Here is a 65642-nt window from a genome sequence, read left to right on the forward strand (position 1 = left end):
TTTACTTATTAATTCATGGAAGCTTTAGAAATCATCCAGATTTTTAGTCAAACATGTGCTCTTTTTTATGAGTAACGCTAGCGATGCCATAATATGATAAAGTGACATATGCGCCAAGAGACAATGTAATTATTTTCAATGTTTCCTCTGGGAAGCTCAAAGAAACCACACGTTAACCTAATTATCAACAAAATGGCGTACATGGTCATATACGGCAGACTAGGGCAGAGGTCATAATCGATTATTTCTGGTGAAGTCCATTGATGATACTCTTAATTTCTTTTTATTATCTTTTTCAATGACAATCAAATGAGTGAGTCGTAGAGAAATAATTTCAAATTCGCCTAATGAGTTAAGAAAGGGTATTTTGGACATTTCTGCTTTTGTCGAAAATGCACGATCAACTACTTAGGTTAAAACCAGTGTAAATTAAAGATCCAAACAGAACACAATGTAAAGTCTGAACTTTTGTTAACACTCAACTTTATTTTGGATAGTAAGAGAAATGTCATTATTCTCAAACAACAGAATTTTGCAAAATCCATTCGTTAAGATCAGACACACGGGTTCCCAACGATGGTAATCCCGCTACGCCACACGGAGTAGGATGCCACGTGATGATACCGACGAGAATGTTAACATTATTGATGACCTGTACCACCGGGCCACCTGCATCACCACTGCACGCCCCAATACCGCCGGTTACGGGTCCTAGACAAACTGTTTCGGTAGTGATCGGCAGAAACCCGCCAATCGTTAGCAAACATTCTTGGTTTGGGAAAATCGCCACACGTGTTTGCTGCAGCAATGATGGGGTGCTTGGAAGCAGGCTCAGCGAAGTGGATCCCCATCCAGCCAAACGTACTACACCCGATGGGATAGCATCGGGCGTGGGTAGAACGATCGGCTGAATGAAATTGGTGTAACCGAAAGGAGATTGCAGGCGAACCTAGGATAAAATAATATTTATAAACTATTGAGTTCAATGTGAAATATGTAATTTAAATTTCATACTATAGCAATGTCGCTAGAGCTTAATGATCCCGTGTAGTTCGGGTGAATATTAACTGTCAACACGTTGACGGTTTGCTCTGTCGCCTCGAACTGGTTTAACGCAAGTTTGCCTGCTTGCACTCGGAATCGACCACTGTTATTGTTGAAGAAGCATTGTCCAGCCGTTATAACGTGGAAATTGTTCAATATGCTTCCTCCACAAATATGACTGGTAATGAAAAGAAACGTCCGCTGAATTGAAACCACGTATGGATATTCTCCGGGTAGAGCATCGACCCCACCGACAATTCGGGAATCCTTTCCTTCAAAACAGATAAGTAAGTTCAATCATATATAGTTCATTAGGGGTATAAAATAAGGAAATCTTACCGAAACTGAAGGCTGATGCGGATGCCACGCATAGACACAGTAATGCAATTCTAATCATCTTGCAGGGCATGTGTTGACAGCTAAGCTCTCCGAATTGAACTGGAATTAATTCATAGGCACGACTATCGAAATAATCTATCTTAGCTTTGGTGGAAACTGTCTTATCAATACTATCACTACCCGAAGGATGGTTCATCAGTGGATACCACAACAAGCTGGAGGCGATTTAGATAACATTTTGAGCTGTTTTCTGTCAATATCAATCCATGTTTGCAGTTGATGATGAGGTAATGAGTTTGTTATCGTGTGCACTCAAAATTTGAAGAATGCCTGAACGAGATTTGGGGTGTTACAGTCGACCCTTCAAGAGTACGTTGCACGTGAATTGATTGATCTAACGACATTAACTTGCAATTATGTCGATAATTATTGATTAACTTCTTCTACTGTTGCGAACTGCGAGATTCATAAGCTGTGTTATCATTTGAACATTCGTATACCATGTGGTAAACACGAGTACCCTACGGCCAAGAAATGTTGAGTTTAATTTCCACTAGTGCACTGTAAAACATAGGGGTCATACATAATAACGTAATAACTATTTAAGGACTAGGGGGGTAAGGGTTTGCCGATTTTCTAAGTTAAATCCCTACTTGTTCTAGAAAAAAAATATTAGAGAGGAACGTGGAATAATGTGTGTACCGCCCAATACTAAAAACTTACGGAGGTAAGTCAGCAAGCGATGATGAAGATGTGGCAGTGCAACAGATAAAAGATAAGACTTCGAAAAATATTGGAGGTTAATATATTTTTAATTTGGTGATTTTTGGCCGTGAGTCGGTTCATCAGAAATGAGTCAGTCTCGTCTAAAAAGGACTTATCAGCGCGCTTATCAAAGATCACAGAATATTGCATAAAAGTACAAAATTAAATATTAATGACTTTGCAAGATAAAAAATTAAACTCGTATTCCTAGCTGAGGTTTTATTTCAGAAACATTCATCCAAACGAAATTATAGCAATCCTTTGTACTTACTAGAAAATCCACGATGCAGCTATTTAAACCATAGATAGGGGAGATATATATAAAATGCGCCGGATGGGTAAAATGCGCCACCACATTTTCTTGGTTGTTAACCCACATAACTTGGACTAAAAATTTTGCCTCTTTCCGATGCAATTTCGGTGTTTACATCAATAATGCTTTTGCTTTAGATAAAAAAACACAGTTTCTCCTTATTATATCAGTCTAAAACATTGACTACCTCAAAGTATAAGACAGACACTAATCTTATGCAAAAGATGTTTTGATTATCATTTTTATGTGGCACACAGGCTTGTAAAATGTCATCTGCATGTCATTTGACTAATTTGTTCATAACTTTCTTCAGAAGCCAAATTTACTTCATAATCTTAGATGTACTCATAACGCTTGAGTAGGGCTATATTTTTGTCCAAGGGTACATTACTCTAAATATAACATCTGAGGCTGGAAAGTCAAAACTCTCCAAAATGTCACGTGTCATTTGACATAATGTCATTTGAATGACATTTTGCCTCCCACGCCTCAGATTACATATTTACAACAATGTCTTGTTAGACAAAGTTGTAGGCACATTTAAGCGCTATAAGTTCGCCATACCTCAGGAGCTAATAGCTAACTCCTGAAAAAAGTTCTGGGAAAAATATGCAAATGAATGCAAATGACATTTTACAACACTGGTGGCACATATTGTCCAGCGTCGTTCATTTTGAATGTAAATACAAACGCGGGCAGCAGGGACTATGTCTAAGGGCTTGACGATCCCTCCCCAGGACATCTGCGAGTTGTGGGGCTTGCCTAGGATGTGGTGGGGTTTGACAGTGGGCCCTGTTAAATTCCTATAAAAAGCTGCATGCATCCGCAAGTAGGCCCCACCAAAGCGACCGTGTGCCGCTCAAAGCGCACAAGCCCAAGTCCTGGTGTTAGGTGGGACGCTAAACAGCCCTGACACGACGGCCCTCCGACGAGACAGGAGGTTTGCGCAGGCCCAATAAGCCGCCTGTAAAACCACAAATTACGAACGAAATAATACGACTCGATATAATCGGCAAAGACCTTGGCGACGAATAAAGGATCACGATTGGAAACATGGAACATGGAACTGCAAGTCGTTAGGTTTCGCAGGTTGCGACAGGATGATCTACGATGAATTACATCCCCGAAACTTCGACGTCGTGGCGCTGCAGGAGATTTGCTTGACAGGACAGAAAGTGTGAAAAAGCGGGCATCGAGTGGCTACCTTCTACCAAAGCTGTGGAACCGTCTTCATAGTGCTGGGTAAGGCCGATGCCCACGTAGCGTTTTTTCAACGCTGAGTGTACGCGGCGTCAAAAAGACGCGGATGTGCACCGGGAAAAAGCGGTAACGCAGCGTCGCCGCGTCGATGCACACCTGCGTTATTTGAACACTGCGTTGTTACAGTTTAGTTTAGTGAGGTAATATTTAACATCAGTACGCACGTCGAAACACATTATAGTACTCGAAAAGAGAACAAAAATTGTAATCATCAAAAAACGGTAGTCCTACGTCGAACGTCAACTGCCAACTCAAATGCACCCCTTGATCAACGAACGAGCTATGTCGACAATGACGATTCGCATCCGTCAATGATAACGGGCGAGAAAACGTAAAGAAAGAAACCTGTCAACCCATTACATCACCACCACTACAATAACCACGTCAGAGGCAGAAAACTAAAGCACCGTCGTATCGCACATTTGAGTCGTTCGTTATCCGCAGGCCAGATGGATCGTGCCCATGATTGTGCGTGATAGTGCCAGTGTTAAACCCACGTTCTTGGGGGCCAGTGGAAAAGGGCACGCCGACGCCATTGAAAAATCCTCCTGGCAACTATTTGCAGCGTTTCCGAATCGGAACAATCAGGTAAAGCGCGCTATTTTCCTGCAACTGGATTAATTGAAATACAACTGTGTATTTTCCCCACCAGCTTGATTGGGATTGATTGGGACACATGGCCCACTACCTCCGGATTCGTACTGAAAATAAGTGGCCTCGCACCTCTGGTATCACGGATAGAGACGCATGCGACACTTTCCCGCTGACGACCGCACTATAGCCTGCAACGAAACGGGCATTGGCAACTTGTCAGTGGAACTACATATTCAGGCAATAGATATCCGAACCTCAAAATTATTATCCCTTCAGTGCCAGTAGCATCGTGCACTCGGCGAATAACGGGTTTCCGCATCAATCCGAACCGGTTGGTCAAAAAGGTCGGCGTCAGTGTCTAATTGACTGTGAGACGGAAAAATACCCTGAAAGGGTAAGTTACTATTAAATGTGCCGAATAGATGGAGATATCTGACGTGCGTGCAACTCCACAGGGTGTTTTTTAGATAGCTGCAGTCCGGATTCGATTAGCGGTGAGGCTCTGCCAGAAGCGGACCGTAACGAGGCAGTGATCTCCACGAGAGCAGGAAGGCTGAAACCGGGACAGTCCGGGAAGCGTGGCATCGACGGGCGGTCATTCGGTCCTGCGTTTGTGAAAGGAGCCCAACGAGACCAGACGGGAATTCGAGGCTTGTTCTCGCGCCACGACCACGCGCGGCGAGCGAAAGGCGGACGGACTCTTAAGATAAAAAAAATGTTATCTTGGTTCAAGGAACCACCATTTGCCAGGGAAAGCATAGGGACATAAAATGTGCGTTTCAATACACTGATGTTAAGCTAAAATCATGTTTTCTCACTTATTTGCGCCATCTTCCCTTGGGGTTAGTTATGTATTCCGTTGTTTGTAGTACTCTGCTCTACCGAGTCGGGAATTCACAACAGCGTGTACGTGGCGTTGAAAACACGCTACGTGGGCATCGAGCCTAAGATGCGCCATCGTGTGATTGGGCTGGGAACCGGCTTCATAGTGCTGGGTAAGATGCGTCGGCGTGTGATTGGGTGGCAGCCAATCAACGCAAGGATGTGCAAGTTGAGGATTAAAGGCCGTTTCTTCAGCTATAGCATCATCAACGTGCACTGCCCACACGAAGAGAGACCCGACGACGAGAAAGAAGCGTTCTACGCACAGCTGGAGCAGACATACGATGGATGCCCACTGCGGGACGTCAAAATCGCCATCGGTGACATGAACGCCCAGGTAGGAAGGGAGAAAATGTATAGACCGGTCATCGGACCGGATAATCTGCACACCGTATCGAATGACAAAGGCCAACGATGCCTAAACTTCGCTGCCGCGGAATGGTAGTCCGAAGCACCTTCATTCCCCACAAAAATATCCACAAGGCCACATGGAGATCACCTAACCAAGAAACGGAAAACCAAATCATCTCCGACATCACGAACGTCCGCACTTGCCGCATTAAGAATATTGAATCCGACCACTACCTCGTTGCAGTATGCCTGCGCTCAAAACCCTCGACGGTGTACAACACGCGTCGAAGTCAAGACAAGACGCCGCGGCTTAACATTGGGCGACTACAAAACGCTAGACTAGTCCAAGAATACGCGCAGCAGCTGGAAGTAGCACTCCCAACGGAAGAGCAGCTAGGCGCAGCATCTCTTGAAGATGGCTGGAGAGGTATTCGATCCGCCATTGGTTGCACGACAACCGCTGCACTTGGTACGGTGCCCCCGGATCAGAGAAACAACTGGTATGACGGCGAATGTGAGCAGTTAGTAGAAGAGAAGAATGCAGCATGTGCGAGATTGCTGCAACACCGCACGAGGGCGAACGAGGCACGATATAAACGGGCGCGGAACAGACAAAACTCGATTTTCCGGAGGAAGAAGCGCCAGCAGGAAGATCGAGACCGTGAAGAGACGGAGCAACTGTACCGAGGTAATAACACACAAAAGTTCTATGAGAAGTTAAACTGTTCACGTAAGGGCCACGTACCACAGCCTGATATGTGTAACATAAACGGGAACCTTATTTCGAACAAGCGTGAGGTGATCCAAAGGTGGCGGCATTACTATGAAGAACACCTGAATGGCGATGTGGTAGACGAAGATGGCGGTATGGTGATGGACCTGGGAGCACGCGCGCAGAACATAATTTTACCGGCTCCTGATCTACAGAAAATCCAGGAGAAAATTGGCCGGCTGAAGAACAACAAAGCCCCTGGGGTTGACCAACTATCAGGAGAGCTATTTAAACATGGTGGTGAGCCACTGGCTAGAGCGCTGCACTGGGTCATTACCAAGATTTGGGAGAAGGAAGTGGATGGAAGGTGTCGTGTGACCCATCTACAAAAAGGGCGATAAGCTGAATTGTAGCAACTACCGCGCAATCACATTGCTGAACGCCGCCTACAAGGGACTCTCCCAAATTTTATGCCATCGACTAGCACCAATTGCAAGGGAGTTCGTGGGGCAAAACCAGGCGGGTTTTATGGGTGACCGCTCTACCACGGACCAGGGGTTCGCCATTCGCCAAGTACTGCAGAAATACTGCGAATACAACGTGCCCACACATCATCTATTCATCGACTTCAAAGCCGCATATGATACAATCGATCGGGACTAAGGATCCTATATTAAGAGATGTGCGAATACTTTTCCAGACGATTTAGCAACGCTGTTACTTGCACGAACACGGATTTCCGGATGAACTGACAAGGTTGATCAAAGCGACGATGGATCGGGTGATGTGCGTAGTTCGAGTTTCAGGGGCATTCTCGAGTCCCTTCGAACCGCGCAGAGGGTTACGGCTGTCGGTGTACAATGCTTACCTACTCAAATATACACACCTTGGTATGCATCTGGCAACACGAAGCGTTTTGCCGACTCAAAGCGCGGGAGAAAGAAGTTTTTACATTCCAATCGCAGTGCTTGTCGAAACAAGTTATATTTTCAATCCGTTAATAAAGTTTTATACAAAAAGTATTCTCGCGTGTGCTTATTCTTTTTGTACCGAATTCCTTACGCTGAATTTCGCTGTGTGGTGTCCCCAGTCCGCCCGTCAGGTTATTGGCCCAGCGAAACGGTGCAAAGAAAGAAGTGAAGATCATTTTTTGTTCGAAACAGCTCGTCGTGTTGCTGTTTGTGTGCCCGCGAAAGGCTCGTGTCTCGAGTAGCAAAAACGTTTTGAAAAGTTCGTCCGCGTGTGGAAGTATTGTGAAAAATGGGTGAAGCAAAGTTCGCCATTCCGAAATTAAACGGAACGAACTGGCAGACGTGGAAGATTCGTCTGGAAAGTTTGCTTTCACGAGAGGATCTATGGCATGTTATTGCCGAAGAAATCCCGGAGGAGGATGACATCGACGATGAGTGGAAACGCGAAGATCGTAAAGCGAAAGCTACATTAGTGCTGTTGCTGGAGGACAACCAGCTACCGTTGGTAAAGAACTGTGTGCATGCTCGGGAAGCATTTAATGCGCTTAAGGCTTACCATCAGAAAACTTCGCGTTCCGTTCGAGTGTCCTTGCTAAAGAAACTGTGTGCTACCAATCTTCCAGAAAAGGGTGATCTCGAAAAGCACCTTCTGGAGATTGATGAATTGTTCGATCGTTTAAGTGCCGCGGGAACGGAGCTAGACAGTGACACTAAAGTGTGTATGCTCCTTCGTAGTTTGCCTCCATCTTTTGATGGTTTAGTGACGGCGCTAGACAGTCGGTCTGATGACGACATATCGCTTGACATGGTGAAATCAAAACTAGCAGATGAATATCACCGACGTTTGGAACGTGATGCTTCCACAGTGAAGGTGGAAAGGGCGATGAAATCGGCAACGAATAGCCAGAGAAGTGATCCGCGCGTATGCCATTTTTGCAACAAATCGGGGCATATTAAACGTAATTGCCGTAAATTCTTGTCGTCGCGCAATGAAAGCGAAAACGTTCCACTGAGAGCCGGGAAAGGCAACGGTGCGAAAGCAAAAGCAGTGCAAGGTGAAGGCAATAGTGTCGCGTTCGGTGCCGGTAATGAAACCGAGAGTGCCGCGTCACGTTCGTGGGTGATTGACAGTGGAGCAAGTGCCCACATGACAAACGATAGATCTTTCTTCGAATCGTTGCGCGAGTTCGATGGCGGTATGATAACGTTGGCTGATGGGAAGAAGACAGCCATTCGCGGCGAAGGTCCTGGTGTGCTGTTCGCGATTGACGGTGACAATAAAGTGAAGAAGATTGAATTCAGCTGCGTCAAGTTTGTGCCTGGACTAGCGACCAGTTTAATTTCGGTCGGGAAGCTTATTGAGAAGAAGCTAGAAGTGCAGTTCAATGGCAGAGGTTGCCAAATCATAAATGCTGACGGATCAGTGGTTGCAACAGGAAGTCGAAGTGGCGGATTGTACAATCTGCGGCTGGCGGAGCGTTCGTTGGCTGCATCTGCAGGATGCCACCGGGAAGACTGCCAACATCAATGGCACCGGCGCCTCGGGCACCGTGATTGGTCTGCCATCGAACGAATAAATAAGGAACAGCTTGCTACAGGTATGAGAATGAGTGATTGTGGCTTGAGAATTGTGTGCGAGTGTTGTTTGGAGGGAAAATCATCCCGATTCCCTTTCCCCGAAATTGTTGAGCGGAAGGCAACTCAGGTGCTTGATATCGTCCACACGGACCTTTGTGGACCGATGTCGAATGTTACACCAAGCGGAAACAGGTATGTTATGAACTTAGTAGATGACTACAGTAGATTTACCGTTACGTATCTGCTGAAAAACAAGTGGGAGGCTACTGGGTCTATTAAAGCATACGTGCGCTGGGTGGAGAATCATTTCGGGAGGAAGCCACGCATCATCCGTTCAGATGGCGGTGGCGAATTTGACAACAAGGAGTTACGCAAGTTCTACGAAACCGAGGGAATCCAGCCACAGTTCAGCACACCATACACTCCGCAGCAGAACGGAGTGGCCGAGCGGAAGAACAGGAGCCTTTCAGAAATGGCCACATGTATGCTGATTGATGCAGGACTAGAGAAGCGCTTCTGGGGAGAAGCGATACGTACGGCAACGTATTTGCAAAACAGGTTGCCGTCCAGATCAGTGAAAAAGACTCCTTTCGAATTGTGGTGGGGGCGCAAACCAGACTTGGAACATTTGCGCATTTTCGGCAGCGAAGCTTATGTTCATGTACCATCTGTCAAGAGAACCAAGTTGGACAGCAAGGCGAGGAAGCTAACCTTTGTTGGCTACTCAATGGAGCACAAGGGATACAGGTTTTTGGACCGTGAAACCGATCAGATCACCATCAGCCGTGATGCGAGGTTCATCGAACTCAATAACGGGTCGTCGTCGGTTGAGATACCAATGAATGAGCCGAAGCCGACTGGAAAGAAGAAAGTCCCGGAGAAAACCGACTTCGAGAAACAAGTGGTTCAACGGGAAGATGAAGATGAAATCAGATTGCTGCCGTTCGTCGAGAAGAAGGAAGAAAGTACAGCTAGTAGCAATGACGAGTTCGAGGATGCGGAAGAAGGTGTATCAACCGGTACACGTCGGAAGGTTCGTTCAACAAGGGGCGTCATGCCGAAGTATTTCGAAGATTTTGTCGTTGATTACGCAATGGGAACTGCGGCTTGCGCCGTAGAAGAGCCAGCGGATTACCGAGAAGCGATGCAGATGAAAGAGTGGCGGAATGCCATGAAGGACGAGCTAGCATCTCATGCCAAGAACGGAACATGGGGTCTCGTACCAGCACCACCGAACAAGAAAATCATTGGTTCCAGGTGGGTGTTTAAAATTAAACGTGACGAGAACAACCGAATAGTGAAGCATAAAGCCAGGATTGTCGCACAGGGGTTCACCCAGTCATTCGGTGACGATTTTGATGAGGTGTTTGCACCAGTTGTGAGCCATGCGACATTGCGAACATTTCTAGTGGTGGCAGCTAAGCAGAAGCTTATCGTACGTCATCTGGACGTCAAAACGGCGTACCTGTATGGTACTCTAGATGAGGAAGTTTACATGCGACAGCCACCGGGTTACTGTGCAAAAGGTGAAGAGAAACTAGTGTGTAGACTAAAACGCAGCATTTACGGGCTACGCCAGTCAGCTAGATGCTGGAACAGAAGGTTACACGAAGCTTTGGTGAAACGGGAGTTTGTTCAGTCTACAACAGATCCTTGCTTGTATGTGCAAAAGGAAACAAGAATGGCATCAGAACATATCTTCTTGTTTATGTGGATGATTTTCTTCTCGGATCGCAGAGTGAGGAGGAGATGCGTTTGATTTGCGAAAGTCTAAGCGAAGAGTTCGAGATTACCTGTCTTGGCAACGTCCGACATTTTCTGGGTATGGAAGTTGTAAAAGAGAACAGCGGTGTTTACAGTATCAGCCTTTCGAACTACATCAGTAACCTCATTGCGAAGCACGGAATGAGTGAGGCGAAGACAGCAAAATCGCCTATGGACGTCGGTTATCTGAAGCAGAAGAGTGATGAAAAGTTGTTTGATGATGGGACCAAATACCGCAGCCTAGTTGGAGGACTGTTATACCTAGCAGTCAACACGAGACCGGACATAGCAGCTTGTACGGCAATTTTGGGACGGAAAGTGAGTGCACCATGTGAATCGGATTGGACAGCTGCAAGAAGAGTGTTAAGATACCTCAAAGGGACGAAGGATTATCGGTTGCGATTGGGAAGAAATCTTGATGAACCGTTGGCCGGCTATGCAGACGCCGACTGGGCAGGAGACATGGACAGCAGACGTTCGACTACAGGTTTTGTTCTTTCGTTCGGCGGAGGAATTGTTTCGTGGACTAGCCGCCGACAAGCTAGTGTCACTCTGTCGAGTATGGAGGCTGAGTATGTGGCGTTAAGCGAGACATGTCAAGAGACTTTATGGATGAGGAAGTTGCTCGGTGACTTCGGTGAAGCTCCGGGTGCACCGACAACGCTGAAGGAGGACAACCAAAGCTGTTTGGCCTTCGTAAGGTCGGAAAGATCGAACCGTCGCTCGAAGCACATCGATACAAGGGAGCGGTTCATTCAAGAGCTCTGTGATCGGAAGGAAGTTGCCTTGGAGTACTGCTCTACTGATGAGATGCTTGCGGATCTTCTTACGAAGCCCCTAGGACCGTTGAAGCATCAAAAGTTCTGTAACATGCTGGGATTCCAGATGAAGAAGTGAGAAGCCTGCGCATTGAGGAGGAGTGTCGGTGTACAATGCTTACCTACTCAAATATACACACCTTGGTATGCATCTGGCAACACAAAGCGTTTTGCCGACTCAAAGCGCGGGAGAAAGAAGTTTTTACATTCCAATCGCAGTGCTTGTCGAAACAAGTTATATTTTCAATCCGTTAATAAAGTTTTATACAAAAAGTATTCTCGCGTGTGCTTATTCTTTTTGTACCGAATTCCTTACGCTGAATTTCGCTGTGTGGTGTCCCCAGTCCGCCCGTCAACGGCAAGGTGATGCTCTTTCGTGTCTGCTATTTAACATCGCTTTGGAAGGGTTAATACGAAGAGCAGGGATTAACACGAGTGGTACAATTTCCAATAAGCCGCCCAGTTATTTGGTTTCGCCGACGACATAGATATTATGGCACGTAACTTTGAGAAGATGGAGGAAGCCTACATCAGACTGAAAAGGGAAGCTAAGCGGATTGGACTAGTTTTTTTTTTTTTTCAATAAAGAAATAATAAAAAAAAGGATCGGACTGGTCAGGACATCAACACGTCGAAGACGAAGTACATGATAGGAAGAGGTTCAAGAGAAGGCAATGTGAACCACCCACCGCGAGTTTGCATCGGTGGTTACGAAATCGAGGTGGTAGAAGAATTTGGAGTTTTCTAGGAAAACTAGGAGTTTTCGAAAGGAAAGTGCTGCGTACCATCTATAGTGGGGTGCAGATGGCGGACGGTACCTGGAGCCATCCATCGTTCACACCGCGAAAATCGAACGACTGTGGTGGGCCGGGCACGTAGCCAGAATGTCGGACAGTAACCCGGTTAAAATAGTTCTCGACAACGGTCCGACGGGCACAAAAAGGCGAGGTTTACAGCGGGCAAGGTGGATCGATCAGGTGGAAGATGACTTCCGGACCCTCCGTAGACTGTGTGGTTGGCGACGTGTAGCAATGGACCGAGCCGGATGGAGAAGACTCTTATATACCGCACAGGCCACTTCGGCCTTAGTCTGAATAAATAAATAATAGGTGTCTCGGTTAGACTACTTATCATACATTGCCAGGCGTCCTGGAAAACGTCCCGCATTCCATGATGTATATGAAAAGTCTGGAAATTCAATGGAAAGTGGTGGTGAGGTGCATATCTCACAAACTATTTTTTTTTATAGTTTCTATTCGGGCGATCCAACTGGCTTATAATGGACTTTATATGACAGCATTCGACTCCAAAATTGAAAAAAAAACAGCGAACAGTAGAGGGCTCTGAAACACAATGGAATGCGGAGCTCGTCAGCAATATTGAACATGAAGCCCATTTATCATTCTGCTCTGGCGATGATGTTATTGTAAATAGTGAACTCAGAAAGTAAGTCTACTGCCCAAGATAACACAGAGACCCTTCAGGTGCTGCACTCGGGTAAGGCTACGTCCAGAATGGATATAGTCGAAGATCAGCTTGTTCTAATAGTGGTATGGAATTGATTTCGACACTATTATATCAATCAATCAATCCGACATCAATCCACAAAGTTGCGCTTCATATTTTAAAGCTCTGAACAGTCCATGTCACATTTTATTATTTTGTAAATTTTTGTGGCATCTTGATAAAATAAGACGAAATTGGCAGGAAGCAATAGCGAGTCATCGTTTATAAAATAGAAAAAAAGCCGTGTACCAAGGTTACTGCACATTCCGAGCTGTTTCAGAATATTTCCAATGAGTCTTTATTATAGAGACTTACAGCGCTAGGCTGGCTCATCTCTTTTTATTCTTCTTTCCAAATATGTTGGGTACATACCTGCATAGATGTGAAATCATAAGAATTGTTCAACGACATGTAGCCTCCAGTCTATCCCAGATTTTTCGATTAGTGAGTACAGCGATAATATTTCTCTTTAGTTTAGTACCTCTATTCGCGTAAGGTTTTGATGATTGAATTTTTAGTAAATTCAACTACTGCCAAATATAAATTACCCCACATTCCCTTATCTGCTGACGGCGTCTAATAGAGTTGCAGTTGGCTTTTATGATCACAATTCATGAAAGTACCTACATTACATACATATTTTTACTATTCCAATTGTAAAGAATCTTATCAAACAGTAGCTTGCATATGTAATGTCAACATATATCACATGCAATAAGCATTGCATTGCACCCTCGCTTACCGCATTAAAAACACACCGACAAAGTTCATAGCCTATCAGTGTACTGTCTGTGCTAGAAATGAATCGAACAATCGTCATTCTTCTCCTTGGAGTTTCAGTACTAACGTTATCATCAGCGCGAAGCTCGCGAGTACGGCGGCAGGACATGGAAGGAATGAAACCCTGGGCCGAATGGGGGACCAAGTGGGGCAAAGAAGGTGAGATTAGTCGAATAGCTCGAAATTAATCTATCGAGTTGCATTATTTTTCATGACAGGTGTGACCACTATCATCATCCCGGCCGGTCAAGAAGCTGTTACTATCTGGTCCAATGGCGGAGGAGGAAGCGGGGGAGAGTCGGAGGGTGGAGAAGCCTCAACATCCTGAAAATATCGACTATTTAGGGGAATTCGAAAAAGAAATAAAAATAAAGTGTAAATCGAATCCGTATTTTATTGATCAAAAATATACGTCGGTTGTGGATTCATCAGGCTTGGATTCAGCACGGAAGGAGTAGGCATAGTGTAACACATATCATAGCTTCCACCAACGTCCAAATGTTGCTGCTGGTAGTGATGCGCTGGGATGGCAGAATTCGAGGGATATTGATAGAGGTCCGAGGTATAGAGATTGCCCGATGTGCCGGCCGGTGGCATCTGCATGGATGACGGTGATGACGAATGGTGATGATTAGGTGGTATGTGATGTGACGCTGTTAAGGCCGGTTGGGGATGTGATGGCACGTACGTTGGCATGTACGGTAGGTTGTAACCAGAGTGATTCTCTATCAGCGATGTAGTAACGGACAATTCGGAGCTAGCGGTACTATCTAGAGAAGCATTCTCATCCACGTCGATTGATGGCTCCAGCACCTCTTCCACAGTTTCCGGTATCACAGGTTCTACCGGTTTCGGTCGATGCTTTGCTTTGATGTGTCTCAGTAGAGCCGGAGATTGAGTAAATTTCCCATCACATTCTTTACAACTGTATGGTCTGTCACCACTATGAACTCGTCGGTGGGCAATTAAATTCGAGCTGTTCGAGAAAACCTTCCCACAATCCTGACAACGATGTCGCTTAATGCCAATATGAACGGTTTTAACATGGTTGTTCAGATAAGACTGCTTTTGGAAGGCTTTATGGTCATCGCAAAGTTGACACATGTAACTTTTGACGACGTTGTGTGTCTCCGAGTGATTTTTGAGTTCCTGAGATGTTCGGAAGGCTCGGTCACACAGCGTGCAGAGAAAGTTTCGTTCCTCCGAGTGAGTTTTTCTATGCGCATGAAGGTTGCTGGAAGTCCTAAAGAGCTTACTGCAGATCTCGCACTGGAACCTCCGCTCGTTGTTGTGTACTCGCAGATGTAGCTGCAAGTTTCCTGATTGGGCAAAACGACGATTACAAACCTTGAAAGATGTACAAATAAAAACCCTGATTAATCCGGTATGTGTGTGTATGGGTAAGACGCGCGGCTACAAAGCAAGACCATGCTGAGGGTGGCTGGGTTCGATTCCCGGTGCCGGTCTAGAATATTGGATTGGAAATTGTCTCGACTTCCCTGGGCATAAAAGTATCATCGTGTTAGCCTCATGATATACGAATGCAAAATTGGCTTAGAAACCTCGCAGTTAATAACTGTGGAAGTGCTTAATGAACACTAAGCTGCGAGGCGGCTCTGTCCCAGTGTGGGGATGTAATGCCAATAAGAAGAAGAAGTGTGTATGTGTACAAAAATGTGAGACACGTTTTTGGGTACTTATAAGTTATAGGATTATCCGATTTGCTCGCAACAAGTTGCATTTTTATCGTATTTTTTACCATAACACACGTTTTTTCACACGGATTTAGAATATATAAAAAGCTTATTTTGGCAAAAATGTAAAATATGCAGTTTCTCAAGCAAATGGTTCAATTAGGTTATTATCATTTAACAAATTTATCTCATGTCAGTATATAGCACATAAAGTACCAATTTTCATCATTGTCTAGTTTAGTAAAACCTGAAGTAAAACCTATCCAATCAATTTCTAAAATGTGAAATATTAAAACTGCCGTCAGTGAAAACATTTCAATGACAGTTACCTATCAAATATGTGGCCCTAGGAAGTATTTTGAATTTCTTTTTCTAAACATCGGCGGAATAAATTATAATCAACACTGATTCACTCCCTTCCACCATTTTCAGTGTACTTAAAAGATTTTTTTTCGCTGAATTCAGTCATGTTTTCGGATTTTTTGTAACACGTCCAGTTTTTGAGAAAAACGGGTTTTAATTCACAAAACTACGTATTCTCATGAAAATTTGGTTTCTCTGTTCTGTAAAGCTGACTCACTTATAAAATAAAGTTTGAATGGTGTACAATAACAATAGGCCTTTTTAAATGCATGTGGGTTGTTGGGTTTCATTTGGCACGTTCATTTGTTGTGAAAAACGGAATTTAATTCACAAAAGTACGTCTTTTCATAGAAGTTTGGTTTCTCTCCTCTGCAAAGCTAAATTTCGGCTCATCACTTTGAGAATAGAACAAGAATTTGGTAGAATAGGCCTGGTAGAATACATGAGGGTTGTTGGTTTTTTTTCGGCACTTTCATTTGTTGTGCAAATCGGAATTTATTTCACAAAAGTACGTATTTTTGTAGAAATTTGGTTTCCTTCCTTTGCAAAGCTGAATTTCGGCTCCTCACTTCAAGAATAAAGTTTGAATTTTGTAGAAGGGGCCTTGCTGAAGGCATGTGAATTGTTGAATTTTATTTGACACGTTAATTTAATGTTAAAAATGGAATTTAATTCCCAAAAGTACGTATTTTTATGGAAATTTGGCTTCTCTCCTCTGTAAAGCTAAATGTTGACTCCTCACTTTGAGAATAAAGTTTGAATTTTGTAGAATAGGCCTTGTAGAATTCATGTGGGTTGTTGGATGTTATTTGACACGTTCATTTTTTGTGAAAAACGAAATTAAATTCACAAAAGTACGTATTTTTATGGAAATTTGGTTTCTCTCCTCCGTAAAGCTGAATTTCAGCTCCTTACTTTGAGAATAAAGTTTGAATTTTGTAGATTGGGCCTTGCAGTCTTCTGTAAAGCTGAATTTCCAAATTTTTTCACAGTAAATGTACATGCCAAATAAAAACCAATAACCCACATGCATTCTACAAGGCCCATTCTACAAAATTCAAACTTTATTCTAAAAGTGATGAACCGAAATTCAGCGTTAAACGGGGATTTCATAAACCAAATTTCTATGAAAATACGTACTTTTGTGTATTTAAATCCGTTTATCTCAAAAACTGGACGTGTTACAGAAAATCTGAATTGTATCTGAATTCAGCGTAAAAAAATCTATTGAGTACATTGAAAATTGTTGAAGGGAGCGAAAAAAAGCTCAATTTTGTTGGCTAGTGTTATCAATGTTTCTCATTTGGCAGGTTATACTGGCTTCCACAATTCACTTCACTCCTAGAGTCGTAAAACATGAAGAAAACTAAAAGTTACAAATTTTTCAGAAATATTCACTATGATAAAAATCTTTTTAAAAATGTTGTGATGTGCTGAAAATATCTGGTAAAGTATAAAGCCTTATCGATGTGCATATTCAAAGCATGTGAAAAAATTAATTAGGAATACTGCAGACAACAATCTCATTCTATGGTATTTGACAGATATTTTCTATAATTAGCTACTAAGGACCTCTATTGGCCTCCGCAGCTATTTTCTCCTTTTTTTTAATGGCTCTACCTACATTCTAAATGGAACTGCTTTTCACCATAGTGTTCAATTTGCATTTCCACAGTTATTGATTGAAAGCTTTTCTAGGCATGCCATTGCATTAATAAGTAATCTTGTGTGGCAAGCACAATGGATGTACAATTTATAGGGATTGAATAATGTTTCCCACCTGAAAACATTCTAGACCGGACCGAGAATCTAGCTCACCGTTTCCGGATTGACAATCCTACTCTACGCTTTTGCTGCCTAGTCTAATAGGAAACCATCCGCAGCAATACATTTTACACTTTTCAAATTACCTAGGGGTAATGACGGCTTTGGCAGGTTTTGTTCTATTATTGGCAGGGGGGTTTTTTATGACTGATTATGCTCAAATTTGGCCCAAACATTCTTTGCATATCAAAGAATATTGTGGCCAAATTTCATAAAATTCGGTCGACAAAAACCCCCCTGCCAAAGCCGTCTGTTCCCCTATATCTTTCGCATACTGTGGCTATGCTAAATATGCAAATCGAGTTTGCAAACATTGTGATTAATGTCATTGTCGGGTGGTCAATTCCCTATGACTGAACAGAGTTCTGCTACTAATCGGGACGTACCTGGCATGCAAAAGGTTTTTCTCCAGTATGAATCCTCTGATGTGCTTGCAAATATCCGCTGTAGTTGAAAGTTTTCCCACACGTTGGACAGCGTTCTGGTTCCTTCAAAATTGTCCCTTTTTTCGCACCTTTTTGATTCGACTTTTTAGAAGGCTTTTTCTCTCGGAATATATTCACCTGTCTGCCTTCTTCCTTCAGCTTGGCCCTGTGCTTCACCAATAACTCATCCAGTTGAGCTCGCTTTTTCATGGGTTCCACTTTCTTGACGTTTCGCTGTATTTTTGAGTCATGGGGAGTGTCGTCAGGCTTACGACCCGGAAATACTTCTGCGCTTTTATCCTCGATCTGTACATCTTCACCGAAAATTTCACTCATCGCTGCATAAATCTCATCATCCTTTGCCACTTTACAAGCGGGCGACTCTGCCCGTTGGTGACCTTCTTGTCCGCGCATATAGCTCCGCAGCTTCTGATCGGATGTTTCGCATCGATTTCGGAACTCAAACGCCATGCCAAGCTTGTAGAAACAATCGTTGCAAATCGCAGCCGGAAGGCCATCTTTCTCGTAAATTTCAACCGATGCACACCTCGTTATCATCTCCGAAGGACGGATGGAAAAATTGACCGCAAAGAGGTTCACCAACGAGCCCGGTTGTAGCTGCTGCAAACACAGGCGACAGATTTCGTCCATCTCGAACGAGGTTTATGCTGATTAATAAAGGTTTGCTTTAGAGTTTTTTTTTTAGTAATATGGGAGTAATAGACACATATTTACTGAAAGGTACCTACCTAAAAAATAAATTTTGAAACTTGTAAGAACTGCTAGAGAAGCTGATAAACTTTTATCGGGAGGCCCCGCATAAGGCGAAAACCAAAATAATAAACACAGAATGTAAACACAGAGCTTGCTGACGCTTAATCATCCTCTTTTAAACGCTTTCATCGGGATACGCTTCGGAAGCGTCAGTGACAGGCGTACGGGGCCTTTGGGTTCTGATGGGGCGTCACCGGCGTCACGAGGAGTCGTGATCATAAGTAGCATAAGTAGCCAATGGCTTATGTGCACATAATGTGTAATGGCTTCTAATAGCCTATTATGATAAGAATATAATGATAAAGAGTATTATTTTTTGAAAACTTGGTGAATTGTCCAACGCAAAGGGGGGGGAGGGGTGTATACTAAGATCTATTCAGATTAGGCCATTTATTAAATTAATTATCGAGTTAAATATTAGAAAGTAAATTGAATGTATGGGGATTGACATCAAGTTACTCTTTATTAAGGCTATTAAGCTGATTAAAACTTGTCCACGTGATATATCTACCCATCCCCTAATCAGCAAGTCCGATCGAAACAAAAATGAATATTTGGCAAGGTATGTAATTGATTTGAACTAAGACGAGCTCGGTGGTCTAGTGGCTACCGCTTCTGCATTATAAGTAGGAGGTCGTGGGTTCAATTCCAGGCTCGTCCCTTTCCTACTTTGTAGAGTCCTATAAGAAGAGTAACGTCATGTGCCACGTTTGACAGGTCTCCTGCTCGTTTGGAACGCGCATTTGTATGGAACTGACAGACGATTCTGTTCCAATTCTGACACTTGACGACACTGTTATTATAGTCACTGTACTACTTTGTATTTCTATCTTAGTTCTTTATGTGTTTCACGTTATACCAAAACGATTCCTACTGTTATAACCTTCGACACAATCCCAAAACCTCCCGTGGCACCTATGAGAGGTCGTGTAGAGTTCTCTGCATCTTTCTTAAGTATGTGTCCAACAAATCATCCTTCCCCCTTCGTCAGCATTCGCAAGGACGTGGCCAGGACAGATCTCGACTATTGGAGAGTACATTGCTTCCATCTAAGAGTTAGTGATTAGTCCCAAATCAGTATCTGTGGTAACGGATGAAAGTGATGCTACTCTCATACAATAGCTTGGTTTGTACCCACCTACGAATTTGTGCGAACTGCTAAATGCTAATGCTAATGCTAAGGTATGTAATTGATTTGAACTGAGTTGATCTTTCCTAATATAAACTAAACAAAATAATATAATACCTGATGAACTTTGTCTTTCGTTCAGGACACGGGTATTCGCTTGTTTTGAGCCATCTTTCATGACAAATTTCGGACATATTTTCAATACGTCATAGCAGTCCAAAAATGTAAAATGGTCTTTATGATCTGGTTTATATAACTCTAAAGCCATATTCATTCTGTCATCTGAGGATGACCCACTTTTGTTCAAACGATGAACGGACTTCACACATCCGGCAAACTTCATCACACTCCTACTGATCGATCCAAATCTTTGGGGGTAATTCAAATATGCCGTCCACTACTTTTTTAGATTTTTAGATCCGCCCTCACCCCTCTGTCACATTTTTTTGTATGCTGAGTGTATGCACTGTCACAAAATCTTGACCCCCCTCCCCCACTCAAACTTTGGACGTCATTTTTTAACGACCCCTTGACAGAGGGCATCTGCGGTCCTACCGGAAAGTGATGGAGATGCTGTTTTAGCATTTTGAAAGATGTTATTCCAGAACGTTGTAACGTTCTGGTCGGTCCCTTTTATCGCGTCTTGAGTAACATATAGGTACATACCCAAGAAACGCAAATTTGCCTGTCCTCAGCCTTGGAGAAGTTTTTGCCTCGGCGATTACTCTCTTGCTTTGCTATTATCTACAAAAATAATGGAAATTAGAAGTAAGTTCAATTTGGTTCAAAATTAATTTTTACTTACGAATCAACGAAATTGAAATATAAAAAGACGAAAACGAACACTGATAATTAAAAGGTTTTTAAATTTCAAATTGTAAAGCGGAAAAAAACTTCGTAAATGCACTTTGCCTTTGCCGATTGACACTGAGTGTATGGGTGAGCACACAAGTAAGCCTCGCATGGTACGCATGGTCGGTAGTATTTAAATGACTGAAGTCTGGTGAGGCCTGGCAGGAGTGTCAGGGGGCAGATACCTCTGCGGCACCTCAGAATTAGGGAACACGAAGGTCTCGCTATGCCTGGCAGGAATGTCGGGGGGTTGATGCTTCTGCGGCACCTCAGAAATTGGAGACGTGTAAGGTAAGTGGTGCCACTCAGTTGCAGGACGGGGTGACCACAACACTGATTGAGAACTATCTGAGCTTCGAAATGTCAACAGGAGGGTACCTTCTGTAAGGTACCTGGTTTTCGGCCTGACGATGGTGCTGGTATGTCTTGTGCACATGTGGTGTATGGGGAGTACCAGGAGAGTTGAGGCGCATTCGTCCACTTGTGTACGTCATGTAAGGGGCGCAATGCCTAATAGTCATCCTCCGAAGTATTGCTTAATTTCGGGCCGGGGGAAGGACGGAAGAGGAAGGAGTTTGTTTTAGTGGGTCGGGAGTGGTGATCCCATCCCCACACTACCTGGGTACGCCTCCCCAGGTGTCTGGTTGCAGATTTCACCTTCGTTAAAAAAACATCGCCGATTGCGGTTACAGCGGATGAACTACACATACAAAATAATGCGTGAATGATGCATGACAAAGCGTTCTCGGCCGAAAAACACGCGTGGGTCGTTTCAGTATCGTAGAGTAAAGTATAACGCGCAGAGGCGACTCGTCCATACGTTCTACCTGTTCATGGAACAGGTAACCATTTTTAGGTCTGAAGTAGGAAATTAATGTCTTGGCAATTAATTGTTAGGGCAAATAATTTAACAAGTATTTTTTTTAAATTCACGTAGTATTTCCAATGATTTTAACATCTAAACATCTAAAGAAACAAAATATGTAGTAGGCAGATCAAGTTAACGCCACATGCTTGACGTACAGTCAAATTGCAGCTAAATGTGTGTTTCTCCGACACACCACATCCCATCGCATAGAAAGCTTTTGCCAGTCGTACGATCCATAATGAAGAACCAACAGCAGCGCTGCCACAAGTCAAATTTAAAGTTTTGCGCCCTGACAAATGATTTGAAATAATTTCCTCCTTGGTATGGTCACTCGTTCTCCGCGCGCAGAGAACCAGCGTGAGCGATGCCAGCTTTCTCCGTTTCCTCACATCATCCTCTTTCGCATGCGAAGCAAGCACGTTTAGATGCAAGTTCTGCTATGCGCGCAGTAGTCAAGCCCGTTCGACGCGCTGCGAGAACAATCAACGACGCGACGCACCTTCGGTTAGACTCGATTGTAGTGTCGGGTTGTGCTTTGCCGAAAGGCGCACCGCGCACGCTTCCGGAGTATGAACGGAAGCGTGCGCGGTGCGCCTTTCGGCAAAGCACAACCCGACACTACAATCGAGTCTAACCGAAGAAAACAGTTTGTTTTTCTTTTTTCTCCTGATTATTATGCAATGCATCAAGAACAATTTAATGTTTGCGTTTTCAAAAGAGACATTAAATAATGCTTTTTTATGAATACTCAAAATCAATCGACATAGAGAAAAAGGTATAGTTTCACTAAATTTGAAAAATTAAATAACTGGAACACATTTCAGCTTCTAAATGTGACTAATTATAAACTATAATTATTGTAATCTTGTAATCTTGTAATATCAACGCACCCTCTGACCATAGCCTATCTGCGTTGTATTTAAATACCACTGAGCGATACGTCTACCGGGCAACACGTCCGGTGTGCACTGCACTAAGATCTCCTTAGATGCAACCGGACCGAGATCTTACTTAAGGCTCCCAAGGGTCCGTTTCGTTGTGATATGTTGCCATAAAATAGAAACATATGCACTTGCTTTTCTAATCTACGGGAATATTTAAATTTACTAATGATATTGATTAGTGACAAGTAAATTCATTCATCGTTCAGATTAGAACGAGCTCAGTGCAATTAAAATATAAACGCAATACTTATCTGCAATTCACAGAAGATGTTGGGATTGTCCTTGAAGTAATCACGTTGTGAACACAGACTTCCTGTATTGACGGTGGTTGTTATGAATATGAATACCACTGCTGATACCGGAACAATAAAATTTTCTTCATCACTGGTCGTCTGGAAAGAGGTAGATAAAAGAATTGGGCCGCTTTCACTCGCCGGCCCGCAAAACATTAGTAAGTAATTAATCTTACTACAAAGACAAAAATACAGTTCTAATAATTCTGTCTTATTAATGGATATCACACATGCCCATCTGATACTCAACTTAACCAAAAACATATCCTCAATACTTAATAAAATGATAACTGTATATAGTTTCTATTATTGTCCATATATACCTACTATTCAATCTAGGATTCCAAATCGGATAAATTAATTCAGTTGCTAACTAAAAGCTTATCCTCAACGCTTTGGCTGTCAATAGTCTCCACAATATGAACCTTAAAGGTTATAACTTTGTTCAATCCTACATCTGTTTATATTAAAACTCAATCCTAACTGCCCCGAAACCGCTTTCAACACATAACTGCCCCGAGCACAGCCACTACATGCGACCCACAGGACCCCAATCGAGGACGGCCTACACTATACCGTTGTGAGCTTACACCCTCTCCTGGGCTGTGCGACGCTGAAAACATGCTCCTATCGTTTGATGCCTAAAAATAAAAATAATTAAACTAATTACACTAAATCTTACACTTTTGATCGAACCCGGCTGACATTCGCGTTAAACAATGTGTTCCATGAGTGCTGATCACTCATGATAACCTGGGAGCTGCGGATAGAGTCGAAACGAGTGTCAAAGAATCTCCAAAGTAACCTGTCAAACCCAGATTAATCCACCTAGCAGTGATGATGCCTTTCTCGTGCATTATAAAATATATTGAAAAAATCACATTAGAAAGGTCAAAAAAGCTCTTTGGGGGAATAGATCACATTTTTTCGATCATTTTTAATATTTTTGCCTTGCCACCATTCAAAAAAAATTGTTCTTTGAATTTTCAAGGGGGACCTTTGGGGAAAAACAATGTTTTTTAAATAATTCCGAAAAGCAATGATCGGGCCCATTTCCAATAGCAAACAATTCCCCGTCGAATGCAACTTGTTGCGAGTAAATCGGATAATTCTAAGTTCTAAAAAGTGTGCCTACAAACGCACACACACACACACACACACACACACATATACAAAAAAACAGACGTCACCTCAGTTTGTCGAGCTGAGTCGATCGGTATATAACACTATGGGTCTCCGGGCCTTCTATCAAGTTTTTTAGCAATCATATAGCCTTTCGGTACAACTTTGTTGTACGAGAAAGGAAAAAATGCATATGTTACAAATATGCGATCGTGCGGTAGTACAATGATTAGCGATAGTAAATACAATGATTAGCGCAACGGCGCGTTTTGAAAAATACATATGGATTAAAATTCGATATGTTTCCAACTTTCCTGATTCCCACGTAGTGTTTTTTCACCAATGTAATATTAAAGTTCAATAATACTACATAGTTGTATGTCATACATTGATTTTGCATCCCTTTGTGTAATAATTGTACAAGTACATTTGTGAAAATGAAACCAACAATTCACATAAATATAAATGAAAAAAAGCCGCATAATATGGAAATAAGGAGGTGTATGAAAACGAACGTTATGTTCAAATCACCCATATGCCCAAACTACACCATCATTCCACCCAAACCAACCAAACCACCCAAACCAAAAAGCAGCTAGCCTTAATGACACGCCTCTTCTTTCCTTCCAAAGCATGAAACAAAATGGCAGCAAACGTAACGAGCGCACGAGAAACCATGTACGTAGGTATGCGATTTTTATTTCCAACGACGAAACTTTTACAGCTGTGTTGAGGCGGATGAAGTCATCGGCTTCGGGTCTCTAGCGCGTGTGTGTTCGTCCATTAGTTTTCGTGTTCCACATTTGAAGCTTTGGAAAACTTTGCTTGAGAGGTTAGCATCATCAATAAAGCACGAAAGAAGCAACACAAACATTCATGCTGTCAGTTATATACACGGTGCAGGGATGCCAGATACAATTTTTAGAAGTCTGTATCAATCTCAGCTAAATGTCTGTATTTGTCTGTATATGGAGTGTATTTATAAGGTACAGGAATTAGAAAATTATTTAAAAATCATGCACTTTTGACAAAGTAGAATATCGAGGTTTCAATAAACAAAATGTCGGTGTAGGACTTAGGCTTTGGTCCGATTCGTGAATCAAAATCGAATTAAACTTAAAAGTGACAGCTCAAAAATTTCCAAATAACCCTGCTCGTAGAGCAAGATTACTTTTGACAGATATTGAATCATTTTTGATAGATGTTTTGTTGGTCTTGCTGGGTAGCACCAGCCATTCTTATGAGCGGGGGATTTCATAATTTCCGAACTGTCACTTTTAAGTTTAATTCGATTTTAATTCACGAATCGGACCAAAGCCTTAGTCGCGTCAAGAACGATATACTAAAGACAAGTAAGGTTGCCCTTGAGGTCGAAATACGTATTTTTGGAAATTACTCTAAATTTACAAACAAGTGATGGAATTAAACGGGATAATACTTTCTTGTTTTATGCTAAGTGAAGCTCTGGATAATGTTCTTATCAATAAGTATGTTGTTACATTAGCATAAATTCATAATATTTACGCAACTTTCTAACTGAAAATCCGTTGGGAAGTTCAAAAGAGTTCAGTTCGGAGGAGAGGCACAGAAGGAATAAATCCGTTTAGAAACCCAATGAACAGAACGGACATCTTTTGGGTTTACAAACAGAGCTCTCTGTTTGTTTAAACCTTGGTCTTTCGAACTTTTTTGGGCTTCCAAACGGAACTCTTTTTGCACTTTTGAACAAAATCGTTTTTGGCTTCCGAACGTAAGGCTTCGGAATCCCAAAAGGATATCCCTTTCACAGAAACAGAAAAAATGCCTTCAGAAGCCCAAATGGTTCCACTCGGAATTCCAAAAGTATTCCTTTTGGAAGTTTAAAAGGAGTCTGTTTGAAAGTAAAGTCCAAAATAATTTCGTTCAGAAGCCCAACAAGGTTTCGTTTGGAAATCCAAAAGAATTCTGTTTAGGAAGCCCAAAAGAATTTCTTCCAGAATCCCAAATAATTTCGCTCGGAAACTCAGAGAAAGGCCTTGTTTTCGGTTTACAAACCGTGATTTTTTGGTTTTCTGAACGGAGCTCTTTTCGACTTTTGGAAAGATCTCTTCTAGGTTTTCGAATCGATTCCTTTCGCGCTTCCTGAGCGAACTCAGAAGGATTACGTTCGGAAGTTCACATAATTCTGAACGAAAATCCGTACGATCGGATATCTTTTGGACAACCTAATGGCATTTTTTATGCTTTTGAATGGCTTTAGAATGGATTAATTTACGACTTCTGAATGCAATCTTTTTAGGTTTCCGAAAGGAATCAAAGAATCTTTCCGTTTGAAATTCTAAAAGGATTCTGTTTGGAACCCAGAAGGGATGCCGTTCAGAAGCCTAAAAGTTTCTCTGTGCTAAAAGGCTCCGCTCGGAATTGTAAAATAATACCGTTTGGAAACCTTATAGAATTTTGTACGAAATCCCCATAACGATTTTGATTGAAAACCCAAAATAGTTTAATTGGAAAGCCCAACATCATTATGTTTCCAGCCCAAAGTTTTTAAAAACTGAATGTCTGTAAAAGTCTGTAACTTTAACCAAAAGTCTGTATAATGTCTGTAATCTGTATGATGTCTGTATGCAAGACCAAATGTCTGTGTCTATGGATCATCGATGCACCCCTCGTTGCAAATGAGCTCGGTTGGTGCAATGCAACAAATATGTAAGAAGGACGAAGGCGATTGCAGCTATCACGACACGAAGTCAACCATATTAGTATTAAGTTGGATACGTCGCCGATAGGATCAGACGGAGTCTGAAACCAAATGTTATGGAAACTTGACCCAAAATATATGTTTAGTTAATAAGAATAAATGTAATGTCGTGCAATAAAGTGTAGTTTGAGTAGCAAATGTAATGTGCAATGGACTATAAATAAATTGTGAATGTTAAAGTTACCTTGAGGAGAATACAGGAGAAAACACACCGAAACACCCAAAGGAATAATAAGGCCTCCCAAGTCCACCTCAACTACCGGGAATCACCCACCTAAATACAGTCTACGTCGGAAGGAAGGTAAGGACCAGCTCCCAAACATTGGCCCAACGAACCGGATAAACGGATAGTTCCAAACCGCCATTGCGAAGCTCCTGGAAGAAGTGAAACCAACTACCCAATATTCGCCATCGATTATCACTACCAGAAGTGCACTCACCGTTTATTGCGAAGAATTGCCATTCTGTTCATCAGCTGACTACTAGAAGCGATTCCAATTGGAATTCCCAATAACAGCTGAATGTTGTGATAGCGTCACCTAGGCAAACAACCTGTCTGTGCAGGTAAACAAATACACTTCAAGTATATGTCCTGCCGTTGCTGGACGTTTTCGGTCACTACACAATTCTTCTCTTTTGTCAAATTCAAACACATCCGATCTACGAGACGGCGAACACAACGGAAATTTGGAATCAAAACAAAACACTGCATCAAAGAACGTAGTTTCACTACCAATCATTGGATTGAACTATGACTTTCCACCGATAACTGTCGCACTGCACTGGGAGCGGCTAATAGTTCTGATCATCGAGCTACCGAGAGGAAACGTTTATCGCGATTGATTGAAAACATATTTCAATCACTCCACCAACAACAAACAGATGAGCTGCTGTTTGTAGCGAAAACGAAACCGGACGATTAGGTATAACGGCTACGACTGGACTGGACTGACTGCTCTGCTGGAAGTAGTTTGACCTGTGGAGAGCGCAAATAAAACCGACGGACAGACAGCACTGCATTAACATTACCAGAGCGTATACGAATGGGAGAAACGATTGGTGTTGGCGAACTGCTTGTTTCCACAGGTTAGTGCTTATTGAGTATTACACCAATTCGTATATGTCTTGCCGAAGCAAGGATAGACAGATTAATTCATGAATCATTTTCTCTTGCTGCCGTGGATGTGGTAAACCAACTCATTTTCGTGGAGCATAATCGAGGGGTCCGTCGATACGATTCTTTCGATTAATGTTTTTTCACTATTGCGGATAGGCAGTTGTGAACCGTGATATTCCGGCACACTGTTTTTTGGATCATTTGGCGCTGATACTGTTCGCTCAGGTTAGTTGAACAGTATATGCCTTGCCGAAGTTGGACACAACGGAAATTACATTATTATCTCCCTTTCTTGCGCTGTGTGTGGACGATTTGAGGCTTTTATCGACAAGCATAACGAACTACCAACCGATTTGGAACTGTGGAAAACGTAGCTGTAGAGAGGGTGGAAATCCTGTTTTCTCAGGTAATTATAAGAATTGCTCTACAGTGTATGTCTAGCTGAGGCTAGGATTCTGCAGAATACTACACAAAAAATTTCTTGTGTTCGATACCTCTGTCAAAGTGCAACCTGTGAAGATGCCTCCGACGACATCCTCCTCCAAGAAGACTCCAGCTATGAAGACCCTGAAGACAACCTTGCGGTCGCTCCTTAACATGTTCCAGGACATTTGTGGGTTTGTGGATAAATTAAGCGAAGTGACAAGTGCTAGTCAGGTGACGGTTCGGCTGGAGAAACTAGACGAGTTATGGGTGAAGGTAAATGAGGTAATCCTGGAAATTGAGACCCACGATGACTACGATGAAGAAGAGGACGACTGTTTCAAGCAGCGATCAGCGTTCGGCAGCAAATATTATGACTTGAAGTCCTCGCTGTTGGATAAAGTCAAAGATTTCGAGGAACCAGCAGTGCTTAACCAATCAACCCGCGGTTTGGATACGTCGCATCAACCAACTGGGGAGCATGTGCGGTTGCCACGAATTATGTTGCAGACCTTCGATGGCAACATTGATGATTGGTTGAGTTTCCGTGACCTCTATATGTCACTAATACATAGGAAGGTGGACCTACCGGAGGTAGAAAAGTTTCACTACCTCAAAGGGTGCTTGGCAGGCGAGGCCAAAGCCCTTGTGGATCCGTTGATAATAACAAGACCTAATTACCAAATCGCATGGGACACTTTGATGAAGCGCTACAACGACAGTAAGCAGCTAAAGCGTCACCAGGTTCAAAGACTCTTTAAACTCCCAAAGCTGACTAAGGAGTCAGCGTCCGATTTGCAGTCCCTACTAGAGGTATTCGAACGAACTACGCAGACATTGGACCAGCTAGTTCAGCCCGCTGATTATAAAGATCTTCTGCTTCTGGAAATCTTGTGCGCTCGTTTAGACCCAGCGACACGGAGAAGTTGGGAAGAATTATCGTCGACCAAGGAGCAGGACACTATAAAAGACCTGACCGAATTCCTGCAGCGAACTGTTAAAGTTTTGGCTTGTTTACCATCCAAGCTCTCCGATTCCAAGGTGGAATATGCTCAAACTAAGAAGAGATCGCCAAATCCTCGTACAAGCCACAATACTGTTCAGAGGTCAAGTGGAGATTGCGCAGCATGTCGATAGAACCATCTTCTTTACCAGTGCCTGACCTTCCAAGAGATGTCCGTTTTCGATCGTGACAGGTTGTTACGAAACCAAGCACTTTGCCGCAACTGCTTCAAACGTGGACATCGAGCGATGGAATGCCGATTTTTATGCCGGAACTGCAAAGGTAAGCACCGCACATTGGTTTGCTTTCAACCACCTTCAAACGGATATGGAAACGGATCTACGAGCGCTCGAAATTCTGCGATGGGCACTAGTTCTCAATACGAAAGCACAAGATCTCCCCATGGATCGACAAACCAGGTGTCATCGAATGTTTCTGGGAATCGTACATCGTCAGTACTTCTCGCAACGGCCATAGTTCTAGTAGAAGGCGGAGATGGAGTTTGTATTCCAGCTAGGGCTCTTCTGGATTCCGGATCCGAATGCAATTTTATGACTGATCGTTTATCCCAGCAGTTGAAGGTCCAACGTCAACGGTCAAATATCGAAGTGTATGGAATCGGACAAGCCAATTTCAAGGTGAAGGAAAAGGTTACAACAACGATCAAATCGCGGATCACTAGCTTTTCGCGAAGAATGGAATTCCTATTGCTGCCACAGGTGACAGCGAATCTGCCAAATGCCAACTTGGATATGACGGGATGGGAGTTCCCCACCGGCGTGAGGTTGGCGGACCCAACCTTTTTTAGATCCGAGGCTGTCGATCTCGTGTTAGGAATCAAGCACTTTTTCGAATACTTCAAAACCGGGGAAGAAATAACGCTTGGTGAAGATCTCCCGATTCTAACTGAGTCTGTGTTCGGATGGGTAGTATGCGGAAGTGTGGACAAGCCTCGTAATAACTACCGCATCGGTCTCCCAACAAAGGAACAAAGGAAAGAGTGCACTGCAAGAAGCAGTGATGTATGTCGGGAACGTAACCTGCTGAAGAAACCAGAGCTACGGTACCATGTCCTTAAACAAGCACGCTACCCGGAGGTGGCATAGATGGCAAGCCGGTAAACGCAAGAGAGAAGGAATGATCAGATCAGATGATTGTGGATTCTATCAAGCAGTGGAAAATAGTGCCAAGCGACCACTGATACTAATACCCCGAGAACAGCTCATAGCGGAACTTGCCAAACCCGTCCATCTGTGCACGAGAGTTTCTTTTTTTTTCGTTTCAGAAATCCCAGCTATTTCAGGGCGGGCGAGAATGTCTATGGATCATCGATGCACCCCTCGTTGCAAATGAGCTCGGTTGGTGCAATGCAACAAATATGTAAGAAGGACGAAGGCGATTGCAGCTATCACGACACGAAGTCAACCATATTAGTATTAAGTTGGATACGTCGCCGATAGGATCAGACGGAGTCTGAAACCAAATGTTATGGAAACTTGACCCAAAATATATGTTTAGTTAATAAGAATAAATGTAATGTCGTGCAATAAAGTGTAGTTTGAGTAGCAAATGTAATGTGCAATGGACTATAAATAAATTGTGAATGTTAAAGTTACCTTGAGGAGAATACAGGAGAAAACACACCGAAACACCCAAAGGAATAATAAGGCCTCCCAAGTCCACCTCAACTACCGGGAATCACCCACCTAAATACAGTCTACGTCGGAAGGAAGGTAAGGACCAGCTCCCAAACATTGGTCGAGAGAACCATCTTCTTTACCAGTGTCCGACCTTCCAAGAGATGTCCGTTTTCGATCGTGACAGGTTGTTACGAAACCAAGCACTTTGCCGAAACTGCTTCAAACGTGGACATCGAGCGATGGAATGCCCCTCTCGATTCTTATGCCGGAACTGCAAAGGCAAGCACCACACATTGGTTTGCTTTCAACCACCTTCAAATGGATATGGAAACGGATCTCCAAGCGCTCGAACTTCTGCGATGGGCACTAGTTCTCAGTATGAAAGCACAAGATCTCCCCATGGATCGACAAACCAGGTGTCATCGAATGTTTCTGGGAATCGTACATCGTCAGTACTTCTCGCAACGGCCATAGTTCTAGTAGAAGGCGGAGATGGAGTTTGTATTCCAGCTAGGGCTCTTCTGGATTCCGGATCCGAATGCAATTTTATGACTGATCGTTTATCCCAGCAGTTAAAGGTCCAACGTCAACGGTCAAATATCGAAGTGTATGGAATCGGACAAGCCAATTTCAAGGTGAAGGAAAAGGTTACAACAACGATCAAATCGCGGATCACTAGCTTTTCGCGAAGAATGGAATTCCTATTGCTGCCACAGGTGACAGCGAATCTGCCAAATGCCAACTTGGATATGACGGGATGGGAGTTCCCCACCGGCGTGAGGTTGGCGGACCCAACCTTTTTTAGATCCGAGGCTGTCGATCTCGTGTTAGGAATCAAGCACTTTTTATAAATACAGACATGTCTGTATGTCTGGCATCCCTGACACGGTGCGAAATTTATTCACCGCATGCAGAAATGCTACACCCTTAATTTGTTTTACTCAATATTGTGCGGTTACTTGCTAAGTTTTTTTTTAAACTTTATGAAGTGTTATTGACGTAGGACTTACGTCTCTCTTTACTATACCGGGTGTCATTTCAAATTTTTCAAATCGACCGCGTTACGCTGTGTTGAAAGATTTCAAACGTAAATAGCTTTTGCCCTATTGAACAGTTTTCTGCAGTTAACCACTCAATCAACAGCTTTCAAGTATGCCTTTCATATTCATGCTTGATAATATCCGAAAACTTGTTTCAATAGGCCCAAAACTGTTTTCAAAGCAAAATATTGAATTCACGAGAACCTATAAATATGAGTACCGCATCATTCTTGCATCATTCCATTGCCACGCTCTGATTGGTGCAGACGTCAGCGAATGAGCTCTCGCTAGGTCAAGAAGGCATAAAAAAGCGCAGCACGATTTTTTTCCTCTCAATCTGACCCTGAGATCTGACAAGAACAGGCAAAGCAACCGCATCGCCAGAACTTTTGAAGTGTTGCTCCATCGTCTCAGCTACGCAATCGCAAACTTAAGCTTTCTCAAGAGCAAGGCAGAATCGTCAGCATCATCGGTATTCTCGGTCCGGCATTGTCGAGGCCACCGCACAAAGGAGAAGCCTACCGGACAGTAAGCGCGGCTCGGCGGTGTGACAATAGACTGTCAATGACAACACTGAACAAGATGAATTATTGACAGTGGCTGATTTTCTACCCGCCACTTCCACAGCCAGGCGCTATCGTATATGTGCAAATAGCCAGCATGAGTTAACCTCCAGAAATTGATATGGCGAAAGACATCTAACGCGGGTTTTCTCAAAATTAGGAACTTTTCATGAAAAACTATATGGTACCGGTTATGATGGATGGTGTTCGCTAGTACGCCTACCAAATATTTTTGACGTAGGACTTACGTCTCTCTTTACTATACCGGATGTCATTTTAAAATATTCAAATCGACCGCGTTACGCTGTGTTGAAAGATTTTAAACGTTAATAGCGTTCGTCTCAGTGGACGAATTTCTGCGGTAAGGGAAGATCCATTAATTACGTAACGCAAAAATTGGCCATTTTTAACCCCCCCTCCCCCCTATGTAACACTTTTTGTATGAAGCATCTAAAATTTTTATATGGATTGTCACATTTCGAGCAACCCCCCTTCCCCCCTTTAAGCGTTACGTAATTTATGGATGCTCCCTAAGCCGCTCAATCAACAGATTTCAAGTATGCCTTTCATGTCCATGCTTGATAAGACCCGAGAAACTTGTTTCAATAGGCATAAAACTGTTCTCAATGAAAAACATTGAGCTCAAGGGAACCTATAAATATGGGTACCGTATAATTTTTGCATCATTCCATTACCACGTTCTGATTGGTGCAGACACCAGCGAATGAGCAGCCGCTGGGTCTGCCGAGAAGCCATAAAATAGCGCAACGCGATTTTTCCTTTCATTCTGACCGGGACAAGCGAAGCAACTGCATCATTGATTGAACAGCACTTTTAATAGGGAATGAAGTCTGCACCGACCGCTTTTTCGGCTCGTCACCATCGAAGCGACCATCATCATCCGAAACCCAGCCAGCACATCAGCAGTCCACCCTACAGACCCGACAAAGCAGCAATGCTGAGCAGATACCGGCAGCAGCAGCAGAGTCGAGCCGAGACCGACCGGCATCGGTGATGAGCCGAGACAGGCTGAAGAAAAGCCACATGATGCAGCATGTATGTCCAAAAAATAAACGGTTCTTCAGAGAGCCAATAATAGAGATCAATATCAATGCTTTCAATACCCTTCGGGATAGAAATTGTACTTGGGTGCCAAATCCAATATTCTAGAGATAAAATTTTATGCGTGATTTTCATAAATAGCGTCAAAACTAACAGTGGATAATTTTTCTGATTTAACCGCGAAGTGGACGAAGGATTTCGCTTGACCATGCCTTTAAAGATTCATAAGATGTCCAAATCTCTCACATAATCTTATTTGGATAAAAAACACCGATAACAGCTCAAGCATTGATAAACTATCAATCGATTTTTCATCAAATGTTGGATTTTTTGGCATTGATCAAAGCGAACGTGACTGAATGATCGTCCCATGTTACCAATTCTAAATCTTATCACTAGAAATCCCATGTCCGGGTGTTTCCTTCCTTTTACTACTAACAATGTTGTCTCAGAAAAGAACACGTACTTCTCACCTGAACTGCAATTCTAACAAAGACTAATTAAGACGTCACTGTTGAGCTCATTTGAGGGACCACTTCTAGTACTGCAATCGGTCCCTCGGTACCCAAGTTTGACGTTTCAATGAAAACCTTTTTTTACATCGACTTTGCTATGCAGTAGCCAATGGCAACATGCTGAAGTTTGAAACGAGTCATTTGCGATTGTTTTCGTTGTGGGTATTGAGGGTATTGATATGTTCTATATCAGAATTTTAACGGATCTATTAATGTGTCTCCAACATGCACTTTATATAAAAATAAACTCAACCTAACATATACAAGCATTGTAAGGTATGCGGCTATGTCACATTTCTTAATGTTCCAAATTCCGTTAGATGCTTAGTGTTTGGTTACATTAAACCTTATGTAGAATATATAAAAAAATATTGCATATAGTAGGTGAAACTTCACCTCGTCATATGAGTTCTGTGTGAAATTCCAAATTAACGATACAGCCTTTTACTAAATTGATTTGCTATGGATTGAATTGCCTTTAATCTTCGGTAAAAGAAGCATACTTGCTACCTCATCATAAGGTTCACGCCCTACAACGTCTTATAATAGATTATTCAAACTACAAGCACTAGAAGCTTTGTCGCTATTATACAGATTATACAGATCATAGTTTGAATACCCTTTATAACATTGACAGGAATGTTTCTCTACGATTGATGACAATTTTAGGTGATGGACTACTAATATATGTACAAACGAATTCTGCTTACAATTGCTGGACAGCAATCAATAAATAACGTAGATGTATGGGTATTTCAATTTTTTGATGATTTTTTTCAAATAATATACTTCAAAATTCCATATATAATCCTACTGGAAAATTTATAAGGCTACGTTATACTAATTTACACGGTATGAACTTTTTGTCTATTTTAACCTAAAATAAATTTTGAATTAAAACCAAGATGATAGTGTTTTTAAACAATTATGTATTTATTTGAGACATTAAACGAGACATTAACACTATATTATAAATCTTATTCCTATAGTATATATATATATATATATATATATATATATATATATATATGTATATATATATATATATATATATATATATATATATATATATATATATATATATATATATATATATAATGCAAATGGACGAATATCATAATTGATTTACAATCAGTCTGTAATAATGAAATTGGAAATAGCAGCAGTAACATTAAATGCTTGAACAAGAACCACAGGTTCAGAACTTAGGAATTTGTAACTATTAGAATTTGATAACCATTAAAAATCTTCTCCGAATCAAACTAACTTCGGATCTAATACGGAGAAATAATTGAAAATAAACTATATACTTTAACTATATCGGCTAGAAACTGCATACCTATTAGCAGTAAACTTGCAACAATTGTGTTACTTCTATAGTGATCAATGCAGCATGCATTACATTGGATCAATGATACCAACTCCGTTGAACGAAACAGGTCTTGGAATTTCCAAACTGAAACCATCCAAACCCTAGTCACTGCCCTGGGCTTTTCTTGTTGCTGCTTTGGTTAATACTATCATTAACTGGCATTAACTGTCGTTCGAAGCGTCCAAGATTTGGGCCAGAATAAATTTATCGCTAACAAATTTTGAAACGGTGTCGTTCGAATCCACCTCCCAAGAACCGATTCAGTATGCTGCTCCGAAGGTTGTCACATGAATTCGTATGAGAACAATTTCTTCAAGGCGTTTCCTTAATTCAGTAGTAATCAAGAGGAGTTGTTCCACAAGCAACATTAGTTTAAGGATGACCAAAATTCCTAACTAACTCTGCCGTTTTTGCCAGCCAACATTCTCAGCAGCGGGCCATGCTCTGCCGAACAGTTTCGGGTCGTTCATGAGATTCCTGAAATGGGTGATCAAAATATGTGTTATACTTTATGACATTAGTAATTGATTATGAGTAGAGTATTACGTATACACTGCAGACCGAAGTTCGGAGTCTTGCGTACCGGAGTTTTTTTTTTCTTAATATCGTCCGAGTTGCTGCTGATGTAATTCGGCATATTATTCCACCACAACATGTTTGAGCTGCTTTTTCGAACGATGCAATTAATCGTGACCGCAGTTGTTTTACTGATCTGAAAAATAAAAATGTTGTGTAGTTTCTATTGGTACTTCTAAACTATGGAGGAGAATATTACCTTTACGATTTTTTCCGAAACCTGACGCTTTCCCTCATCTGGAATAAGCGTCAGATACCAAATGAAATTCAAATCTAAGGCAAAGAATTCTGGAGCCCTTCTCCTCGTTGCGAACTTTTTCGTAGAAATAGTATTGTCATCAAAATGATTAATCTGATTCGCATGCAATCCTTGGCAGTCGAACGTGGCGCTTTTTCTCGTAAACGTAATCCACGGAGATTCGACTACTGATGCCGGAATTAATTGAGTAATCTAATTTTGCAAGCACAGGATGCCTTCTCCAAATGTGTACGATATTCTTTACGATGCCAAATTTGTACAAGGTTCACAGACTCAAGGCATCCAGCGTTTTCGCGGAGAACATTCGGAGAATATGTAAATATCTTGGTTAAATCGGCTGCATAACCGGAATCATGACACAGGCAGTCGCTTTCTGATATTTTGACATCCCCTCTGGTATTGATGATTGTACTTTTGTTGAAATAGGTATATGAAGGAAAGTGAATAATTAATAATTGCAAATACGCGATTATTTTGGAATCAGACTCACATTGATGGTGTGGAAAAAAACCTGGCAGAAGTGAGCGATTGTTGTTTGTTAGCTGTCAAGATGAACGTTGAAATGTTGCTAAAAATACCTTATTGTAGTGGCATCTGCAAAAATGAAAAGGGTAAAGAAAACGCATATTGGTATTTTTTCTGCATACCACTATTTCTTTCGTTTGGAATTCACATTATCCATTTCACCTCCGTATTTTCTTTTTCTGTTCCTAGATAAAGCCTGTGTTGTAGTTTTTTTAGTCCGTTTGCTCTCTTCTATGTTCATTCGCCGCGACTTTCCATTTCTTCTCGACTGTCTATTGTATTTGGACTGATTCTTTTTAATCTCAGCATTTATAAATGTATTTAGAAGCCGATCGATGAATTTTTTAAAGCATTCCTCACAAGCGTAATCAGCGTAATCATCATAATCAATATATCTTCCTAATCGTGTTTTAACCCCACAACGATGTTGGTTGAAATATTTATAAAATTTTTGCTTGAATGCGATCAATAATGTAACACCAAGCTCTAATGCGATTTCATTTGGAAATGTGTATTTGGCTGAATCGAGGTGGTATTTAAGCTTCGTGAAGATAAAACTTTCATCATTCAAGTGTTTACTGTTTGAGGGTGTACGGAATTTGTTTTTGCATTGGTCATGTGGTAGTTTCGATATGACAAACCCTACAACGTACACCAGAGCGTTGGTTTCATGCTTGTCCGGAATGTCGATATTTTCGAAGTCGAAGGGTTCACATGGTAGATCGACCAGGCTGCCTTTGCCAATCAACGCTAAGGGATCGACAGAGTCTTCGTCTTCAATCTCATTTTCAATTAGGGAAAATGTTGCATCTGGCTTACAATTTGTATTCTCTTGATGATCAATCGTTCTGTCAACTCCGTTGTATTTTATTGCGACTCCAAACTGCATAGCATTTGGTGAATCGTTGCAGCCACATGATGATCTTACTTTTGCAAACTCGTTCTCCAAAGGATCTTGGCAAATACAATTTGTGCATAAACATGTGAATTCGAATTTTGTTTCCAAAATGTTCCACAACTGTCTAAGTCCGTAAATATTTTGAATGAAGCCCTTCATACAAGGAGGATTTCTCTGCTTCGAAGTCAGCAACTCGCATGCTTCTTTTCGAGCCTAGAATATTAATTATGATTTACAAATCAAAATTGTGAATCAAAAATCTAGATGACTTCTCAATAGTACCGTCGAGGAATCAAAGCTTGTCTTAGGAACGAATATAGCTTTTTCCAGAATATTTTTTGCTTCATCTAGGAATTTCCAATGTTCACTGGTTGCCCGAAGTGCGGCACGAAAAGGCTTTAGATGATTATGTTATTAATATTGATTTTCATAAGGTGATGAGTACATGTACAACAAAACGTGAAATATTAGATATGTACCTTCAGTTTATCTTGTTCAAATCTTGAGTTGAATGTATCGAACAGCTTGTCCATCAAGTCTATAAATTCAATCGTCGGATTAACTTCATTGTTCATGCTTCCCAGACTTACACACGTTTCAAGTGCTTTTGCAACCGTTCTACTTAGTGTTCGTGTTGCCAAACTTACATTCATTTTGGAAAATCCAGGTAAGAATACTGCTTTTTTCGTTAATCGAGGAGCCAATCTTGGAACATTGAGAATGTCCAAGTTATAAAGATCAGAAATATATTTAAAGGATACTATTTGATCGTCTATGAGCAAGTTTTTAGCAAACAGATAGTTTCGTATTGACTTTAGAAGGTGTGGATTGTCGTACATGATAACAATTGGCATTTCATCTACATAAAACACTGGATTTTCGATAGAGACGCCTAAAGATTGTGCCATTTTCACATTGGTTGGGTGTTGATCCATCACAACCAAAACTGGGTGAAACCCGATCTTGTTCAATCTTCTGATTGCTTCGCAAATAATATTCATTTGACTCTCGCTGCCCAAAGTCGCATTAGCAAAGAAATGCCCAATGACCTTTAAAAAGAGGGATTTTTATGTTTTTATTGTTTAAGAAATTTAGAATTATACCTGTTTGTAGCTTGAACTGATACTTCTCACCATTAGAGTGACACTTTCAGTCGCTAAAACATTGGCATCGTTGTTCTCACTCAATTGACTTCTGGAAGTATCCACCGTTGGCAACCCGTGAAATGTGTCAGAACGCGCATGATAGTCAAGCATTGGCTTTATAGCCATCCCATCGATGAGAATAGAAACTACTTTCTCTTTCTCCGACATACTTTTTCCAGCAAGCTTCATTCGAGACAGTATTTCTTCGTTAAAACCTGGATGAATACTTATGTTGCGATGCCATTTAGTGACTGTTTTTGGATGTGGTAAACATAATACGTTAGCTGCCCTAAGCTTCTTAAATCCGGAAGTTGACACTAGCTTTTGACGTGTTGCGAACCTTTTTGCGAATTTATATCGTCGACCATATTTATTTTTATTTAAGTTCTTCAACGATTCCTTCAAAAGAGGATTGCTATTCACCGTGTTCAATATCGTATTATTAGTTTGAATTAGTTTATTTTTTTCTGCAATTATGCACTTCAGTTTTACAATCTGTTTTGACTTTAACACCATCGCTTCTTTTCGTTTTTTACATAAACGAAGAAGATTCCTCTTAGTTCTCCTCTCAAAACTTAGAAGTAATTCCAGCTTCCTAATCTTTCCAATCAGAGTCTCATGCGTAGTATTGAAATTTGATACAGTTTCGGCTGTAAAATTATATAGACACTCGAAGTTACAGTCGTTAAATTCGCTGAATGGGATTTCGAAACATGGGTCTTTTTAGTTAAGCCCTCGTTCGTTGGGATACGGCTGGGCCGAGCAGTTATATGATACAATCTCACAGGCAACGATTGATTGAGCATCACTGGACATAATGTTCAGGACGAAATACACATGTTCAAATGGCTGTCAATTGGCCCCGCAAGTCGCGACTGTATTGCAAATACATGTTTATAGTGAAATGATTCATTTTTTTTACATCTAACTACTTATTTTGATATAAATATTTAAAATATGATTAACTGGCCTATTATTACGCTAATTGGAGTCATTATTACAAATGAAATTACTGACGCAACAGTTATCATCACATATGATCATTTCAAGGTCAGTGGATTGTTTTTTCTTTAAATATTTCAAATTGCAGCATCACATTTTACTAAAGTATCTACGTGTCGAAAACGCCACAGTGATAGTAGCTTATGGTTAGGAAACCTTTAATCCGAGACCAATGTTTGAGTGCACAATTGTTTATGCAAACGAGCTCATCGACCCAGTGGAGGAGCGTGGTAGTTAATTGCCGCGTATTTGAGAAACCTGAACCAGCACTGAGAGCATAATTCAATAAACTCGATGCTATGTTCACGTGTCGTGTATCACGGATATATACTACAAGAAACTGCTATGGATAACGAATTTATGTTTACCTTCGCACTGCAAACTTTTCTCAACAATGTCTCTGTCTTCTTCTAAAAAATCCACTATTTGTAATCTCTCATTTTCGATTCTCGCTGGAACGGCGTTTCTTTTCAGTCTGATTTGAAAAATAAGGAAATAAATAATCTATTAATGAGTAATAATTTCTACATACCCTTTAGATTTATCTGTAGCATCCTTGAAGCATTCGTCATTAAAATGACGTGAACAGATTCGACGATGTGTAATATCGCCATTTATGGGTGAACCAGAGCTTTCGCAGTATTGCTTCCAGGCATTCGCACTGAGATAGAATTTTATAAATCTTATTTGTCAGGTTAATTATTAAAATAGCTTACAGATTTTCATCGTCAGGAAATCGGTGTAATGAAATTGGAGTCGTCGAAGTGGTTTTAAGTTTGTATTTATTTCTGCAACAAACAATTGCACACACTTTCCCCATCTTGATACTTCGTTTTATTTTGCTTGACAACGCATACTTGACATAGAGATATTGTGGACATAACTTGTATGATTGCCGTAGCAACAGAGAACGAAGTACCAGTTACTCAGTTCTGTACTTGCATCAAGGTGATATCATAATGCGGTTGTTCAATTTCTTATTCTGGTACTTCATGAGCACTAAAAAAGTGGGCTTTTGTATGGGACATGAACGTCTTAATTAGTCTTTGATTCTAAGCTCGCTTGCCCGGCTTATTGGCCTGTATCAAGCGAAAAGTCCCGTTAGGAAATAGACGCCAGCAGCGAGCAACAAGCGTAAAAAAGAAGAAGCCCTTCTCGAACGCGTTGATGATGATGACGCTTTGGCTGACAAAGAAGCGGGATACAAGACACTAGCTGATTGGCCCACCAATTGGGAAGCAGAGAAGATTCAAAATAAGGTATAAAAGAAAAGTGCATTCGCTCGCAGAGCATTCAGTCTTTTTTATACCACCACTAGAAATTCGCGGTTATTAGAAAAGATCGTTTTCTTACTTTTTGCACTTAGCCGAAGCAAACAGCCTTTTTCAAGGCTCTAAGCGTTAAAAATAATGTTCTCCTCCAGTCGCTATCGCACGGATTAGAGGGCCCTTCAGTGGAAGGGCTGAGATACAGTCTACATCCCCTGCTGAGCCAACTTGTGGTTTATTTCAGGCAGTCCTGAGAAGGTTGCCAGATACTTCCTGAATTTTTTTTTGATGATTCTTGTTCGAGGTAGATTTGATTTCTGTGTCGGTTTGATGAGAAGATTTTGTTAAGGAATGGAATGCAACGCCGATTATTAATCCAAAATAGTTGATGTGATAAATTTGGACATATTATGTATGTTAAAGGCATGGTCAAGTCAAGTCCTACGTCCACTCAGCGGTTATGTCGTAGACATTACCCTCTGTTCGTTTTTTAATCTCCAGATTATGTTCAACACCGTACTTGCTAAATGGACACGGTCGGTTAAAGTAGCTGTTCCTTAAATAGTTCGTTAAAGTAGTCGCTAGATTATTCGCTGTTGGTTTGAGCGAGACAGAGTATATGTCAAAAAAAAAATTAACCAGCAATCTGCGGTGTATTGTTCGAAATGAGCGTTTATCAGCAATGGACTTTCTGCTGTACTATAGATCTCGCATAATTTATCAAAAGGACCTAAGTAACATTTTTTTCATGAATTAATTTGAGTACTGCGATCAACAGAACAACATGAAAGCTATTGCGATTCTTTTCTAAAATTAGCATACTGGCTCACCAGTTACGCGCCGGGTCCCATGCGCCGAGTTGTGCGCCATGCAAAAAGTAAATAAACCAATGTCAAATAGATGTGAGCTTTCGGTAAGCTTTTCCACATTCGCTTGTAAGGTATGTAGCATATTGTCGTCCCTTTACGAAAAGATATTTTTAAGTGAAATTGTTTGAGGTTTAGTAGTTTTTTGCTTTTCTTTCGCCTGTGTTGCGTTCGGGATATTGTTTAAGTGGATATTAGTAGTGCAATTATGTTTAATTTGTGATGTAATATTCTACACTTAAATTGAGTAAAGTACCATAATATGACACAATACCTTAGCGGCGCACAACTAAGCGAGGCAGAGGTGAATGAGCAAAATGCTATAATATCTCGAGAATCACAATATTGATTGCAGTATTCAAATTAATTCATGAAAAAAATGTTACTTACGTCCTTTTGAAAAGTTAAGCGAGAATTCATGAAAAAAAATTACTTAGGTCCTTTTGAAAAGTTATGCGGGAAATGTAATAAAATGCGTAAAGCCAAAATAGAACTTTTTGGGAACTTGCAAGTGTTCTGATTGTTTAAGTTGACTTTTTGTAAATTTATTGGTCAATATTTAAGAAGTGCAGTTAAAAGAAAAGTGCATACTTAAGCCCTCAGTACACTGTTTGTCATGATGACAAATATTTGTCAAGTTTATCCGGATATCTGTCAGACTAACCAGAAATCGACATGGATATAAGGCTGACTTGACAAATATTTGTCATTAAAACAAACAGTGTACTGATAGCTTTAGTTTATTCAAATTTGATTCAGACTATCTTTTGAAAAGAGTCAAACTTGTTTTTACTGATCTTTTCAAATGGATATAATCGAAAAACGACCCTTCCTACAAAAAAGTGTTGTATGGGTGACTATCGCAAAATCAGTCAAACTTACTAATAAAACTTTTGAAAAACTCAAAATTGAACCCTACACTAAAAAAATCGATTTAAAAATTAAAAGTCGATTTGCAAAAACGCCCTTTCGATTTGGACGAAATTTTGTCTCAAGATAGGTGATTATGTTCCCTACCAACCGTCCATACATCGCAAGCTGGGCACTTTGAAGGGAAAAAAATTTCTAACAAAAACTTTTTCTTGACGGAATTGATTTTTTCAGTGTCTTTAAGGGGTGGATTTAACATATGTATACATAATATACTCATATTAAGTATTCCTGTACAGTCAGGCAGAGTACAATGTTTTGGTCGTAACTGGTCGCAACTAAAGAAGCTAATAATGGAATATAATATTTTTTTTAATATAATAATAAACCCCTTCTTAATATTACTCTTAATTTAAAAACAAACTATATTTAGTGACTAAATTAGACAATGTATCATAAAAATAGATTTGCTTGGGGTTCTATAACGATGGCTTTCATTGGTTTAATTTCAGATGAAAATACACTGAAAATAATTCCGACAAGAAAAAGTTTTTGTTAGAAAAACTTTTTTTCCTTAAGAGTGCCCAGCTTGCGATGTATGGACGGTTGGTAGGGAACATAATCACCTATCTTGAGACAAAATTTCATTTAAATAAAAAAGGGCGTTTTTTCGCAAATCGACTTTAAAATTTTTAAACTGATTTTTTTCAGTGTAGGGCTCAATTTGGATTATTTCCGATATTTTCACTAGAAAGTTTGACTGATTTTGCGATGGTCACCCATACAACATCAGGTGGATTTCACGGAGACAACATCGGCTCGGCATTCATTGTACATCGCAAAACTTCCTGTTGCTTCAGCCGTCGAATGGTACGCCGCTGCTTTCCATGCAAGAAATTACAGTCGCGGAGGGTAATTGAAAACCGCACTGGTGAATAAGCTTTTCAAATCAAATATAACAATAAAATTTTCATCGTCTATCACATTAAATGTGAAAAAAAATTGTGGTTTTATTCAAAAGAATATATTTTCAATCAAGACTAACAAGAATAAACACGAAAATCCAGCGATTAGAATTATTTTCCTTACGCATATACTCCATGAACTGACCTTTTTAAAAGTATGTGTCAGCTTTATAGATTTCATTTTGATAAACCATGTATTTGATAGAAACGCATATTGGCGATAATTTATTGATTTCACACATACTTTCCATGAGTTAAACCCCATTGCAAAAATCCATGTGGGTTGACACATGAATCGAATGGTCTTTTTTTCTTGAGTGCACTTTTTTGTGGGATGCGTCGTTTTTCTATTATATCCATTTGAAAATATTAGCAAAAAAATTTCAGCTCTTTTCAAAGGATAGTCTAGATTAAATTTGGAAAAACATTTTTGTTTTCATTTCGGATCATCTGGTGATTTTTCATTTCTCATTTTTCATTTCTTACTTCTTACTTTTCACTCCTCACTTCGTACTTCTCACGTCTCACTTTTCACTTCTCACTGCTCACATCGGGGAAGAAATGGCAGAAATGACGCTTAACTTTTAAAAAGAACATATGTCACCTTTTATTCATGAATTAATTTGTGTACTGCAATCAAAAGCTATCATATTGGTCTGTTGATCGCAATATTAAAATTCATCCATGAAAATATGTTTCTTAGGTCATTTTGAAAAAATAAACGAGAATTTTCAGTGTATACACTCAGAAACAAAGTTAAACGTATTTAGATTAAAACTTAAACTATTTAGAGCACCTCCACGGGAGTCCCCATCTGGGTCCCTATCGCTATTTCCGGGCCCTTTATAGGGACTCACTTGTACACCGGAGGTATCTAAACGGGAATGTGAAATAAGAACGCAACTCAAGATTAGCCGTGAGTTTTCAAATTTAGCGCCCCATAATGGGTTGCTAAATTTCCATACAGGGTTATTATTTTGTGAAACGTTACTTTAATATTGATGAAAAATTGCAGAAAATTTGTTTTTCTTTTTCAGAACAATTTCGACGTAAATTAAATAGCAAGGGAAATATTAGGGGGATTCACTTAACGGCGTAGGTTGCTGCGTATCTGATTATAGAAATGTTTCACACTCAATCATAAGTAGGGTGACCATATGATTTTTTTCCAAAGGAGGACAAATCAGCCGAATCGTAGCGAAAAAGGAGGACATTTGGTTTAAAAGGAGGACATAAAGAATATCCATCGATTTTTAGTTAATATGATTAGGAATATTATATTTGTTAGAGTTTTACTAAAATTTATTGCAAGATGTTTTTGTTAGTGGACACTTGGCATGAAGTCAAATTGAGACAAGTGCCTATCGCCTTGTGCACTTATTCGCTACTTATTCGACCCCTCACCCTTTCGAAAGGGGAGCTCCAATACAAACAAAACACAAATTTCTTCAAAATTCGAGAGCTAACCAGAGAATCAATCAATTTTAGGCGAAACGAAGTTCGTCGGGTCTGCTAGTGTTGAATATTATTTTGTTGGCATTTTCAGCGATATTACACAGAATTTTAACCAGAAAAGATCATCACATACAATTATGAACATTTAGCAATAGAGAACATTGATTAAAAGACCAGTGAAGATTTTATTCTTGCAGGCCATTGAGAATCACAATTTAAGGCATGTAAATGATAATGATACGGTCAACTGTATCACCAAGTTTGCAACTAAAGAAATTCAAAATTATCAAAACTGGAGCCGACGTTCTGAAGGCATGGCGGCTACTCTTTGCCTCACATATTCAAGAAACGTACCATGCGATGCGTTCCAAAGCCAACTCGATGGGTGTTTACTTGTAGAAAATTGAGGAGGATTTGCATGTTTGCTAAAGTAATCCATTTTTCACAATTCTGATTCTTCTGATACCTTTGAAAACTGTGTTATTCGCGCATTTAATCGCGCATGTAAATCGCGCATTTAATTAACGATATTTACATTGATTTTATTCGCAAACTTAAAGGAAAATATTTCATATTAGAAATCAAAAAACGCAAATGTGTGCAACGAATGGATTTCTGTTCCAGTATTGTTTATTAAACTAATTTAAATTAAAAAGGTAATTATTCAACTGTTCCAAATATCCAAAAAGGAGGACATTTTAGCGCGAAAGGAGGACATCTGATTTTTAATGAAAAAGGAGGACATGTCCTCCATTAGGATACCATATGCTCACCCTAATCATAAGGGACATATTTCAAATCGACTATGAAAAATTTCCATAAACAGATACTCAGTAACCTACGCCGTTAAGTGAATCCCCATATTATTTTTTCGGATCTAGTGCCCCAGTTCAACTTCGCGACGTAATTACAGTAATTAATCAACTCTAGTGAGTAGCGTTTCGCACCAGCGCCTGCTAGAGCCCAAAATATTCATAGATTTTTCGCGAATGAAAATTCTACTGTTTTTATTTTGCAAGTTAATTCGAGGAGGTCTTTCAGGATTCCCTCAGAAAATTCCTTTTGTATTTGTTCTGTATGTTCTTCAAGTAGAAGTGGCTCCTCCATAAATCACCAGAAAGTTTTTTTGCTGTAGTTCGTTTAAAAATTATTTTATTGGAAATTCATCTAGGATCCCTAGGAGATTTTTTCGGGAGTTCCCCAGCAATCTTTGTGTTCTTTCAAGAATCTTTAGCAGTTCTCCCAGAATAGTTTTAGGTGGTTTTAGGCTTTCTTCCAGATTCTTTCGGGATTTTTTGGTATTGGAATTGCACTATATTTTTTTTGTGGTTCGTTTGAAAACATTTTTTTTTTTCAAGAGAATTCTCCGGATTCTTCCGAATGCTGTTACAAAAGTTTTCCTTCAAAAACTCTGGGAAAATTCCTGCAGGACTTTCTTCGACTGGAAGTATAAATTCCCGAAGGAAATTTCCAGGATGAAGGAAATCCAGAAGGAATAATGGTGAAAAAATTACTATGACGGGTCTCCAGTTAGCCTTGCGAGCAAAAGCGTAGAATTGCCCTCCGGAGATGGCGAGTTCTATTCTCGATTTGGCCAAGGATGTTTTCGAGTGAGCTCCTTGGGCATAGTTGTTTGTTACACAAAATACATACTCAAGCAATGGCGGGCACAGGAAAGATTTCAATTAATAACTGAGAAAATGCTAATAGAATATACTAAGTTGAGCAGCTAGCCAAGTTCCAGTTGGAATATAGAGCCATTGAAGAAGATGATGACTACTTTTAGCAACGCCCGGTGAGAACTTGATATGTTTACGAAGTCGCTATACCTAAAACAGAAACCACCGGTGGGAAGATGGGGCGCTATCCTAAAATAGCACTCGGGAAGGAGCGCTATTATAAGAATAGCGATGAGGCCTCCCGTGGAGGTGCTCTTAGTCATAAACGATTGTTTAACAAATCTAGTATATAGAAGTATACTATTGATGTTTTTAATTTAACCTATCTCAGCATATCTTGATGATATATTTTCATTGATTAATCAAACAACCATTTTTCAAGTCAACAACTTTATCACCACATTTTCGCAGTCCTTCGTAAAATTTGCAGTCGATTTTGAGTTGCCTTATTTCCTTTACTCTGCTAAGCTAAACAAAAGTTTCAGTGCTAAAATAAAGTTAGAAAGTTAACGATGCTCCGACATCGAATTTGTCGAATTTTTAGGAGCAAGTGAACAAAATTCCGATCCCGCTCGTTGTGATTCTGGCAGCAGGACCAAGCACACACTTCCTCGCTACATCGTGATTCTGGATATTTATAGCTAAATGATGAACTCAACAACTATTAAGTTGAAAGAAAAGGTTGTAATGGCAGCTAAAAAGGCTCCAGCCTCTTCAAATCAAGTAGATGTTATTAAACATTCAAACGGCAGTGAGGAATATTTAGAAGATGTAAGTTGTGATACATGAACCAGGAACTATATAAATTATTGAATCGCTCTTTATTTTAGGACCCTAATCTTTGAAAAATTGAGCTACAAGAAGCTTGAATATTATGTCTATCAGCCAAGTGAAACTTTTGCAGTCACACACATCCCGGTAAGCCAACTGCCAAATACCAGTACCGTCTGCGATGGTGGCCGTCCCATGTGATTTGTGATGTGATGCGACAATTCCTGATCCTGAACAAAGAAGGCTTCTTTCCCGAAGATACATCCAGGCTTTAATATGGAGAAAATTATTTCTACGGATGGCACCACTTAGAGTCTGAACAAAATTTTGGTTATCGATAGAAAGGCAGATTGTATATTCGACATCAATAACTACAGCAGTACATTTATATAATTGTTATTCTCTTAGAAATTAAAATGTTTTTTTTTCTGTTTCCGTCATTATTTGTTTCTGATCATCAATTATCAAGAGTTATAAACACTGAAGCAGAATCCTGCTACGACCAATTCAAACCGGGAGCTAAAATAAACTATCCATTATAAAGCCACACTATGCTAAAGCCAAATAAATCAAAGTTATACTAAGCGGGTATAGTTGCCACTTAATCTAACATGGGGTCAACCAGGCGAGTATCGGTTTAGCGTAACATTAATTCTATTTAGTATTTATTTTTCTCAGAGTGTACATGAAATCTTAAAATAGGTACTTTTTAACTCATTAATGGGTTTCTATGTTTCTTTGTGAAGTTTTTTCTTCCGTGTAAGCTGTGTATTCTATGCTGTCAGTGTGCCGGTTTCGAATAAATTGTGTCTTGGGAGAACATAACCTAGAAAATCGATGGCTTATTTGTTACGAAATAATGATGTCTCATAACTCTTTGAATATTTACTATTTTTTGAGAAGTGCCATCATTATGAAACTCAATAGTGAACAAGAAGAAAACATTCCCCATCGAATGCAACTTGTTGTAGCAAAATCGATTCAGGTTTAGTACTAGAAAAATTGGCTAATGTTTCAATGTGCACACACATACGCACACACACACACACACGGACAGACAGACATTTGCTCAGTTTGTCGAGCTGAATCGAATGGTATATAATACTATGGGTCTACAAGCGCTCTATAAAAAGTACGTTTTGGGAGTGAAATGAAAGCCTTTCTGGTACAACTTTGTTGTACGAGAAAGGCAAAAAGTATCCATCGCATCGAGAGAGGTTTTGTGCATTTTGAGCGTAGACGAGAGAGTACACGTATAAATCAACTCATACTAAATATAGCTCATTTTCAACTAATTTCAATTTACTGGCGTCATTTTAAATATATCGACGGATTCAACATAACTGGAGGGTATGAATTAATTTACCATTCAACACGTTAATATATACGATGCGGTAAATTGACGAAATCTTTGTAATTTAATTTTATAAAGATAAACATAATGATAATTCAATGTGAGAAAATCGTAACGTGTACAGTGAACACTGGGAGGAAATTTGCGAGTTTCAAGCAAAATATCTTGAAAATTTGATTCGATCGAGTCCGCAGCTCCCAGATGATAACGCCCCGAATCGGCGAATAAAATTCAGTTTAACGCAGAGTTTAAACCCTCTCTTGCGCTAAGTAATGCTGAAAACCTAACTTCTAGGAATTTGATTCGTAGAAACAAATTATACTGAAATTGGTGCGTGGCAAAATAAGTTATACTATTAGCTAATTTAGTTAAACCCAGACTACCCTACATTATACTGGCCCGTTTGGAGTCATCCAGTGGCACTTGGTCTTAGCATTCGTTTTCTTTTTAAATTCTATAACAATTCACCACGCTTACCCCCATATTAGTAATATGTAGAACGAATGCTTGACTATTACTATACTAAGTATAGTAAAAGACCGGAAATAATAATTGGGCCAGCCACCACTATAATTATTATACTAATAATGGTTAATAACATTTCTTTCATAGCAACAAAATATGTGAGAGTTTAAATATTAGCGGCGATGGGACTCGTGTACCCCGAATGGTGGAATGAGCCGATTTGAAAGATCTCTATTCTGAGCAATATCCAGTTATTGCCAACTGTTACCAAGTTAGATTACAGACGATTTGCGAGAGTTTAAATTTTAAGTGCATCTAAATTTAAATCATTTTTGTAACAAAAGAGATTAATAAGCTATTTATTGTTTTGTAAATCCTTTCTATATAAATTGTTTTTTTTTCTAATATTTTTTTCTAATATTTGGTAAAGAGTTTCTTAAGTTAAGTACAAGAAAAGGTTGTAATATTAGATTAAATGCACAACTTCCATTCGAAACCACTCAGCTTGATGAACATTTTTTTTCAGCATGGTAGAACAGGTGTAGCAAAAGTCCACGAGACGCCCCTGATAACGCGCCTCCATCACAGCATTTCGGTTGCCCCATATGCGTATCACACAGGGTTTGCAGAAATCGCTTTCAATAGATAATAAACAACGATAAAAGAGAGGCAAAAACTGTTCCGTATCATAACAAGCCATGATAACAAATTTATTAAACTTGTATACAAGTGCGAAAAAACAGAATCGGATAGGCAGCCCCCACAGGAAAATTGTGATTCTTATTTTGTTTTCGCTCCTTTCGTGTTGGTTACTGCACAGCAGCTTTTTCCGTATCATAGATACATCAATCAGATTTTAATTACATTTTGTTTAGAATTTATTATAAGCATTTTAAAATTATCTTCCTACGCTGTGCTGTAGGATTTGCCAAAGTTAATACCGTCGTGTGTCTTCTTCTTATTTTTACTTGGATTCGTCTATCGCTTGCTAAATAGTTTTGATGTCTATGTTCACAAATTTAAATTTTACTGAAAATAAATTATATACATGACGATCAGGGCCGGATTTAGCCGGAAGGGGTCCCCGGGACCGACAGCTTGTGGGGCCCCCAAAATGTACAAAAAAGGTTGGTTTTGGTACATAAGATTTGTGGGGGCCCGGGGCCACGACCTCCCCCCCTCCCATCAAATGATTAAACACGTGAATGATTATATGTACGTTCCAGCAGAAATGACTTCCAAATTCAGCCAATACACTTGATGGCTATTTTACAGTCAATTGAAAGGTTTTGAGGCCTGCAATTGCATGAATTTGATTCTTGCACGACTCCAAACTAACGTCAATCTTCGAATACGTACTTCAAGAAGCGGAAATTTTTGTGTACGTCGACGATGTCATCGTAGTTGAGTCCGGCTCAAACCCTAAAGCTACAGGCCAGCGATCTTTCGATCAAAACCAGCGATCTTTCTAAAAGTTTGGCATAATATTCTTTATCTGTAGACAAATACATTGCTATGAAACTATTCCATGGACCATAATTATATTCATTTTTGTGAATGTGACTGTTGATGATGATGATGATGATGATGATACTACCATCTATTGTAGCAAGACAACTGCCGATAGCACTGGCCATATCTGACAAACGATTTGATCATGATAATACTATTGTTTGTATTTCATCAGACTCCTGTATGAAGGGCCAAAAATGGGTGGGGTGGTTCCATAAGCAGAGACACTTATGCCAGGAACTAATTAACCGGGACGCGGCACTTGGATTTTTTTCGCGTTGCGCTTGAAGTCTCCATCGGTGTGTAGAGTTCTAGGTATACAGTTGAAAAGACACTATACAACGCTGTCAGTTGTCATGTTTTTTTTTGCATATTTTTCTCACCGTGCACGACTGACAGCATTGATGTTTTTGTTTTTATGAGATCTGTCAAAGTACCCAGAGTAACAATCTGTGAGCTGTTAGATTATGGTTAGGGTCCGTTAGTTATGCTTCCCTTCAGAAAGCATAAAACATTGACTCGTTTGTTATGCTCTTTTTCTTTTTTTTCGCGCCTTGCATTTTTTATGACAGCTGAAAATAGAAACAGCATTCTTTTCATTCATTTCATGCTGTCTTCTCGGTGCGCTTTGCGAGTGCTCTCGGTGCTTATCTTCGACAAAATGGCGATGTTGGAATGCTTTTTTTTTCAAGTAAGTATTTAATCGTATTTAAAAAAATAAAGTCAGATTTCAACAATAAACTTGATTTCCAGGATTCGTGGTCGTGGCTACAAAGCGAAAGGGTTCATGGAGGATGCGTTGTCGATAGCAAGAGGCCTCGGCAGTTCTCGGAAGAGCGAGTCAAAGGCAACCGATTCAGGGCTGCTCGCAGATTATCACTTGGCGACAGAAGATTTTCTTCAAGACAACCGCGCGGCCTGTTCCGACAACTTCTGCAAATTTTGCGCTTCAAGCTTACGACGAAGATACAGACACGTCACAATCGCAGAGCTGGAGAACCACAAGCGCATATAGTTAAGTCCTGCTTACAACAGCGTATATAGCTAAAACTATGGCTCCTAAGATCAGCAGGATATGGTGCGCTTGAAGGGGAAGGTGGGGATTCTCCTAAAAGGATATAATTAGATGACAGAATCAACATAGGATTAGGGATCAATGGTAGCCCCAACTACAACCCATCCGCACGTTCTTCCTCCGGTGGTCATGGATTCTCCACCGCCAGCACCGATGGACTGCGCTTCAAGGCTTTCCCATCAAACCACTCGTCAGTTACTTCCACTTCGGAAAGCGTCGTATCTTGAAAGAAATTGCTAGGAAACGGTTAATGGATCCTTTAAATTTACCAGTGAGTGTGGCGTTTATTTTGTAGTTAATAAGCTTCACAGTTTTAATGAGCACTCGTGTAAGATTTTACAGTGAATGCTTCTTGGGCAGCGAAAACATTTTCTCTTATGTATGTACTTAATTGTTGAATGTATCTTTTTTTTGTGTCATTACAGGAACTTAAACTCGAAAAACAAGATCAAGTATATCGCCTGGTTCGCCGCCACCTGATCTATTTCAACAGCTTCCACCCCAATACAAAAATTAGATTTACGTGCTGCTTCCAAAATGACCCCCTTTCGTGCAATGGTACCTTCGGGTACGCCTTCTGGTAGCGCTAGCATGTTGCAATTTAATTTTAATTTAATTTTAATTTAATTTTAATTTAATTTTAATTTAATTTTAATTTAATTTTAATTTAATTTTAATTTAATTTTAATTTAATTTTAATTTAATTTTAATTTAATTTTAATTTAATTTTAATTTAATTTTAATTTAATTTTAATTTAATTTTAATTTAATTTTAATTTAATTTTAATTTAATTTTAATTTAATTTTAATTTAATTTTAATTTAATTTTAATTTAATTTTAATTTAATTTTAATTTAATTTTAATTTAATTTTAATTTAATTTTAATTTAATTTTAATTTAATTTTAATTTAATTTTAATTTAATTTTAATTTAATTTTAATTTAATTTTAATTTAATTTTAATTTAATTTTAATTTAATTTTAATTTAATTTTAATTTAATTTTAATTTAATTTTAATTTAATTTTAATTTAATTTTAATTTAATTTTAATTTAATTTTAATTTAATTTTAATTTAATTTTAATTTAATTTTAATTTAATTTTAATTTAATTTTAATTTAATTTTAATTTAATTTTAATTTAATTTTAATTTAATTTTAATTTAATTTTAATATAGAATATAGAAGACCGCTTCGGAATCGGCGGCGGCTGTAGTGTAAATTTCAAAACTGCTTCCTTCCTATAGTCTATACATTATAAAACACGGGAGGAAAAAGATAAAATTATAATTTCATAATACATTACCTTAATTAAGCTAAATGTGGGTAATCTAAATATATAACAATTATTTTGGTAAATATAGAAAATTTCTAAGACGATTTTTATTGATAATTTATTTACATTCATCTGTTATTCGAGGCAGTTATGTATATTATGAACATTCTGCCTCGGATGACTGCTGAATGTAAATAAATCAACATGAAAGCCCTTTCAAAACAACCCTCACAACTCCCTAACCGCTCACTGCGAAACATTGCTAACGTTATACTAAAGTGAGGCTAACAGGTTAGATTAAATTATGCAACTTACATAAACATATCTAACAAAAGTGTTGCAGATCTGTCTAATTTTAGTCTCATTTTACCCTAACGTTAGTGAGAAAATTAGAGTAACTTTCTAACAGGTTACACTCATGTTAGGGTCAAGTTAGAGTAACCTTGTTTGCTGGGTAAAAGCTGAAATATTTTCCATATTATTTTTGCCTTTCTCGTACAACAAAGTTGTTTCTCTTTTGCTTTGAATGTCGTAAAAGTGATTTTAATTCTATTAGTTATTAACTGATATTGTTCTTTGCAATTTGTAATTTATTGTCATAACGGAAGCCTACAGGTTATAGCCTACAGGATAACCTCTTCACGTGGTCCATAATCTTCGTGTCAGTACGCGACTGTCCTTGCTTCAGAATGACGGTAAGCCCTCGGAAGTTTTGCCATTTCGTCCGGGATTCCGGCAACGGCTACGTCGGAGATCTCTGACAGTTCTAGGATTAGATTTCATAGTTCCGTTGGTGACACCTGCAAGGCATAACATTTGGTTTAAATTTACTTCTATTTACAGTGGTCAGCACTGAGGAACCGGGACGAAGAAGGTGAAAAAATGACGATTCGCTTGATTCTATTGTCAACGGCTTGGAAGTTCATGAGGGCATCGAAATAGATAACGAGGCGTTTGGAATCGTATCAAACGAGATGGCAGCTCATGCCGGCACTGCAACCGTCGGACCCGCAGTGAATATAACAAATCCGGCCCACGCAGAAGAAGTAGCTCCGACGATGGAAGCGAAGGAAGAACAAGATACGGAGAAACAAGTGTCCGATGATGAGCCCAAATTGGCACCAATCGATAACGATATCAATAATTTAGAACCGGAAGAAACAGCACCAGCAGAAATGAAAGGGAGTGGTGAAGACGACTCTGGGACAACAGACGGTGCTACAGTTCCTATTGAAAAACATTTCTTTTCAACCGAAGTACAGCCTAATTCCGACGATACTACTTCTCTTGATGCCCCTGCTGAAGAGCCTTCACCCACTGCAGTCGATTCTGTTGTAGATAACGAACAAAGGAAGCTGGACGAACCTCTACCAACAGAACAGCTACTACTGAAAATGAACCAATTCAGGAATCTCTTGATACCGACAAACCTCCATCGTCGGCTGAAGTTCTCCAAAAAAAAAACTGAAATCGATTCAGCTGATGACGGCTGATGAGGCTAAGATGCCTAAACATTCACACAAAGAACTACCAGATACCGATATTGTGCCTCCGCAACCACTACACACAAAAAAAATCGTTGGTAAAAGTTAAAGAAACGTTGGTAAAACTGAGAAAATCAGTTAGTGATTTTCAGTAGAAAGTATAACATTGTTAAATTTACCACTACAAAAATGTCACTTCGCTGAGAACTTCGACAAGAGTCGACTTTTCAAAATAACATTATCTTCTCAGAACTAAATGTGTATTTCACATTAGAATGCACTAGTGATCCTTTCAAAACAAGTTGTGAGCGCTGTCAATTTCAGAAGGGCATGTTAAAAAAAAATTATACTCATTTTCAAAAATGACAATTTCGTTTCTAGTTTATTTATTTACTTATTTAAATTATTTTTGTGTTTTGGGTTTACATTATCTCAAATAGTTGGTTATTTTTCTGCATGTTATGGAGAGAGATAAACAGTTCCTCCTCAGCGTCAACATTATCAGGTCTGGAGTTCTGCCAGCAGTTATCATTTCTGCTGCAGGTGAAACTGGATCCGCCTTGGAGGAAGATGTAACGAAAAATTGGTGGTCATGGACGGCATCAGGGCCAGTGTAGGCGAGCTCGTATACGCGGTGGCTGCCAATCTTCAGATGACGTACACTTATGTTAGAGAATGATTCGGTGGCATATGGGCTGGTGCATCACATTGCGGGGCAATTATGCTGTTTCCTGCTGAGGATGAGACGTATTATTCGCAAACTATTTCAGATGGACTTGGGATACGTTTGGAACATATTTTATACTTTACCTGTAGCGGTGCTCATCTTGCAAACCCAGCTTTCCTAGACGATAGTGACGGTGATGCGTATACAGGCTGCCTTTGTGGAATGTTTAGATGACGTTGAGGGTGACGAATCAAGAGATTATCCGAAACGTTAATCGGCATTCCCGAAGATCTGCTCTTCCTATTGGTAACATCACGATAAACATCTCTCGTTGCTTAATTTCCTAAATGTAATATAAACAATAAATCAATTGATAGGAAATGTATTATACAAAACCCACCTTACTACAATTATCTGTCGAGCTAATCCCGGAGCTATCAGAGGAGGCGTTTGACTAAATTCTGTTTTTCTGCAATTGACAAATCCAAGTGATAAAAAGAAGAAGACATGCGATGGTGAGAAACAACAAAATCGTTCATGGCGAAGTATACGGCAACGATTTTAAAATGTCCGTATAAAATTAAAAACCAATTCTAATTAAAAACTAATCAATGTAAAGTGCGAGAAAAATGGAAATCTATATTTTAGGTGCATGACACGAAAATTTTTTTTTTTTTTGAATAATGTGTTCTAAATCTAGCTTTTCATTTTTCTCGCACTTTACATTCATTAGTTTTAAATTAGAATACCTTTAGAATTTTATACGAGCATTTTAAAATCGCCGCCGTATACTTCGCCATGAACGATTTTGTTGTTTCTCACCATCGCATGTCTTCTTCTTTTTATTTCTTGGATTCGTCAATTTTCCCGCCGACAAATGAAAACAGAAAAATTGACAGTTCAGTCAGTGGCCAGATATTTTTTTTAGACAGCGTTGCCAAATTTAAAGAAAGCAATGAGCTCATTTAACATTTTTCGATCTCTTGAAAGAAAAACTTTAGAACTTGAATTTACATTTTTTTATTTATAAATAATTTCTAGAAATGAAAGTTTTTGTCTCATATTAACAGTTGCATTATTTAAATTTACCAAAATTAGTATAATTTTAAAATGAAAGTGCAAAATTATCAAAAACACAATTTATTTTTTCTCTGTGTACCAGAGGAATTAGCTAAGGAGGATACGACAATTGAGTAGGTTCAAGCCGTAGTTGGGGCTACAACCGAAGAGCTCTTAGAATCTGATGTGGTGTCAGTTTTTCCTTCAATGGAATTGTTCCAATCTTGTGAACCTGAATCCGCCAGCGAAAGCGGATGATCCTTCCGCTTCGAGTGCAGTTTCCGTTTTTAGCACTGTGTCGTCGGCTGTCGAGGATAATACAACACCCGTATTGGATAATTTCTTAGAAAAGAATTAAACGATTGTTGGATCACAACCCGCTATTGAAGCAATCGAACCCAAATCAACTGAACCCTCCGAAGCAACTGAAGTTTATGAACAAGTTGTCAAAAGCATTAACCTTGAAGTTCATTCATTGCCGGTGGAACCTTCGGATCAACCTTCTTCCGCTCAAGTGATCTCCGGTGAAATGGAAACCATTCCTTCTGCCATATTGTCGGAAAACTTTTCGACGGGATTCCGATGAGGATCCCTTCGAGATTTCGAATCCTTTCGGGACTCCAACGGGAATTCTTTTGAGAATCCTTTCGGGATTCCGACGGGAACCTTTTCGAGATTCCGACGGGAATTCTTTTGAGAATCCTTTCGGAATTCCGATGGGAATACTTTCAGGATTCCGACTGGAATTCTTTCGGGGTTTCGAAGGGAATTCTTTCAGAATTCCGACGGGAATCCTTTGTGGGCTCCTACGGGAATCCTTTTGAGAAAACTAGGGATTCCAACGGGAATCCTATTGAGAACACTTTCGGGATTCCGACAGAAATCCTTCCGGGATTCCGACAGAAGTCCTTCCGGATTCCGACGGGAATTCTTTCGGCATTCCAACGGGAATTCTTTCGGGATTCCGATGGGAATCCCTTCGAGATTACGACGGGAATTCTTTTGAGAGTCCTTTCGGGATTCCGACAGGAATATTTTCAAAATTCCGACGGGAATATTTTCGAGATTCCAACAGGAATCCTTTCGGGATTCCGACGGTAATCTTTCCGGGATATCAATGAGAATCCTTCCGGCATTCCGACGGGAATCCTTCCGGGATTTCGACGGGAATGCTTTCGGGATTCCGACGGGAATACTTTCGGGATTCCGACGGAAATATTTCGGGATTCCGATGGGAATCCCTTCGAGATTCCGAAGGGGAATTCTTTTGAGAATCCTTTCGGGATTCCGACGGGAATCCTTCCGGGATTCCGACGGGAATGCTTTCGGGATTCCGACGGGAATACTTTCAGGATTCCGACGGAAATATTTAGGGATTCCGATGGGAATCCCTTCGAGATTACGAAGGGAATACTTTCGGGACTCCGAGGGGAATTCTTTTGAGAATCCTTTCGGGATTCCGATGGGAATCTTTTCGAGATTCCGACGGGAATTCTTTTGAGAATCCTTTCGGAATTCCAACGGGAATACTTTTAGGATTCCGACGGGAATCCTTTCGAGAACACTAGGGATTACAACGGGAATCCTATTGAGAACACTTTCGGGATTCCGACGGAAATCCTTCCGGGATTCCGACAGAAATCCTTCCGGGATTCCGACAGAAATCCTTCCGGGGTTCCGACATAAATCCTTCCGGGATTCCGACAGAAATCCTTTCGGGATTCTGACGGGAATTCTTTCGGGATTCCAACGGAAAGCCTTTCGGGATTCCGACGGGAATTCTTTTCGAATTCCGACAGGAATTCTTTCGGGATTCCGATGGGAATCCCTTCGAGATTCCAACGGGAATCCCGTTGATATTCCGACGGGAATCCATTCGGGACTTCGACGGGAATTCTTTTGAGAGTCCTTTCGGGATTCCGACGGTAATACTTATTTCGACGGGAATCCTTTCGAGATTTAGACGGAAACCCTTTATGGGCTCCGGCTGGAATCTTTTTGAGAAAACTTTCTGGATTCTAACGGAAATCCTTTTGAGAACACTTTTGGGATTCCGACGGAAATCCTTTCGGGATTTCAATGGGAATCCTTTTGAGAACACTTACGGGATTCCGACGGGAATCCTTTCGAGATTTAGACGGAAATCCTTTGTGGGTTCCGTCGGGAATCCTTTTGAGAAAACTTTCTGGATTCTAACGGGAATCCTTTTGAGAACACTATTGGAATTCAGACGGAAATCCTTTCGGGATTTCAACGGGAATCCTTTTGAGAACACTTTCGGAATTCCGACGGGAATCCATTCCGGACCCCGACGGGAATTCTTTTGAGAATCCTTTCGGGATTCCGACGGAAATCTTTTCGAGATTCCGACGGGAATTCTATTGAGAATCCTTTCGGGACGATGACGGTAATCTTTTCGAGATTTCGGGAGGAATCCTTTCAGGATTCCAACGCGAATCCTTCCGGAATTCCAAGGGTAATCATTTAGGGATTCCGACGGGAATACTTTTGGGATTCGTACGGGAATACTTTCGGGATTCCTACGGGAATACTTTCGGGATTCCGACGGGAATACTTTCGGGATTCCGACGGGAATTCTTTCGAGATTCCGATGGGAATCATTCCGGGATTCCGACGGCAAACCCTTCGAGATTCCAACGGCAAACCTTTCTTGATTCCCATGGGATTATTAGTTAGTTATTAGTTCCTGACTAAAGTATACTAGGTATATGAATGAACATATAAATATTTATATATAAGTAGAAATCAATTTGATTTGGTCTATAGAATTGAACTGACTTATTTCTTTTTAATTTTCAATTTCTATTCGGGATTCCGAAGAGAATGCTTTCGGGAATTATTTTCGAAATCGGAAGGGAATCCTTCTGGGGTCCCGCAGCGAATTATTCCGGAATCACGCAGCAAATCCGTCTGGAATTCCGCAGGGAGCCTTACTGAGCTTCCGCGAATCATTCAGGGATTCCGCAGGGAGTCCTTCCGATATTCTACAGGGGATTCCGCAGGGAATCCTTCCGAGATTCTGCAGGGTATCCTTCCGGGAGTCTCAGGGAATCCTTCCAAAACTTTGCAGGGAAACCTTCCGAGATTCTACAGTCCATCCTTCCGAGATTCTGCAGGGAATCCTCCAGAAATTCTGCGGAAAATATTTCCTATCTTGCCTATCTATCCTGCCGTTCTACGCATAATTGTCCCATGTACATAGGAAATCCCAGCAAACATGGGACAAATTCCCGTTCATACTGCGTATGACGGCAGTATCCTTCCTAGCTTATCCAGGGAATTCTTCCGAGATCCTGCCGCAAATTCTTTCAAAATTCTGCAGGAAATCCTTCCGAGATTCTGCAGGGAATCCTTCTGGGTTTCTGCAGGGAATCCTTCCAAGATTTTGCAGCCTATCCGTCCGAGATTCTGATGGGAATTCTTCCAAAACTCTGCAGGGCATCTTTCCGGGATTCTGCAGTGAATCATTCTGAGATTCGGCAGGAAATCCTTCCGAGATTTTTCATTCCATCCTTCCGAGATTTTGCAGCCTATTTTTCCGAGATTCTGCAGGGAATTCTTCCAAAACTCTGCAGGAAATCTTTCCGGGATTCTGCATGGAATCGTTCCGGGATTCTGCAGGAAATCCTTCCGAGATTCTGCAGGGTATCTTTCCAGGATTATGCAGGGCATCTTTCCGGGATTCTGCAGTGAATCCTTCAGGGAAATCTTCCGGGATTCTGCAGTGAATCCTTCTGAGATTCGGCAGGTAATCCTTACGAGATTTTGCAGCCCATCCTTCCGAGATTCTGCAGGGAATCTTTCTGCGATTTTGCGGAGAATCCTTCCGAGATTCTGTAGGGAATCCTTTCGAGATTCAGTAGGAAATCCTTTCATGATTCTGAAATTAATCCTTCTGGAATTATCCTGCTGGGAACTCTTCCGGGATTCCTTACTTGATTCTGCAGGGAATTCTTCCGAAATTTTGCAGCCTATCCTGCCTGGATTATCCTTCCGAGATCCTGCTGCAAATCCTTCCGAAATTCTGCAGGAAATCCTTCCGAGATTCTGCAGGGAATCCTTCCGGGTTTCTGCAGGAAATCCTTCCAAGATTTTGCAGCCTACCCTTCCAAGATTCTGCAGAAATCCTTCCAGGATTTCGAAGAATTTTATAAGGGTTCCCTTCTTCCGTAATCTCAGTAGTATTTTCTTTGGCATCCCTGAAGGATCAACCTTCGGCATCAACGGAAGAATTTCCTTAGGAATCCCCGAAAGTTTCTCTGCAAAATCCTGGAATCCCTGTAAAATCCTGCTAGGACTTTCTTCAGAATCCCGGAAGGAGCCATGCGGAATCCATAAAGAACTTTCAGTTCGAAATCCCCAAAGAATTCCCCGCGGTATCCTGGAAGGATTCTTGGCGGTATATAGGAAACATTCCTTGTAGAATCCCGGAAAGATTCTCTGTGGAGGAACCCTTTGTTATCCTGGAAGGTTTTTTTCGGAATCGCCCAAGAATCTTTTTCGGAATTATAGGACTATTCCCGGGATCCCGAAAAAATACCCCTTAGTATTCCGGAAGAAATACCTTTAGAATCCCGATAGGGTTGCCTTCGGAATCCCGGATGGAAAGATTTTTTTCGGAATCGGAAGCATTCTCTTCGTTTCCGGTATCCTGGAAGGATTCCCCGGAAGAAATACTTTCAGAATCCCGATCGGATTCGTTGCGGAATCTCGGAGATGTCGTGAGAAATCCCGAATGATTTCCTCGGATTCCCGGAAGGATTCTTTGCGAAACCCCGGAAAGATTCCTTGTGTAATCCCGTATGAATTCCACGCGGAGTCTCGGAAGGATTTCCTACTGTATTCTGAAAAGATTTACTTCGGGATCTTGGAGGGATTCGCTGCGATATTGGAAGAAATATCTGCGGAATATCGGAAGGATTCTCTTCGGAATGTTGCAATGGTTCCTTGCAGAATCCCTGTACTATTCCTTGTGAAATCGGAATCTCTTCGAAATAACAAAATCCCGTAAGGATACCCTTGGTATCCCGGAAGGCTTCATTTCGGAATCCCGGAGGAAGATAAGGCTTAATTCTGAATCCCTGTATGCTTTGCTTTGGAATCTCAAAGGGATTCACTACATAATTTGAGAGAGATTTCTATCGGAATACCTGTATAGGATTTCCATTAAGAATAACCGAAGTATTTCATTCGAATGTAACCATATATGAACCAGATTCCCTCAGAACACATTCCTATGGACTTGTTTTGCAAAATCATGAAGTTCGATAAGACGCAAGACAGGTTTCGGAATTGATCAAAAAGTGGTCACTTCCCCCAGGGAACCAACGTTCCAGGGCATCGTGGAATGTGACCAGATGAGCCAAATACCCTCAGAACACATTTCTATGAAATTTAGTTTTACGTGGAAATATTGTAAAAAATAGTGCTGTCCAATGAGCAGCTCGAAGTAGCTTGAAGTTATTCCCATCCCTCTCATGTCCGTTTGTTGACAAAAAAGAACGAGCAGGACGGGAACAAATTCAAGCTACTCATTGGACAGCATTAATGCAAAACTAGCTTCGATTTTAGTGAAAAAGAGCGTAATGAAAGAGTCTCTCATTTGGACATACGACGTTTTAAAAAATCATGCTAGAATTATTCTAATCTAATTAAGCATGGTCAAACATTTCACTGTGAATATTTTAAATTGCCTTAACACATTCTTTTATGACATATAAGAAGTGTACTTGACCGTCGTCTGTCACCATTGGTTAACGAGTCCGTGGGAAGTTATCAAGCTTCGTTGACGGCCGATCGACAACGGACCAGATCTTTACTGTACGGCAAATCCTTCAAAAATGCCGTGAATACCAGGTTCCAACGCACCATCTGTTCGTTGATTTCAAGGCGGCATACGACAGTATGCGTAGCGTAGAGCTATGGAAAATTATGGACGAGAACAGCTTTCCTGGGAAGCTTACCAGACTGATCAAAGCAACGGTGGATGGTGTGCAAAACTGTGCGAAGATTTCGGGCGAACACTCCATCAGTTCGTTCGAATCGCGCCGGGGACTAAGACAAGGTGATGGACTTTCGTGCCTGTTGTTCAACATTGCGCTAGAAGGTGTCATGCGGAGAGCCGGGTGTAACAGCCGGGGTACGATTTTCAACAGATCCAGTCAATTTATTTGTTTCGCGGATGACATGGACATTGTCGGCCGAACATTTGCAAAGGTGGCAGAACTGTACACCCGCCTGAAACGTGAAGCAACAAAAGTTGGACTGGTGGTGAATGCTTCGAAGACAAAGTACATGCTTGTGGGCGGAACCGAGCGCGACAGGGCCCGCCTGGGAAGCAGTGTTACGATAGACGGGGATACCTTCGAGGTGGTCGAGGAATTCGTCTACCTCGGATCCTTGCTAACGGCTGACAACAACGTTAGTCGTGAAATACGAAGGCGCATCATTTGTGGAAGTCGGGCCTACTACGGGCTCCAGAAGAAACTGCGATCGAAAAAGATTCGCCACCGCACCAAATGTGTCATGTACAAGACGCTTATAAGACCGGTTGTTCTCTACGGACATGAAACATGGACAATGCTCGAGGAGGACTTGCAAGCACTCGGAGTATTCGAGAGAAGGGTGCTTAGGACCATCTTTGGCGGTGTGCAAGAAGACGGTGTGTGGCGGCGAAGAATGAACCATGAGCTCGCCCAACTCTACGGCGAACCCAGTATCCAGAAGGTAGCTAAAGCCGGAAGGGTACGATGGGCAGGACATGTTGCAAGAATGCCGGACAGCAACCCTGCAAAGATGGTGTTCGCTTCCGATCCGGCAGGTACGAGACGGCGTGGAGCGCAGCAAGCGAGATGGGCAGACCAGGTGCAAAACGACTTGGCGAGCGTGGGGCGTATCCGAGGATGGAAAGATGCGGCCTCGAACCGTGTATTGTGGCGTCAAATTGTTGATTCAGTGTAATCTGTTTAGATGTAAACTAAATAAAAGAATGAACTTGACCAAGATTTTTATTTAGAAAAAAAATGTTTTAAAAAACTTTGTTTTCAAATGCAGATATCATATAGGAAAATCCAAGCTTTCACCAACTTTCACAGATTAATTTTATTTTTATAATATTTTTTTTAGTCAAGTCTTTTGTTGGACTATAATTTAACAGTGTGGGGGGGTTATTTAGAGAAAAAGTCATAATAGAAGTCAAATTATGGCGTGCTGTTCTTGCCCGTCCTCCCCTATATAGTAGAAATACAAAAAGAATCCTGCTGAAATTCCATCTAGATTTTTTATGGGATTCGGAAAAGGATTCTGGCATTTTCAAAAACATGATTTTTCTTCAGAAACTTGTAAAAGTTCCATATGCAAAGCTTTCACGTAAGAACTCCAGTCAAAAGCCCGTAAATATTTTCTACTAGCAGACCCGACGAACTTTGTTTCGCCTGAAATCGATTTACACTCTGATTAGTTATTTAGTTATGTCGAAATTTCTGTTACATTTGTATGGGAGCCCCCCTTTCCAGAAGGGGGGGGTTGTTTACCACCCTAAAAACATATCTTCCCTTCCAAAACCTCTACATGCCAGGTTTGGTTCCATTTGCTTGATTAATTCTTGAGTTATGAAGAAATTTATGTATTATTTTTATGGGAGCCCCACTTTCCAAATGAGGGAGGGGTCTCGAACCATCTTAGGAACCTTCCCCGACCCCAAAAACCTCTGTATACAATTTTTCACGCCATTCGGTTCAGAAGTTTCCGAGTCTATAAGGTTCAGACAGACAGAAATTCATTTTTATGTATATAGAAGAGAAGATATATAGAAGAAGAAGAAGAAGATTGAGATTTCTTTTTCAATGTTTATGGATTACAATGGAGTGTTCTAGGATCTTATTCGGAACCACAGCGAACGATGATGGTCAGAGCACTTTACAGTGGGTGAAGGTTTAGACGTTTAGAGTTTCATAGCTTTGCACCTTGCGGTTGTAGAACATGACACAAACAGTGTCGATCCACTTGAACATTTCGACCAGGCTACTTGTAGGGACGGTGTGCCGAATCCGACTAGTTTAATAGGACTGTCAATAACGCTGGCACCACCACTTCGAACCGTTCAAACTAGGTCAGCGGTGGTCGGACTCGGAGGGCACCGGTGGCTTAAAGTTGTCCTCTTAGCTGCAGCTTGTTTGGAGATGCCTACTAATGGGCTAGCCGTGCGCTTCTGCTCAGTTTGCTGCGAGTCTCGTCTAAGGTCAGTTCACTGATGACGATACTTGCCTTGGCCGCATCCGCATACTTGTGGATTGTTCCGGTGCTGCAATAGAGCAGCACTAGCAGGGATAACCTTTTTTTTCGTCGACAAAGTTATCCATTTTGAAAAATCAAACTAATTTTGGTTGTTCCAACATTTGTTTGTAGCAATCCTTTTGATAGAACGTATAACTCGGGTCATCTTCCTATCCGGAATTCATCAGCGGCATTCTTGTTCCGAGTGGCTGTACTGATCTCGTCCGCCGGAACACGCCTTCACGACTTGAAGACAAAAGAAAATAATAGCAATATTGCCTGTACACAAGGAACGCGTCTCCAATCTCATAGCTTATAATGGCTTTTGAATTTCTGATAAGTGTTGATCCACTGCAACGATGATTGTATTCAGAATGTCGGGTTGCGTTCAAATTGATTGGTTGCACGACTGATTTATCAGATTACAGCTAAATTCCTCTAGGGTGGATTGCTGGTTGACGGTAAAGCTGCAAAAAGAATAAAGTGTATGTTAGATGGGTTGTGGATGTAGTTAATAGTAATGATAAGTAAAATACACTAGCGCTTCCTTGCTTTAATATAAAATTTAAACCAACAGGATATCGTACTCGATAAAATTACAATTACAATAGTCCAATGCGCAGCTCGAAGCTGTTCCCGTCCTACTGTTTCTTTTTTGTCAACAAATGGACATGAGAGCGATGGGAATAACTTCGAGCTGCTCATTGGACAGCATTAATATGTGGTAATCCAAAATC

The 65642-nt window shown here is 40.6% G+C and overlaps 3 protein-coding genes and 3 long non-coding RNA genes across 9 annotated transcripts; 3 read left to right on the forward strand and 3 right to left on the reverse strand.

Annotated features, from left to right (window-relative positions):
• Positions 1-466: 466 nt before the first annotated feature.
• LOC134217399 (trypsin-1-like) lies at positions 467-1691 on the reverse strand. The gene is made up of 3 exons (XM_062696146.1): positions 1384-1691; positions 1015-1316; positions 467-949 (listed from the first exon to the last, which is right to left on the reverse strand). The coding sequence occupies exons 1-3, from the start codon at positions 1577-1579 to the stop codon at positions 518-520; spliced, it is 930 nt and encodes a 309-aa protein (XP_062552130.1). The 5' UTR covers positions 1580-1691; the 3' UTR covers positions 467-517.
• A 2439-nt stretch (positions 1692-4130) lies between these two features.
• Positions 4131-5119, forward strand: LOC134217400 (uncharacterized). The gene is made up of 3 exons (XR_009981023.1): positions 4131-4309; positions 4374-4709; positions 4771-5119. It is a non-coding gene; the product is annotated as an uncharacterized LOC134217400 (long non-coding RNA).
• An 8932-nt stretch (positions 5120-14051) lies between these two features.
• On the reverse strand, positions 14052-18878 carry LOC134213207 (zinc finger protein 79-like). 2 transcript variants are annotated; one of them, XM_062691924.1, is made up of 3 exons: positions 18733-18878; positions 17945-18651; positions 14052-15024 (listed from the first exon to the last, which is right to left on the reverse strand). In XM_062691924.1, exons 2-3 carry the CDS (start codon positions 18632-18634, stop codon positions 14071-14073), a joined length of 1644 nt encoding a protein of 547 aa, XP_062547908.1. In that variant the 5' UTR covers positions 18635-18651; positions 18733-18878; the 3' UTR covers positions 14052-14070. The 2 variants fall into 2 exon arrangements, with proteins under 2 accessions (XP_062547908.1, XP_062547909.1); XM_062691925.1 differs by having other exon boundaries at positions 17945-18669; positions 18733-18821.
• Positions 18879-27311: 8433 nt separating this feature from the next.
• LOC134210211 (uncharacterized) lies at positions 27312-29382 on the forward strand. The gene is made up of 2 exons (XM_062686254.1): positions 27312-27791; positions 27979-29382. Exon 2 carries the CDS (start codon positions 28342-28344, stop codon positions 29380-29382), a length of 1041 nt encoding a protein of 346 aa, XP_062542238.1. The 5' UTR covers positions 27312-27791; positions 27979-28341.
• A 22100-nt stretch (positions 29383-51482) lies between these two features.
• Positions 51483-52717, forward strand: LOC134217402 (uncharacterized). Its single transcript, XR_009981024.1, has 3 exons — positions 51483-51741; positions 51804-52396; positions 52551-52717. It is a non-coding gene; the product is annotated as an uncharacterized LOC134217402 (long non-coding RNA).
• Positions 52718-55261: 2544 nt separating this feature from the next.
• Positions 55262-56419, reverse strand: LOC134217403 (uncharacterized). Of its 3 annotated transcripts, none has more exons than XR_009981025.1 (4): positions 56374-56419; positions 55952-56020; positions 55695-55894; positions 55262-55618 (listed from the first exon to the last, which is right to left on the reverse strand). It is a non-coding gene; the product is annotated as an uncharacterized LOC134217403 (long non-coding RNA). The 3 variants fall into 3 exon arrangements; XR_009981026.1 differs by having other exon boundaries at positions 56301-56402; XR_009981027.1 differs by lacking the exon at positions 56374-56419 and adding an exon at positions 56344-56369.
• Positions 56420-65642: the final 9223 nt, after the last annotated feature.

The sequence above is a fragment of the Armigeres subalbatus genome, chromosome 2 (genome assembly GCF_024139115.2).
Source record: "Armigeres subalbatus isolate Guangzhou_Male chromosome 2, GZ_Asu_2, whole genome shotgun sequence".
Lineage (NCBI taxonomy): Eukaryota > Metazoa > Arthropoda > Insecta > Diptera > Culicidae > Armigeres > Armigeres subalbatus.

Excerpts from the sequence above, each read along its gene's own strand:
- LOC134217399 (XM_062696146.1), bottom strand. The coding sequence starts at position 1,579 with ATGAACCATCCTTCGGGTAGTGATAGTATTGATAAGACAGTTTCCACC. Across the intron at positions 1,317-1,383 it reads CGCATCAGCCTTCAGTTTCG|GAAAGGATTCCCGAATTGTC; the intron begins GTAAGATTTCCT and ends TCTGTTTTGAAG. Across the intron at positions 950-1,014 it reads GCTCTAGCGACATTGCTATA|GTTCGCCTGCAATCTCCTTT; the intron begins GTATGAAATTTA and ends ATTTTATCCTAG.
- LOC134210211 (XM_062686254.1), top strand. The coding sequence starts at position 28,342 with ATGCCTCCGACGACATCCTCCTCCAAGAAGACTCCAGCTATGAAGACC.
- LOC134213207 (XM_062691924.1), bottom strand. The coding sequence starts at position 18,634 with ATGGACGAAATCTGTCGCCTGTGTTTGCAGCAGCTACAACCGGGCTCG. Across the intron at positions 15,025-17,944 it reads AAAAACCTTTTGCATGCCAG|GTTTGTAATCGTCGTTTTGC; the intron begins GTACGTCCCGAT and ends ACATCTTTCAAG.